Source organism: Myodes glareolus, chromosome 7, assembly GCF_982192425.1.
Source record: "Myodes glareolus chromosome 7, mMyoGla1.1, whole genome shotgun sequence".
Lineage (NCBI taxonomy): Eukaryota > Metazoa > Chordata > Mammalia > Rodentia > Cricetidae > Myodes > Myodes glareolus.
In genome coordinates, this window is record NC_142032.1 from 85,148,863 (window position 1) to 85,220,951 (window position 72,089).

At 44.2% G+C, this 72,089-nt stretch overlaps 1 protein-coding gene across 1 annotated transcript; it reads left to right on the forward strand.

Annotated features, from left to right (window-relative positions):
• The first annotated feature begins 521 nt into the window (after window positions 1–521).
• On the forward strand, window positions 522–45,194 carry Gpr139 (G protein-coupled receptor 139). The gene is made up of 2 exons (XM_048460515.3): window positions 522–624; window positions 40,793–45,194. Exons 1-2 carry the CDS (start codon window positions 522–524, stop codon window positions 41,725–41,727), a joined length of 1,038 nt encoding a protein of 345 aa, XP_048316472.3. The 3' UTR covers window positions 41,728–45,194.
• Window positions 45,195–72,089: the final 26,895 nt, after the last annotated feature.

Sequence of the window (72,089 nt, forward strand, 5' to 3'; positions counted from 1 at the left end):
GGGTAGCCTGTTCTCCATCCCAGTCTTCCTCTGGGTTTCCCAAGTTAACCCGGTCTTTTCCTCGAGAAACTGGAGCTAGAAAACGCTGCTGGGACCCGGCTCTGCTGGAACGTCCCACCCGATGCCCCCACCCCCAGCGCGTGCGCGCGCTCGTGGACACACACACACATACACACACACATACACACACACACACACACACACACACACTGAGACACCATGCAGGCAGCTGCTGATTGGCTGCGGACAGCGGCGTCCGGGCCGGGGTTTTGAGGCGGGAGCTGAGCGGTCCTAGGAGGGAGGTGCACACTCCGGATCCGAGAGCCCCTCCCGCGTCCCCTGCGCCCTGCCAGGGAGCGGAGCTGCGGATCCAGGAAGGCAGGTGCGGAGCCGGCTGAGGACAACGGCCAGGGGTGCAAGTGGGTCCCGCCGTGGGGCGATCCGGGATCCTGCCCCAGCTGCTACCTGGTCCCCACCAGCTTGGCAGCTGTGTCGAGTCCTGCACGGCTAGGGACGCGCTCATGGAGCACACGCACGCCCACCTCGCCGCTAACAGCTCGGCTTGCGGCTTGGGCTTCGTGCCGGTGGTCTACTACAGCTTTTTGCTGTGCCTCGGATTACCAGGTGAGGGGACCTGAGGGAGAGGGAGGGAAGCCGGGAGCCCCAAGTTGTTGCAATCTATGGGATCCCAGACACCTTCTCGGGAAGTGCCCTGGAGCCCGCTTTGAAAAATAACAAAGTTTAAACCTTGGTGGCAACTGTGGAGGTTTTAAGATCAGGATGAAAGGATGTCGCGTGGCTTAGTGGGGACAGTGCTTGTGTGGCACCGGGGGTATTTTGACTTGTGGGTGTGCATTCACTCCAAAGTGCGCCCGTTATTCATTCTCATTCTCTCTCTCTCTCTCTCTCTCTCTCTCTCTCTCTCTCTCTCTCTCTCTCTCTCTCTCTCTTTCTCCCCGCGTTCCTGAGGGGTCCCAGAGGGGCTGTGTGAGACTTAACTGCAGCTTCTGGGCAGAAAGCTTAAGGAAGGCTCCTCCCCTACCTTTGCCCCACACTGTCACCTCACTGAGAACATTTCTATCACCCTATCCTTCTGTACCTCCCCGCCTAATGCTACGGAGACCTTGATACTGGCCACTGGAGTTCAAGGAACAATGGGATAAGTCCTTGCTATCTGCTGTCTGCCCTGAAGGAGTGCGGTATCCCTTTATGTCCAGGAAGAGTCAAGGAATGCCCCTTGGTATGGGCTGGATGGGGCAACTGTACAGCAAAGCGCACTGGCTACCAGGACTACCACCTCAGGGCATGACAGTCTCCTTGAGTTTATGTCTGTCTCCTCTGGCTTTACCTCCAGGTCAACCCTAGTCCTCCCTTCTAGGGCAGCTCCCAGCAAGGCAGATGAGTGGCTGGCTGGTCTCACATCTTAATGCCCTCTGGAAAGTGAAGCTGAGACTTGTAGTGAATTCCTGAAGAGAGATGAGCTGCTGAGGGAGAAGGGATGGGTGTCTGCCTGGACTATGTGTGGATCCAGGAAGAACAGACGGTGGGGTGGGGACGCCTCAGTTTTGGGGTTTTAGATAATCCTGTCATCCACACAATGTCATGTACATTCCTGGAGTCACTTGCAGGCAGAAGAGAGGGCTAGAGACAGAAAGACTCAGAAAGAGAAAAAAAAAACCCTGTCCAAGAGAGAATCTCATCCTCCACCACTTGGCATCTCTGCTCTGGGGACTTGAGCATCTTAGAATGCTGAGAAGTTGGGCTTTAGTCTTCCAAGATCTGAGAACCTTCCTTTCCTCAAGCATTTAGGGAATCCACTCCCAAGTCAACCAGCACAGGCGAGCACAAGTTCCCCTACCTGGGCTCCTGCGGTCCCCAGTGAAGGGTGAAGGCAAACTCTCCCTCCCTAGGAAAGGGGCTCCACCTCTGTTGTACCTACCAGATAGGGCACTCCTGTAATTACCTGGAGCTGAAATTGATTTCCATTCCGGTTGCATCTCCCCCTCCTGCCCTCCAGAGTCTGTTCCCAGAGCTCCCTATTGGAAGTTGCATTTCTGAGGGGGGTTGGATATGTGTGATGCTTGCTGAAGTGAAGAAGAATCAGAGCCCCTCTTTGACAGCACCCCATCATAGTGCAACTAACCCCCCTCCTGACTTCTCCATCTCCCCCTCTGCTTGTGCTGGTCACTTGCTCTCTCGGGCATTTTCTCTACAAATTCTAAGGGGCAGTGCTGCAGAGACAAGGAGGATGACCTCCAAGAGCCCCAAACAGGACGTGAGGTTAGGAGAGCAGAGACTGCTCAGACTGCCAGTGACCTCAAGTCACAGTATCTTGAACCTTCATAGTCTAACTCTCCTGAACAGCTGCAGTCTTTCCCAGCCATAGCTATGGCCCCCACTGTATGCTAGGCACTGTGCTTGGCGTAGGCTTAGCCCAAGACTTAGGGATTTAAGAGAGAGAAGGATTGAGATTTGAACTTAGATGGGGTGTATGTGTTTATAAACTTAGCTAACAGTTTTGAGCACCAACGACAAAAAAAAAATTACTAAGGATGTGCCAAAGGGCTCCCAAGGGTCTTCAGGGGAACTCACGGTGGAAGCATATGCCTTTAGAGGCAGCCAATGGAACCAGAAGGATCAAGTTCCTAGAGAAGACTGAAGAGGAGATCAGTCTCACCCAAGCCCATGAGCCAACAGCGTTTTTGTTAGCAACCTGGAAGGCTGATTCGAAGGCAGGGTCCTTGTCATTCTTGTAAAGCCGAGGTTCTCAACCTGTGGGTTCTCAACCTTTGGAAGGTCAAATGGCCCTTTCGTAGGGGTCACCTAAGACTATCAGAAAGCACAGTAGCAAAATTACAGTGATGAAGTAGCAACAAAAATAATTTTATCGTTGGGGGGGTCACTACAATATGCAGAACTTTGTTAAAGGTTCTCAGCATTAGGAAGGTTGGGGATCACTGTTTTGAAGCTGTACAGGGGAGCAAACATATCCCAGCAGAGGAGAGTGTAGACTGAGTATTAACCTAGCCTCCCCCAGAGTCAGATGGTGTGGGGGGCTCTGTGCCTCAGTTTCTTTCTATAAAATGGACATTATGAGAGTGGCTTTCTCTAGGGTGGTAGCCTCAAATGGCATTTTTGCTGAAGATGAGGAGGTGGTTAAGCGTGCAATTCGGTGGCCGCTACCTGCATTGATTGACACTGTGTGACCGTGGTTATAATTGTCATCCCATGGGGTTGCCAGGAGAAGGGGGCTGCTCAACATGATTGGGGAGCCAGCGGAGGGTCCGGGAGGTACTTAGAGTACAGCACTCAGCCTGACACTTTAGCCTTGAAAGTTCACCATGATGGCCTCCTCAACTTATAGTCACCATCGGTCAGCAAGCCCTCGTCACCTCTGTTGATGGAGAGACACAGCCATGTGAGGTGTGACATAGCAACAGGCCTTGCTAGTATTGTTGAAAACTGAGATTTTAATTGAATCACTATTCCCAGCAGTGAACTCACTCCAAGTTTTCCAGCCCCTCCCCCGAAGAGCTGTCAGCGATGTGAGTGGAAATGGAGAGACCGGTAGGAATGCCTGGATGCTTGCCAAGAACGATCCAGCAATTACAGGAAAGTGGCAGGTGTCTCTGGCCACACACACCCCTAGGTTGGCAGAAAGGGCTTGAAAAGAGCCATGTGGTTCAGCCCCTCACTTTAAGTAATTGCCTGTGTGGTCCAGTGCAACGGGCCTGGCGTGTGTCCAAGGAATTCCAGTATGAAGTCCCGGCAGAGCTAGCTACTTCGGAATCTGTAGGCAGGCAGTTCCACAGTTTGCCCCATCAGTAAAATGGGTAGAAGTTATACATAATTACCTCCCCAAGAAGCATCTATTAATTCAGATACTTTTTATATAAAAATAGCTTAAGTCACACCTATGGTCTTAGCTATTCAGAAGGCTAGGGCAGGAGGATTTCTTGAGATGAGAAGCTGAAGGCCAGCTTAGGCAGCATAATAAAACCTCGCCCCACAACACATTCAGAACAGTATATGGTCTGAGAGAGGCACATGTTACTTAGTGCCTTCTCCACAGCAGATCCTTTCACCCACGTGCTGCCACTTCATCCCTATTACCTTCCTATGACCTACACGTGCATCTTGAACCCATTTTAAGGCAGAGTACACTGAGGTGCAGAGAAGTACTGCATATGCTCCACGCCCATAGAGCCAAACCGGAACAGAACGCACCTGCTCTTTCTGTTGCTTCGCGTTTCCTTCCTTCCACCAGGAAGCCGTTTTAACTAACCGTGGGCCCCCAATGCTAAAGACTTAGCAAAGAATATCAGTGTTCCTGCCCTTCACAAAATCCCATGCTTCTCTCCCCTCTCCTTTTTAAGTGAGAGAGAGGTTTCTTACTTCTCAAGACACAGGAGCTAAGTCGGAAGAGTTAATGCTGATTGGCTTAGTGGACAGACGAGGCCGTATAAAGAAATGGCAGAAGAGGGAGGAAGCTATGAACTTGAATGCTTGGGGCCGAGACATAAGGGGGCAAAAGGTGAGCTGCCTTGATAAGGAAGGCACACCACAGAGTTGTTTTGCTTCCTGAAAAGAGTCCCAGACATGAAGGAAAGCGGGGTGAGGACGGAGATGATAGTTTGCGATGGCTCCCCACCCTACAGGAAGGAAGGTTTTCACAGCAGCCTAGCAAAGGTGAAGAGATTTGCCTCTGATGGCTGGGATGAGATGGAGGGAGCCTGACACACCGTAGTTACCATGGTTATTTATCAAAGGTAAATATACGAGTATCCTGGTGACTGTCCTGGACCCTGTGGATGTAGTTTCTTTAAACCACAGTTTTGGCCAAAGAAGGTGGAGTAAGCAGATTGAGGGTGGAAATGTGGGGCCTGAACCTCTGGGATTCTACGCCGTGGCTTTGATGCTCATACCCTGGGCAGCTATAGACAAGTGACATTAACTACTCCATGCTTCAGTTTCCCTCTCTTTAAAAATGGAGCAGTGATGGTGACAGTCCCTACGCTGTATGTAGGGTTGACGTGAAGCCTGAACTAAGCACTAAACACAGCCCTTTGAGCGCAGTGAACACTCTGTGAGGTACATTATCATTTGAAATGTGGGGAGATTTCCCAATTTGTTTGATGGACTCAACTTTACCCTCTCACCAAAGTAAGACAGATATCAGAAAATAAAACTTTAAACCAATAAGCCTCTTGACCATAGATACAAAATCCAGAAATGGCCAATTTATTCAGTCAGCATCTAAGAGGAAAACTTGGGTTTATCCGGGAATGCCAAATTCATTAAGCATTTGGCAATTACGTTCACAAACTGAAAAATAAATCCAAGGGATCCATCTTAGTAGATGAGAAAAAAAAGTCCAACAACAGTTAATAGTAAAATATCATCAAACAAATGATAAAGAGAATTTATTTAACACAGAACATGAGATAGTCAAATAACCCGGGACTGCCGTCACCCTGAGGGACTGGAGGCTGAGTGCTCCCCAAGCCCCTGATCTGGAGTCAGGCAGGAAGAGCTGCCCTCCTTGATCTTACTCAGCATAGCCCTGGAAGTTCTGGCCAGCGGGCTAAGGCAAGAAAGAAACAACCGTACCAAGAGATGAATAAATTCAATCATTTCTATTCATAGATGCTAGAAAAGTCTTCAGAGAAGACTTAAAACGTGTCACAAAGGACCTCCTAAGAATTAACAAATGACTGCAGTATGTTTACAGAATACGTGATTAATATGTAAAAAAAAAAACCTACTGTTATTCTGTCTGCCACCAATGAGCAATTTGAAATTAAAAACTGGAGAATAACTTTAGTAGAATTCCGAGTTCCCTTATAAAACCAGAAGAATGGAAATACTCATTGCCTGGAGGTGGCACCTTCCAGGAACTGAAGGATAGTGGGTCCCCTTGAAACAGGTAATGACGTCCCGTATGTATCCTGAAACCCTCAGAACTGGCACAGGCTGGCGTGCCTCCAGTCTGCTACTTTCTCCTCTTCGCCAATCTTTAATTCCTCATCCCGCAGGTGGCCACTCTACTGTGCCTTCATTTCTTGGTGACTCTCTTTTAAGGTATATTAGTCCATTAAGCAAATACAAATTGAGAAGTTCAACTCTCCATTTCTATCCTGCCTGAAATGAGCACATGATACCTTTTTTATTTCACGGTGTCAGTCATTTGCGGAGAATTATGGAACTTGTCGTTCCTCTATATGGCTGTGGGGCATTCCTTTGTATCCTTTGATCCACTCATGTGAGCTGTTTCCTGCCAAAGCACACAGCACGCCAATTCTAAACAGCCCTGCATACTGCGACTAACACACCCTACATCCAGTCTGTGCTGTGATCAGGCACGTTGGACCATAGGATCCTTCATATATGAGCCAGACAAAAACACTAGATTAGGGATTCTAGATTCCAGCCTCCTCTGGCAGTAACTCACTGTATGACCTTAAAGAAGTCATTTCTTATCAAAGCCACAGGAAAGGCTGTTTCTTCTTGAGCTCTAGATGGAGACGTGATCCTTAGGTAAAAGATAGCAATAAAGATTATGGAATCATAAACTCAGGGAATGGCTCTGGTGCAAGCCGCCTATCCCAGCCTTGAGATGGAGTCCAGGGCAGTTGCTCTCTAAAGCTTCTCCTCCTACAGTCCCTGTAATCATCACTTCAGTTCTGCTCTTCAAGGTTGGGTGTAAAATACAGTTGCGTACAAACTGGAATTGGATTTGCATCCCATTTGCTATTGTGACCTCGAGTACAAGACTTCACCTCTCTGAGCCTCGGTTCTTTCATCCACAACCATGAGATAGCAAGGGCATCAGTTTAGTAAGTACCTGATACCACACACCCTGAATTCAAACCCTGGCTCCTCTGCTTAATAATCTGTTACTCTGGGCCAATTTCTTACCCTCTCTGATCGTCAGCCATGAGAGGGATTTTAACAGTGCCGGTTCCAAAGGGCTACTTTGAAAATAAATTAAATTGTGAAGATGCTTACTTCCATTCTTGGCATGATTGCTCTCACATGGAGTAAGAGTTTGGTGATGTTATTAACCTTCCAGGTCCTAGACTGTTTCTGTGTTGATTAGAAATAAAGCACACAATGGCTTCTTACAGTGGCTCAGACATGGTAGGATCTCCACCAAGAACAACCGACATTGTTTCATTATCTAATATGTCCATGTATTCAAGCTATGTCTATGTCCTATAGCCACACTTCATACATGCATCTTTACCATAACTATGTGGTTCTCTTCACAACCATAATAAAATTGTGCCCTAACAAGTCACAGAAGAGCAAGCCCATGAGTTAGCAATAAATCCCTTCATAAACCTAGAGAAGGGTCCTTCCTAAAAGGCTTGCTCTGGGTCTCTGTGAGACTTTCAGCAAAAGTGTCCTGTAGGATACACAGTAGGCTTCAGCTGAAGCCAGCAAACATGAGTGAGGACCACATTCAGTTGCCTGGAGAAAGTATCCAGGGTCATGAAAAGAAATGGTTCCCCGCCCCCCAGCAAGCTACCATGTGCAGCTAAAAGGCACAGGCAAACATAGGCAAAACTTGGGAGAGGATGCCAACTAGTCAGAGACCATAATTCTGTGTGAGAAGCGGGATGCAGGTGTCATAAATTCAAATACCTGCAAGGAAGCGGTCAGATAATGTCTGTGAACAGCGTGGTCCAGTTTGAAGTAACGTCTCGCTTCTCCTAGGAATACTGCTTCCCTGGTGTTTTCCTGAGAACACATGACTGTTGATCTCTCTCATTTTCCCTCAGGGACAGATAAATGTACCAAATTCCCAAACCTTTCTTTGCTCTTAATCATCACTGGCTCTCACATAACACCTACTGTGTGCCAGGCATTCTTTAAGGCACTTCTAATGTGTGAACTCATTTAATTCCTATGAGGAGTCTTGGGCATGTACATATCATCACTCATTTTCCGGTGAGAACTTCGGGTCACCTGCCCAAGTTCATACAGCCATGTGTGCCATTAACCAGCTTTATCATGAGAAAATGGTGGCACACACACCAAGATGACACATGACAAGTGGGACTCCAGTGGAAGCGATCATAAGGAAGACAGGACCTGGGTGTCAGAAAGCCCTCTGCACTTGACTTTCAGGCCAGCAGCTCAGTGTTGCCAAATTGTTCCAAAACCTAGAGATCCAGATTTATGTGGAATAGCTGATGTTTCAATGTTGGCAACTAATTCAGAACAATTTTAAAAACATCCTGTGGGCCAACACTTCCTGAGCCAAACTGAGCAGATCTGTCTGCAGACTTGCTGTAGCCCACCAGCGTACTGACTGTAACCTCAGGATGGGGAAGCCACAAGAAGATCAAGAAACACCAGTGTGGATCCCAGGAGAAATCAAAGCATTGAATCTAGATGGGAGAAGGAGGGAATAATTCAGGAAACCCAAGGAAATATGTGGCCGAAGGAAGGCATGCCAACTCCCAGATCCAGGGAATTATCATAAGCTAAAAGAAACTTCTCTAAAAAATACTACAAATTGCATGTTGACAAGGTCTTGGAACACAACTAGAACATTTTGGGGAAATAGAATAATACTTTGAATCTGCCTGCATGGGGACCTGGGATGTGGGCATAGTAGACCCCAACCTGGGTTTAAATTACTGGTCTCATGGCTTCATGTTAACAGGACTTTGTCAAGTGGCCTCCATGTTCAGCCTACAGGATAGGTACCATGCCTTATGGTTTATGGCATGGATGAGGTAAGATCACTCAGGGCTAGCACAAGACACAGTATCTGTCAGTCCATGGTTTCTGGATGGTTTGGATTTGGATTTTGTTTTATCTTCTGTACTGAGCCCAGATACCCCTAATTTACAAAATGAGGGATCAAGACCTCTGCTGAAGTTGCAGGGCCAGGAAGGGCAGAGTCTTCAGCAGAACTCAGCCCTCCTGACCTTGGCTTCCTTTGCTCAGTTGACTGCTGTTGATCTCCAGATGCAGGCTAGTGATCAGAGTGAAGGTGGATAGGCTGGAGCTGGTGCTCAGCAACCACCCAGCCTTGGGATTTTGTCCTGTTGTCATCTAACTACCCATGTGCTTAATGGTACCCGTGTGCAGCATCAGTTTTTTCTCTTAAACTTCCTGATGCCAACAAAGGAACATCTCAGCTTGGCATAGTGTGCGTCTTTCACACCTTCTTCAGGACGTTCAGTGTATGTCCTGGGCCTCGACCCTTGCCTGGCAGTAGCATCTGACTCGAATTTAATACCCCTCTTGTTCTGCTATTACAGATTTCCCTCAGTGCTAGGAATAAAACCCAGGGTCTTAAAGACAAGCAAGTGCTGTACCACTGAGATATACCTGGGTCCTGTATCTGGTTTTTGTTTTGTTTTATTCTTTGTTTTTGTTTTCAAGACAGGATTTCTGTGTAGCTTTGGAGTCTGTCCTGGAACTAGCTCTTATAGACCAGGCTGGCCTCGAACTCAGAGATCTGCCTCTGCCTCTCAAGTGCTGGGATTAAAAGCATGCACCACTACCGCCTGGCTTCCTGTGTCTGTTTCTAAGGCTACCGTTTCTTTATTGTGAGGAGGCTGCCTTGGAAGTCAGGGTTCTGTGCTGTCTGACACGGTGACGCCAGTCATGTAAGGCTATTGAGTACTTGACATTGGACGAGTGCAAGTGAGATGTTGAATTTTTCATTTCATTTCAATCAATTTGCAATTAAAATCTGATAGTTCAGTTATTAGAAAATAACTGTCTGGTTGGACAACTTGGGTATGAATTTATTCATTCGGCTCTGTTTTATGACCTCTAAATAGAGGTCACGAAAAATTCAGCACACACAAAGAGATGTACTGCAACTGTGAACCTCACACTGGATTTTGAAGACAGCACAGGAAAAAGAGTTAAATATCTCACTAACTCATGAGGATTACATGCATTGGATGTGTGTAGCTAAACTATGGTGTTAAACTTTTATTTCTGTTTATTTTTATTGTAGCTGCTAAAATTAAACTGTATATACGATTCATATTATATTTATATTGGGAAGCATTGTTATATAAAGGTGTAGATCTATGAGGTAGGCATAGTGGCTTACTCCTGTTGTCTCAGCACTTAGGAAGCCAAGGTGGCAGACTGTTATGAGTTTAAGGCCAGCCTGATCTACATAGAAAGTTCCAAGTCTGACTAGAAAATGAGTCAGTCTCCCTAACTTCCTTCTCTCTCTCTCTCTCTCTCTCTCTCTCTCTCTCTCTGTGTGTGTGTGTGTGTGTGTGTGTGTGTATGTGTGTGTGTGTGTATGTGTTAAAAAATCCCATAAGTTTAAGGAAAAAAGACAAGCCATTTTCAAACAAAATGCAAATTAAACAATATAATAGGTGAAGCAGACTTTAAATGCACCAAAAGTCATAAAGTGTGTGGTATTTCAGCAGGTTGGGTTGCTATAACAAAACACCGTAGTCTTGGGGCTTGTGACACCAGAAATTTATTTCTCATTGTTCTGAAGGCTGAAAGCCCAAGGTCATTGTCTCAGCATGCTCTGATCCTGGGGAGGGCTCTGTGATGTTGCAGACTGCCCATTTCTTGTGGGATATTTCTACAGTGAGAAATAGCAAAGAGCTCACTGTGACCCTTTTCTAGGACTGATCCACTTCCTGACATGCTCACCCCTTAGTACCTCCTACTGGGGTGAAGAGTTCAACTTATAAACAAATGAGGACATAGACATTCAGTCCCCCCACATAGAACCATGTCTAAACTCTGGGGACACTCACCAATTGCAATATCTGAATGGAAAACTGTACACTAAAAGACCTAGCCAGTTCCCCAGCCTGACACAGTTGGGCCTTAAAACTTCAAATCCTGTGTGCTGTGGTCATGGTAGCCCAAGAAATGATTGCCAGCCTTCAACACCCATATCACCCCAACACCTCTGCTGCCTTGGGAAAATGCAAAGGAAGTGGAATAAAGGGCGGATCCACCATGGGATTAAAGAAAGAGGACATCTCTGGATGCAGAGTAGCCTGGCTTCTATTGCTCGAAGGTTGCAATAAGCTGAAATACGTGACAACAGAGTTAAGGACTTTTCTCCCCCAAATGTCTGCTGTCTTTTTTCCTCAGAAAAACTGGGGGGGGGGGGGGGTGGTGACAACTCAGAAAGCATTGTCAGACTTGATATGCTTCGCTGGGTCACATTTCTATCTGCCCCTTATCCACCCAGGTCCCCAGCATTGCCAGGTGCTGGGCGCTGTGTCAGCTGCGTGACAAACCCCCAAAGACCTATTCCTTTCTTTGTGACATTTACATACCACCAAATCCATCAAGTTAGTGTGCATGAGCATGCGTACACGCACGCACACACACGCAGTATCAGAAACCCACTCAAATGCAGCTGTGCAAATGCCATGATACTGTGAGAGTGCATCACTGGAAAACTTGACCCAAACTATGAGGTCAGCAAAACCTCCCCTCCAGAAGGGGCACTTCGAGATAGAATGACAGGGAAGGAGAAAGGAGGAAGAAGGGGGAAGTGAGGAAAAGGAGAAGACACGGGAGAAAGGGGGGAGGGAAAGAAGACAGGGGAGGGAGGGAAGGGAAAAGAGAAAGGAGAAAGGAGAAAGAAAACAAGTTGGGCCAGGAAGGGATTGGTATACATAAATCAGGACAGAAAGAAGGCCAGAGTATCTGGAATGACAGGGAAGTGGGTACAAGAAAAGTGACACAGAAAGACAGCCTCTTACAAAGGCCAGGTGAGCTGTTCTGAGCTAGGACAAGCCATTTTCCAGTGTATGAATCAAAGCATCCACCAGTAACTCCTCTCCCGCTTGTTTGCCAGAGCGCTTGGCAGTCAGCAGAGCTGGGGGAATTGCTTTTCCGCTACAGACATTTCTTATCATTTCAGCTAAGTGCAAAGCAAGCTATCAGCCCCATCATTTCAACCAAGGGACTCTAGCCAGAGGCACAAGCACACAGATGTGACACACACAGAGACACAGAGACGCCAGGTATGTGCATGCACACATAGATGCACCAGGCAGAGAGACACGCTGGCACTCACAGAGACGTGTGCATGCATTCACACACACATACACACATGCCACTGCCAAAGGTAAAGAACCGACTGTGACTCCGCCCTTGCTGCACCTCCCTCCCCACCTTAGCACTCAAGGCTTCACCTCCGCAGTTCAGTTCCTCGGAGTGCTTACCAGACACTCCCTGCTTCTGTGAAGAAATACAGTGGCTTCCCCAAAATGTATAAATTGGTGTAGCATTTGGAAGTTCCAGAAGGAGCAGGGCTGTAAACAGGACAAGGCTGAACAATCCCTAAAGGAACCCGAGGTCCATAGCTCTGTCCCTTACAGAATATGTTCCCATATCACGTCTTTCCTCCATGTTCATTACATGTTTCATACACTGGGCATGTTCTATATGTTAGCAATAGCAAAGAATACCCGGGAAATCCCTGTACTTCTCCATACTACTTGAGAAACAAATGGCAAGCCATTAAGTAAATGTAGAAACAAAACCATTTTAGGTACCGATGTCACAGGGAAAGGTGGCAGGGAGATACATAATATAGTGTCAGAAAAGAGCTGCCCAGACAGGTGATACCTTAGTGAGGTCTGAGAAAGAGCTGGCTGCGGGGACACCAGGAGAAGGCATAGAAAGCAGAAGGAAGAGGCAGGTTGGAAGCCCAGAGATGTTAATGAGGCAGCACCAAAACCCGGTGTGGCTGGATCACACTGAGCAAGAAAAAGGGGTTGAGATGAGCATACATGCTGAGTTATGAAGGTGCTTTGCACAGCTGGATGCTACTGTGAGCGTTGCTAGAAGACACAGTCTTTAGAGCAGGTGACTTGGTCTAGCTTGCCATTCAAAGCTCTCTGGAGATATCAAGTGTTGGATCATGGTAGGAGAAGGACAGAGAAGTGGGTACGGATCGTTGTAGTAAAGGGGACCTCAAGAGCACAGGGAGGGAAGAGAGACCTGTGCACAGCATTCACAGTTCAGCCACTGGCACGCAGCAGGGTCAGAGGTCATAGCCAACAGCTTGCCTCCTAACTCTGCTCCTCCGTTCATCATTATCAGTTGCAGACTCCAGGGCAAACAGAGACAGCCAGGAGGGATGGGCAAGTCCACAATGTCCTCAGACCCCAAGGACACTTCTGCCCGGCTCTTGGGAGTCATGGCTAGGTTCCCATGGCACACGGGGAAGTTGACATCTTGACTGTGACTATGGATCAAGCCGTGGGTGGCCAGAATCACAAGCAGAGAGAAAACAAGAGCCTGCGCTGAGCTGTCGCCTGACAGAGGTGAGCAGGATGGAGAAGGTCACCTTCAGCGCTGTCATTTGACAAATGAATGGGATGGCATTCTGGCTAGCCAGCCGTTGTCACCGTGACGGCATTCGGCTCCGATGATACAAAATCTGGCGAGAAATTTCTACCACGAAACTCAGGTAGAAATTCCAAGAACATCTTGTATGAACAGATGTACCTCACAAAAGGGCGGGGCTGGTGGCTTCTTTGGTCTTCTCAGCATAGACCTGGCTACCGAAGGATGTCCCTTGAGATAAGATTTTTTGTTGCTCCCAGAACTAGATGCAACCCGAAAGATGTTAGTCAGATGGACATTGGTTCCACTCTCCTCAGCCACCCTCTTTTCCTTTCCTGAAGTGGTCTGAACCAGCAGCCCCCACACCCTTGTCCATCAACAACCAGAAGATACATTCTGGATTGTGGGAAATGTCTGCTTAAGCTTCCTTCCACAGCAGCAGCTTCTCCTAAGAAACAGTTGGAGACCAAGCCTAACGCTCCATGGTTCTAAACGCAGAATTTAGGAGGTTGTCAAGAGGAGCGTGAGTTCAAGGCCAGGTCAGCAGGACCACATAGAAGGACATAGACTCCAAAAATATCTGTATTTCCCCTGATGAGTCTTCCCAAATTGTCACAAAAAAAAGAAAGAAAAAGAAAAGAAAAGAAAAAAACTTAGGGCCCAAACCAATAGCGTCCTTGAGGCCAGGCTTATGCTATGCAGGTCACCATACCTCTTCCCCTTGTCTCCCAGCACACAGATTTCTTTTTCAGACATCTAATGTTTTGCTTTTCCCTCATTTTGCCTCTAAAGGAATTGTCTGTTTTCATTCCTGCCTCCAGTTTGTCTACACGTACTATGTACACCACATGTAAACACGTGAACACACACACTCATCCACTTACTACCTTATCGCACTCCTTCAGTTATCGTGAATGGACTTCTTGTAAAAATGGAAGTTATAATATCTGTGTTTGAGTTTCAGCTGGACTTCCTGCCTGTGTGTAACTGTCACCTATAAATTTCCATGTCATCTTCTGTAAAATGAGGGGGAATGCTCATCTGGCTGAGGCCAGTGCCTGAGACAATATAAACGACAGACACTTACCAAATAGAAGCCTCCCTTTCCTAAGCCAGGCTGGGATTTCCTATTAGCTCCCCAACTGGGCTGTTCAGGCTACTTCGTGAAGAGCCGGTTTCAGTGTGTCTGCAATGCAACTGTGAGTCAGGGAGGATAATAAAAGCAGAAGAGACAAAATGAACATGATGTGTGTTTAAAACCTCACGTACTAGCAAGATCAGAAGGCAAGTCAAAAATCATAACAATAGGTGCCATGTTCTACAATAGGGGTGAGAGCGCTGGGGGAGTAAGGTGTCCAAATTCCTGGGGAACTCAAAAGAGAAGGATTTGTCTTTGCCTGAGAATGCAAAGACAGATGCCTGACAGCAGGCATCTCTTAAACTTAAATGCTCTCTGTTAGTCCTTGGCACATAGTGACGGGTTAGAAGGTATTGGCTGGGTGAGTGGATGGATGGAGGGAGGGAGAGAGAAGGAGAGGGAGGGAGGGAGGAAGGGAGGAAGGGAGGAAGGGAGGGAGGGAGGAAGGGAGGGAGGGAGAGAAAGAAGGAGGGAAGGAGGGATAGATGGGCATGTGAGTGGACAGGTAAGTGGATGGATAGATAGATAGATAGATAGATAGATAGATAGATAGATAGATAGATAGATAGATAGATAGATAGATAGATAGATGTAAAAACAGATAGGTGATCACCTTCCAAATGTTATAAGTGTAATATCCATACCAGCCTCTAAGAAACTTGAGACATTGCAATTGTAAATATCTTTCTTATCATCACCATCATCATCAGAATTATCCTACTCATCAGCACCACCATTTCCTGGGCACTTCATATCTGGTAGGCATTTTGCTTCACGCGGCCTTACTTAATATTCATAGCTATACCTGGGAGCCTGGCACTTCCATCATGTCTACTTCGCAGATAAGGAAGCAGACTGTAAAAGAAAGTGACCTTCCCAAGGTCATCCAGCTAGCAGGCAGCAGAGCTGAGGTGCACTAGGTCTGCCCATCGCTGCTCATGCTTTGTGTTTGCCCATGCCCTGCTGCAGATGTTGGCATTCAGGGCACGGGACAAGACAAATGCTGTGTCTACTGACCTCTGACTTGGTTCACTCTCCCATCCTGGTCTTTGCAGACACTCTAAGGAACTATATCTTCCTTCTTGACTGAGGACTCTCCCAATACCCGCTTTGCTCTCTCTCTAAGCAGATGGTTTAATTACTTGAAATCATTTTTTAACCAAGGACACATAGGTGAATTCCCTCTCCACCCCATACTAAGTTACAAAAACGGAAACTGAGTTGCTTCTTTTTTTCCCATAAACTAGAATATTGTAATCAAATAATTCTCCTTAAAAAAATTCTCCATCCAGACCTTTCCTAGGTTTCCCTTGTCACCCATGAAAGGGTTCAGTGTCAACCAGGACTCGGAATTCTAAAGCCAGTTCATGTAGTGAATGCTGATCGGCCACCCAGTCCATGCAAGATGCTATTCCTAATGTTTACAGAGTCATCAATAACAATCCCTAATGTTAATATAGTGCTGACCGATAGGCAGTGAATTAAAACGTACAAAGAACTCATCCATTATGTAACGGAAGCTTGGCAGAGTTAAGTGGCTACCCCAAGCTACTTTTAGAAGGCAGAGTTGAAAACTGCACTATCTTCCAGGACTTCACAGCCAGGGCTGTACCTTCCCTGACAGGGCCCACCCTGTGACTCTTGTGGGGGTTTTCCATTGTCCATTCTCTTGAGAATTGTCTACTAGTTACTGGTTGCTGCAAGTAAAGAAATGCCTATACCTCAACTACTGACAGAGATACAGAGTATCCGTAAATGGATAAAACAGGATTGTCATATCCTGCCAAGACAGGGTAAGATAGTTTTGAAAAGTTTCTTACCTTTGAAAATGGTATGTCAGCTACGTTAGGCCTTAGCCAAAGTTGGTTGCTTCAGCACTGCAAACGTGACTTTGGGTGGTTGCCCAGGTAGCCAGCTGTCTCTATGATTTGTTGCATGTTCTGGAAGTTGTTTAATTGCACTTCCTAATTACTCAGGTAACATTATTTCCCTTCTCACAGATCTTCGATAGGATTGAAGACTATATAAATGTACTTACTTTCCTCTCACGACTTGACCAAGTTATTTATTATACAAGACTTAAGCTAGTTAGAATAACATATTTGTACTTATTGTATATGATTTCATAGTAGGTTTAGAACACTCTAACTTAAACAAAAGGGGGAGGTGCTGCGGGAGCTCCTTTTGCTCCTTCAGCCAATAGCTGCTGAGATACAAGCCCATTGAGGGTGTGGTCTCTTTCTCTTTAAAAAAAAAAAAAAGCAGCGGCTGTCCTCTTTCCTCTCTCTGGCTTCCGGCTCTGCTTCTGGCTCCTAGACTCCTTTCTTGATCATGCAGAGGGCTGTTGTCTGGGACAGTGATCTATAAGTTTTTCCCCCTTTAAATAAATAACCATTCTATTAATCATAATTCCAAACTGGTGTGGGATTGTTTGTGACTTACGCCTTCATCTGGTGCCACAGAGACAGTAATAGCTGGGCTTCTGATGTTGAGGAAGGTATAGTCCTTGAACCAAAGATGAGTCTTTCCAGTACCAGTTGTGGATTGATGGCAGTGCTAGGGAGAGACCCAGTATGATCTGTGCATACTGACCACAAATTCATGTGTCATCACACAAAGGCCAAGCAGCTCTCTTATGAGATTTCATGACTAAGCGGCAAAGAATTATCTTGCTTACTTGTAAGTCATGTCCTGTCCGGTAGGCAAAAGAAGTAAACTGACAAACTATTATTATGGTGTATGAAAAAGTCAATATTTAGGCCCTTTTTACCTTTTACAACACCCTTTGTGGATGGTATTGCTTCTTACCGTACAGTAGAATGATTCACTCTAAAGAAAAAGTTCAGGACAATCTCACAGCCCCAAAGAGTGACACCTCCTTCCTCCATTGCTCTCCACACTAGCTCAATTAGCCAGACTCTGCATCAGTGCCACAAAAGAGCTCCCAGAAATGAGTAAGCGAAGGGTTTGCTCTGGCTCGTCATTTCAGAGGGTTCATCCATTGCGGTGGAGTGGGACATGGGCCAGCAGAGCTGCTCACGTCACAGTGGCCAGGGAGCAGAAAGAAGGGAAGCGCTGGGGCTCTCCGGCTTTCTCCTTTCCCCCTTTGGCCTTAGCCAGGTCTACAACCCATGAGATAGTGCCACCCACATTCAGAGAGGAGCTTCTCTTCATTTATGCTTTCTGGAATTGCACTGTGCAGAAGTGTGCCTCATACTTTCAATTTTCTAGGTGATTCTGTGTCCTGTCACATGCCAGTTAAGATTAATCATCACAATAACTAATGTTATTGTGCCTACTCTACACTGGGCACCATTGTAGGTATCCTTACATGAACTTACTCTTACAATCCTTCTAAATGCATGAAATAGACATGATTTTTGTTAGATTTGTTTATTTTTATTTTTCTGTGTATGAGTGTTTTATGTACATGTGTGTAAGTACACCGTGTGTATACATTACCGCCGGAGGCTAGAAGAAGGTGTCAGATCTCCTGGGACTGGAGTTACAGAGGGTTGTGAGTCATCATGTGGGTGCTAGAAACAGAACCTGGGTCCTCTGCAAAAGCAACAAGTGTTTTTAACCCCTGAGCCATCTCTCCAGCCCTGATGCAGAAATTATTAATGAAGCAGAAGCACAAAATTAGGTGCAAATGGTTCATGGTCACAGAGGTACTGTAGCAAAGCCATGCTTCCAAGCTACTCACTTGGCATCGTAGTCTTTGTTCTTGTTTGCAGCAGGAGGTCAGGAGGTACATGTTAGTGTTGCTTCCAGAAGCACAGATCTCGGTCGGTTCAAACATCACCCAAAGGGGCATTGTGCTAACGCCGTAGCCCCTCTCTTCAGACATAGGTATTGGAAGTTGAGACTCCATCTGTGGCCATACAGAAGAATCTCCACCAGCCAGGAAGAAATGTTTTCCCTGAGAAGGGTGACAGAGAGAGTGGTTTTTAATGTTCCCATTGGCTTGATAGGATTACAAGCACACTTTTCACCTTGGTAAGAGCCAGGGGGTAACAGTGGAGACGGGAGTGACACTGTGAGAATTTGGTTACCAACCAAGCTACTTGAGGACCCAGGAGACAAAATATAACCAAGACAGGAAGAGAGCCCTGTCCCTACCCCACTCAGAATGTAGGTGTTCTCTAGTGAGTGGTTAGGGCGTGTACAGGGAATCCTCCTACCTTGTTTCCTGATCGGTCACAGCTGATGTATTCAGCCCTGATCTTCTTTTTTTATTCCTCTTATAACTTTTCAGTTGATCCTTCTGGGTTTTGAAAAACATAACTATCTTTTCTGCAATTAATAATAATTATCATAATTATAGTAGCTTCCACCTCTTATTTTTGATCCTATATATGACTCCAGCTGGCATGCAAGTTTGGGTTCTTTATTGCAGACATTACTATGTATTCAGGAAATTAGTTTGACCTACAGTACATTATGAGAATGGGAAAATAGATTAAGTTTCTGACCAAACAGACAGAATGACATTGAGGACAACAGACCCAAAACAGAGTAAAGGTGTCCCTACAGCAACTCCTGTGGAATGTGGGTATCTAGACTCACATGCTACTCCAAGTTCTGTCTGTCCAAGTTCTGCTGTGCGTCAGGTATCATGGCACAGACTAAGCACCCCACTATAAACAATACAGAAGGACACAGGGCTATCCTCATGAGAGTCCCAGTGCCATGATAGCCAAGAAAGGAGACGCAGCCATCCATATATGAGTATTTCGGTAAAGAATGAACTCACTGGGCTCTTATGGGCAAACAACAAAATATTACTCCAGGTTGCTAAACCTGGTTGTGAAATCAATAATAACCAGGAAACAGGCTGAATTTTTATTAGCTTCTAAAATCTATTATAATCTATTTATCTGAGAATGGGGAGAGATGAGAGCATTGGAATTAGAGTTTTTCATGTATGAATGCTTTTGAGAATGTGGATTCAAGAGAAATTAGCAGCTATTTTAATTTTCTGCTATCTCATTCCCCATACCAATCAGGCTACCTCCAAAATATCTTCTGATAATTAACATTTGCCTAACACTCTTCCAGTGTGCAAAGCTGCTTCACGGGCGTTATCTCCGACAGTCCCCCAAAACAACCTTGAAAGTTTGCAAAGCAATTTCATAGAGGTTATCACACTGGGCTCTTGAATTCTCATCCCTCATTCCCCTGCGGTCCGCACACCAGCCAAGCCTGTCATCTTACAGCTCTGCAAATGCAGCATGTGTTCACACTTCCGTGACTTTGCACTTGTGACTCCACGACTGGGAAAGAAGCCCACCCTTTCCTGGTTTGACCAGAGTGTCTTGTTCATTCTGGGGAATCTGAAAGCAAGGAAAGGGCGGGGTCCCCTGAAATTGTAAATAACTGGTGGATGGTACCCATGATAAGGAGCAGCCCAGTGGAACAGAGAGCAAAATTTCTGGCTTGTAGACTGTGTGACTATTGATGGAAGCAATGGTTCCTTCTTAAAGAATTGTGGCAACTGACATATTGTAGTTGAGAAAGACATGGGTTCAAATCCAGACTCTGCTACTTAGTAAGCAGTGACTTTGGGGCAGTCACTAAATCTAAGTCCATATCCTCTCCATTACAGGATTGGTCTAGTGAACCCCACCTTCAACGTGAGGGGCAGAGCAGCAATCATTGAGTATGAAGCTATTTCCACCATTTCTAGCTTGTAATAAGAGACTTCCAGATGGAAGTCATTGGGATGATTGTGACCACTTCTTTTGTGACAGGAAACGGTATAGAATCATTTATTGGCACTGTCCTCCTTTTTAATGCTCCTGCAGTGACTGTTTACAGTTTCTTTCATTTCTGGGAGGGCAGGGATTGCTTTCCCCATAGACACTTAGTGTCCCGTCGTGCATGTGACGAGTTAAAAAAGACAGTTTGCTTTGTCATAGGCAAGGTTATAGCAAGTCTGGGGGACATCAGGCTGGCACTGCTGGTGGGTGTCCAGATGATTCATGAAGGACAGACAAGAGTCATTCAGATGAGATGGTTGGGAGAAGGACTGCAGGAAAAGAAGAGGGCACAGAAAGGCCAAAGGCTGGGGACAGTGTGCCTTGTTTGGAGAGCTTCACTTCCCCATAGAGTAGACAAAAGTAGTGAGTAAAATTAGCCACGCCCACCATCCATGTCCAACTCTACAAAGCCCTTTATTCACATAGAATCAGTTTTCCTCAACAGACAGAAATTTCATCAACTTTTCCAAGATCACCCTCTTAAACTGGTTTGTGTTGCCAGAACAAAATGTCTGAGGCGGGGTGATGTATAAGGAGAAGAGGTTTTAGTCAGCACATGACTTTGGTAGCTGCAAAATTCGAATAGCACCACGCCAACATCTGGCAAGGGCATCCTGGCTGTGTCAGGGCATAACACAAACACCGACACAGAAGGAGGTGCACTCAGAAGAGCGAAGCCACACGGTGGGAGAAGAAAGGAGGCCAGAGGGGCTGGGCTTGTCATAGGAGCTAACTCCTGTGAGACAGGAATCAGTTTCCCCAGGAGAACAGGTGTCAGCTAGCGAGCTGTCTCAGCACATAAGGCACTTGCCTCCGAGCCTGAAGACCTGAGTTCAAACCCCATCCCCAGAATCCCCACATGATGATGGTAGAGAACCGACTCTCTTATCCCACGCCAACCTCACATCGCCACGTCTCTGCCATGGCGTGCTCCCTCACACATGCGCACAGACAGAAAAAATAAACATAAAGGACAGAAAGAGCCGTCATGACATAACTACCCACCACCAAGCCCCACCTCTTACAGGTTCCGTAAGCTTTTAGTACCACTCTGGGGAGGCCCAACCCCCAGGATAACCAGCCTTATCTAAAGCGTAGCCGTCATACTGCAAGCATAGTTTAGGACTGAAGCCATCATGCACACCGTCATTGCTGAGCAGGAAGGGCACAGCGCCTTCTCTTTAGGGCACACATGCTGTGTCCTGAAGCCAGAAAAGAACAAATATCTCCAACATTCCAAGGAAACCGTCTCCCGCCGGTTCATGTCAGTTTGGGAAAACCCAAAACTCCCTCCTCTCCATCACTCCCAGGGTCCAGAGGAGGGTTTTCAGAAGCTCCCAGACTAAAGCCATTTCCATATAATTATGCCTCCTTGACCTACATGTCATCCTGCTGTGTACTTGGGCTGGAAGCATGCATGCGCGCACACATACACACACACAAAAATAAAAATCCAATTTCTCCAACCATAGAAAATTGCTTTCCAAGGTCCCCAGGTAATTAGGCATTGTCCTCTGAGTATGGCCTGTTCCCTGTCTGTCCACATCTCCTAGCTCAGACAACACCACTTTGACCCTGCATCTGAACATAGGTCCCAGTGTGGAACAGAACATTCTGGAGGGCAGCCTTGGAGGGCGTGCACCTGGGCTGTGAATGCTGGGACATTTTCTAATGTTCCCGGACATCTAGATCTCTCAGATCCCTCCTCCACAAAGCCTAGAAGGGGACAAGGAAGTGCACACTGCGTGGGAAGAGGTTATTTCTCAGTTTCTCAATAGCCTGCCTTTCTTGTCGTATCACAAGGATGAGGAAGCTCCAGGGCTGACCGTATTCGCCGACTTTGTTGATGTGCTTGGCAGAGCCTGTGCTACACACACACACAGACACACACACACACACACACACACACACACACACACACACATACACACACACACCTCATTATCCTTCAGAAATACCTGGAATTTGATACAAATAAGCTTCATACTTAGTAAACACCTTAATGCTCAAAACTTTTTTATGGCTCCCCATCGCCTTAAGATAAAGCCCCTCCACTGGCTGCAAGGTCACTGAAGTGAAGGATTGTTTCTACTTCTTTCCCAGCCACTGCCTCTCTCTTTCTATCTCTGTTTCTGTCTCTCCCTTCCTCCTCCTCCTCCTCATCCTCCTCTCTCTCGCTCTCTTTCTCTCTGTCTGTCTGAGAAAGGGGAAAAGATGCCATAGATAAAGAGGCCAGATGAGGACAGCCTGAGCTGGAAGGTAACCCTACATGGAAGCGTGCTGTCAGCATGACCTGCCCTTTGGTTTTCTTCTCTTTGTAATGTATTACTTTTCTGCATATATGAGCTCCGGTGTGTCGCATGGAGAACAACTTTTTGGTGTGCCAACGTTCTTGCCTTCCACCTTGTGGCAGGGTCTCTTTTGTTGTTTCTGTTGCTTGCCCTGCTTATGCTGGGCTAGTGGTCCACAGGGGTCCAGGCAATTCTCCTCTCTTTACCTCCCATCTTGCTGCAGGTGTGCTGACATCACAGTGCTCACCACCCCATCCAGCTCTTTACATGGGTTCTGTGAGTGGAACTCAAGTCAGGGGGACTTGGGGCCACCCCATCCAGCTGACCCATCTCCCTGGTCCTTCCCATCTGATCTTCAAATGAAGCTCAAATCCTAACTTGGGCATGAAATGGCCAATCTGAAAAGAAGGCAGTCTATTTAGTTGCCCCCTCCTCCTTACTGCTGCAGGTACGGCTCTTCCTCCAGGATCCTTTCACCATCCTTGGGTCAAGTGTCTGCTCCCTTTGGAAGCAGTTCCGCCACACACTGTCTTCTGCCGCCGTGTGCACACCTTTCTGAGTATCTATCTGACTTTCCACCCGACTCAGAGACTCAGGCTCATAGGGAAAGCCTGGAAGCAAGCAGAGCCAGCATCTATGTTGAAGGCAGAGCAATGAGGCTTGCCAGAGTGTCCTAGGAAAAACACAAGCTCTCCCTCACCCAACTGAATAGCCAGAACCACTTCTAAGCACTTAAACAGTGTCAAATCATCTAATTGACACAAAAAACCCTGAAAGGTGGGTGTTGTCATTCCCCATTTTACAGATGAAGGACGTTGAGGTGCAGCTTGTTGAAGAAACGGGTAGCCTGGATCCCAAAAGTAAGACTCAGCAAACAAGATCTAACTTGTCGGTTTCAGAATCAATGAATTCCATGTCCCCACTTTCAGAGAGTTTGCTGTACCAGAAAGCAGACTCACACTTGCAGGGAAAGGAAGCACTTCGCTGAAGGTCCTGCACCCCAGGTATGGTACAGCATCTGCGCATGTGCTAAACTCCCCCATCCTCCTCAGTAGTCAGGCAGGAAGATAGTATTATTATTATTATTATTATTATTATTATTATTTGCATAGAGGAAGAGTGCTAGGTTAAACTGGATTCTTTGAATTACAAGATTTTTGCCTCAAAAAGATCCCTATCAAACACAATATCAACTTAATTTCCAACCAGTCACCGGCACATTTGACTGCGTCACCCAATTCATTTCCCACGGTGACCCTTGGAAACTTTCCAGTGCGTTCACAACACAACAGACCTCTGTGTGTCTTCAGAGAGCACCGACCGAGCACCAAAAATTGGTGTCACGTCAATAATTATCAGCAAATTGGCCCTGATACGTCTGCTTTGAGCCTGTTTGCCCATCTAATAGCAGTGTGTACACACTGTGGTGCCAGGCATTGCTGTAGGCACTGTCACCATGTTGTGTAATCCGTGAGATCGTCACAAAAGTTCCCGAGTACCACATCATTCTGTTTCTCACAGGTGAGCAAACTAATGCACAGAGAAGTTGGAGCCATGGCCCCAAATCACACAGACAGAAAGTGGCAGAGGCTCCCCATTTCTTTTTGTCACACATGCCCTTCTGGGATAATGCCAGTAGCCCTTGAGTGACATTCTCTGCCAGGAAGATGGGGTCCATCCTTGGCCCTTGTGGCCAGCTCTTGCAATGTCTGAAACAGGAGTCTAAAGCAGCATATTCACACCAGATCATTTTCCCCCTAATGTCTCCTGCTATTGAGGATGCTGGATGCAAACCTCGAAAACAGCTGGGGTTTTGAAGTCAGACGGATGGGTGCAGTTTACACACAGCCCTGGTGGTTGGGCAGTGAGCTGTCTTGAGGAAGTGGCCCCTGAGAGCCATAGCCTTAAGGCTAGAAAGACAGCTTGAGTCAGCGACCGGAGGAGAACTTCAGTTTGCCTGTGTTCCTCATGTCCTCTTTGCTGTGTGTGCTTCTCACGGTCACACATTCATGCCTTTGCTCAGGCTGTTCTGGGACTTTTGACTCTGTTCTCCATGGCCTCCAAGACTTCCCTGGACCCTAACCAGGAGCCAGAAAATGACTGCATCTCTTGAGCCATCCTTGCTTAGTGCCCAGTGTCCTTTCTGTCCTCAGTGCATGAACAGACCAAAACACATATTCAACGTGAGAAGTAAGTCCAGAGACATGTGACTTACCCAGGGCCACAGAGCTGATGGTAACAGAACACAACCCTACAGACCAGTGTAGGATATGAGATCCCTGCGGACAGGGAGTACTGTGTGTCTGTCCTCTACTGCATCCTCGTCTCTGGTACAGTGCCTGTTGCATGGTAGGCAGATCAGGAAAGGATCTTCCTGAATTATATGATATGATTCACATATCATATAAGCGGATATGTGAATACCAACATTGTTTACTGTTTCTTTTGTCCTTGCCTTCATAGAAGAACAAGGCAGGGTCACGGAAAATGATGGCTTTCTCTTGGCTGCATTTTATATGCACAATTGATAAGCTATTTGCCCACTGCTAAAAATACGTACCCCTGGCAACCATTGGATGAATGGTGCTCAGCTCAAGATGTTTAATCAAACAGCGACAACCCAAGCAGAGCCACAATTAGCCTCTGACACCCCAGTGAACTCCAGATGAACAGCCCGGAAGCCTCTGACTTCCTGTTAGTCCCCTGGCACCCAGTGACCATCGCCCTAGGTCTGCAAAACAGCAAAAGAATAAATGACCATCTTCTGCCCAAGGCAGACACCAGCTGGAGCAGATGGGCAGGATAGGCAGAAAGTGAACTCATGGGAAGAGTGCCATGGAGACTAGCCAGTGGGGAACATCACTAGGTACCGAAAGAGACAATGGGGTCATCTCAGTCATGTGCAGTGGAGTTCGTGAAAGTCATTAGACCCAGAAACCCCTTCATCCTCTCCTCCTCCTTCTATTCCCAGGGGCCCCCAAAGGCCATATGGTTTTTGAAAGGCATTCTTCCCTCAACTCTCTCATGATACATACATGTCTGCTGATGTATACTGCTAACCTAAAAGGGAAATAAAGACAAAGCGGAGTAATTGTATATACATAATGGCCCTTTTTCCCAAGTTGATTAAAAAAGATATGAAGAAGGGACTTTTGAGTATCATAAATTGTGCTTCAGTTCAGGGTTCAGCACACTCTTGTTGATTGACCATTGACCTTTGAAAGTCGCCTAACCCTTCTGAGCCTCCAAATTCCCATCTTTAAAACAGAGATAGTATCCATCTCATGTTATGAGGGCTAAATTCAATACGTATTAAACCTTCAGCAGGTGAGATGCATACAATAAGTACTCAATAAAGAGAGGTTTTCTGGGTGCTGGGATAAACATGCTAGGCAAACTATCTCGGGTTACATGTCCAGCCCGTGGGACCCACTATTTTAAATGTCCCAGCTTTGCCCAACTCTTGTAGGATTCATGTAGGAGGATGAGAAAGCTGGCTGGGGCATTAGAGATGACAGTGCTCCTCTTCCAGACCTTTGCAGTTTTTATCTTTAAGTGGATGAAAATCTTACCCACTTCATTAGTATGTATTGAGTGTTAAATGCAAATGATTCTCTCATACAATGGTGTTACATTCTGATAGACCTGAGACGCCCACAGTAAGCTGAAGCTATGGGAAGCTGGTAATGGGTTAATACAGCCAATCCACAGAGACTTCTCTTATCAACATAGCACACCACAGACTTCCTTGGCTGTGTTTCTTCACAGCACCAGACCTACCCGAGAGCTGTGGGTGTTGTCAGGCCTTAGCATTAAAATACAAGATTGTATTTCAAATCACTAGACCATAAAATTATCCAAATTCAGACCTTAAAGTATGGCTTCCACTGAATGCATAATCATCTTTGCCTTTTCGTAAAGTTGAAAGGCACTGAGTGAAACACATTGTGACAGAGACCCTTCCTATTGGTGTTCCAGTTTGAATGTGCCACATCCCCCATCCGTTCATAACCTAAACACTTCTTCCTCAAATAATGATACTCTCCGGGGAGTCTCTGGAAACTTCAGGAGATGGCCTCTAGCTACGTGGAGGAGTGGCTTCTTGGGAGTATATATCCCTGCCTGTTTCTTGTCTTGCTCTGTTTCCTGGCCTGCCACGCTTGCCAGGGTTCATGATGGACTGACACTTTGAAACCATGAGCCAAAACAAAGCATCCTTCCTTTAACTTCTTTGCTATAGGTGTTTGGTCACCATGATGAGAAAAAACAAACTAATACAACAGAATAGTATAGTATTAGAGAGTGTGTTGCATTACAGTCATTGCATGTGAAGAGTGAGTTCAGTACCTGGCACTCTGCAACTGTTAGCGCTCTGAGAAGAAGGCAGAGATCTTCACATCTCCTGCCTTGTGGTCTCTTTGGCCCGTGCTGTTGATTATTTTTCTGTGTGGGCCAGTGAAATCCATACCTTCCCTCCATGTGGACTATGATGCCGCATTGATGGCTACGACTCCCTTACTACTCTGATCTGTTTAGAGAAATGCAAAGTGAAGACCTGAGGATGGACAGGGCTTGCTCTGGGCACCTGGAACCCATATCAGAACACAGGCTAGCACAGAGGCATCTCCTGCCGGGCTCCAGAGGTCTACGAACACTTGTATTGACTGCACTTGACCCCAGAGTCAGAGGGTTCTTTTCCAGAGCTAGTTGTCCTTTCCCCACAGGCCGGAAGGCTCAAATCAAGATGGCCGATGCCTCGTGGCCTCTCCCATTGTTCAATGTCTTTCCTTGGGAAACCTGATCATGATAGTTACATCTGACAATTGTGGCTGCTGACTGAATACTTCCTTGAGCCTGGATCTAGCCAAGAGCTTTACATGTAAGATGGCTGTAATCTTCACAGCAGTTCTTTGGGCCAGGAGCCACCCTTGCTCTCATTTGCTGACGGGGTATGTGAAACCTGTGTTTGCATAACTTGACCAAGAATGCCAGCTAGAAAAATGAGGATTTGGGGCTTCATGAGATGGGTCCCACACCTGGTACTGGTGAAGGGGTCAAGAATCTGATCCTACATAGATCATAGGTTCTAAAGGAGAAGCCAGTACTACTAAATGGATACAGTGTTAAAATTTCCCTTGTCTTACTGTACCCACAGATCAGAGCACCTCTCAACCCTCAGAGAATCTTCTCCTTGCAGTAGACAGCAACTAACTCAGACCCTCGGCTGCTCTAATGCTCAGAGAATAAGAGATTTTGGACTGCTCAGCTCTAAATGATGCATCACACAGACACACACACAAGCGCGCTCGCACGCGGCTCAGGAATCTTGGTAGAAGAGAGGACAGAGAGATTTCTAAGAGTCAAATGTGGTGGAAAACTTGGAGGAAACTGTTTCTGGACACAGAAGGGCAGGTACTCACAGAGACTGTGACAACACAGGCAAGACCTCAGTAAGCTCAAGCCAGACGAAGTCCCAGCATAGAGATCCCACTAGTAACTATGGAGCTTTTGGCGTTTCAAAGCAGCTGGGTGAGGGAAAGTCGGTTTTCTCTAATAATATAATCTCAGGTAGATTGATTACATAAACTCAGGCCCCACTCGCAAAACTAACTAAACAGCAGTAACTAGACTTGATGGTAGAAACTAAAAAAAAAAATCTCAAAGTTGGATGGGAGGATAGAGAGAGTAGTTAAGAGAAAAGATGACAGAGAAGAGATGGATATATTTTATGTTTTAAATCTATTACATCAAATTTCAAATAATTGACAAAAATGTTGAGTTTTAACAACTGAGGATTTAGGAGATCGCCCAGATATGCCGGAGTCCAAAAGTGTGCATTGTCTCTCATTGTGAAGTCTCTCATTGTGAATGTCCTAGCCATTCTGGTAACTCTCCACTTGGTGATTACTGCAGAGCCACCTGCCTGCCCAAGACTGGTTCCTGTAAGGCCCTGCCCCATCTGTCTTTCTGACAGACTCCCAGAGATGAGAAGGCACAGCTGCATCCATCACTCCGTTCAGAACTTGACCCAGGATGGCATCAGCAAGTGCTTGCAAGATGCTTCTTCCTTTTGCCAGCTGTGCTGCCTTGGCCAGGTGGCATCTTCTCTGAGTATCAGTTTTCTCCTTTGTCCACGGAGACCAGGGCCAGAATTCTACCTGTAATGTCATTTTCCTACAACTTTCCACGTATCAAGTCTCTTCTCAAATAAGCTGGGCTTACTTCATAAGCAAACATTTACCACTGCTCTAAGTGAAAAAAAAAATAATGTTCCTATGAGACCCTTAGACTGTTTAATTTCACTGCAGTGTAGAATTTTTTCTGCAATTTCTTTATAATAAATCATTGATAAATTTACAAACAATTTCACTATGTTTATAACTTCCTAAGTAAGAACATCCGTCAATAAATTTCATAAAACCATCTCATCTATACAAAGCCACCAACACACAGTAGGTCCTCAACAGACATTAGCACACATGGAAGAATCATTTGGAATCTTTTGGGTCTGTTGGCTGCCTTGAACATGGCTTTGTGTTCTAACTCTAAAGTTTCCATGGTTACCCAAGGAAGTTGGCCCTGGTCAAAAAGTCAAAACCAATTCAGCTGTCAAGAGAAGGTCAATTGATTGGCAGGACGGACTCCTGCCTGCAGCATGAATGCTGACTCACTGCTCCAATGCCCTGAGTCAACCTTTTCCAGGACAGCAGCCATCTTTGCTATTGCTGCCTATTAATCCACAGAGGGAGATTTGCCAGTCTACTCTACACAAGAAACTACTGCTTCATTTCTAGGGGCAAGCCAGGGAGGTTGCAGTATGGATCCCACACTCAAGATCCACCCACCAAATCTATAGCATCTCTTCTGCCTTGGCAGACATCACAAATACATCCATGACCCACTGAGCTTAGCTGTGGCTGAAAGAAGACTTTCATCATGGTGGCCAGGTAGCCACTACCAAAAGATTTCAGATGAAACTTCCCACATATGAAAATAGAAGCAAAGGTAGTAGAAACATGGAAATAATCCATCCAAGAGTTAAAATGTTACTGGTATGTAAGTGAATCATATCCACAAGGAAAATAATAGAAAAGAACATGATAAATAGAAATAAATAAATAAATAAGAAACTATAAAAACTTTAAGAGCTACCAAGATAAGAACTGTTTTTGCATTTTTTATGGATAATTCCATACTATTTGCATATGTGTTTGATCAAATCCATTGCCTATTCTCTCCCCTCCAATTCCCCCATTTCCATCCGATCACTTTACCCTCCCACCCCCATTGTTCCCTCTCTTTTTAAACCCACTGAATCCCCTTACTGCTGCCTGTATGTGTTGGGGTCAAGGTGTCTTTCAGGAGCTGCATCTCTGAGGCAAACTTACTCTCCCTCCCCTAACAGCATCAACGGCTGACAGCTTCCTTAGCTATTGCTTCCCTCCAGGAACAATTTTTTTTTTTAAAGAAAAACTATTGTATCATAGGACACAATAGTCAAGTGAGTCGCTACCCAGTGATGGTTCTTAAGGGCTTAATTCTATAGATAATCATCAATGTTCTCTACCAAGGACATAAGCAAAAGAGGACAGAGGTTGCATCAGCTACAATTGGTGACTGAGATTAGAAGCAATGGTCCAGGGAAACAGAATCTTCCCTAAAGAAGCTTCCCAAGGGATGCTCAATTCTTCCCTTCTTCCTCCCTTGATCACTTTAACTCTCACCTACTTTTCTCTGCATCTAGCACAGGTCTGGCCTCTTGTACATGCTCTATGACTTTTAACTGATACCAACTAGCTGGGTTTTAGCAGGCAACAATAGCTGCTTGTTTCAGTGTTTGCTCTGTGCCAGGAAATATGCCAAATATCATGCATACATTGTTTCATGCAACCTCACAACAAGCTAAGAGGTCTCACAGCTAGGATGCCCATTTCACTGTTGAGACTAAAGCTCCAGGGTTAGGACACTCACTAAGCATTACAGAAATCTTTCTGTCAGGATTTAATTGTAGGCAGTCTACTCCCCGCTCCTCTAAGAAAAGATTCTTAGGTGTCCTGGTATTTGGGGGTGAGGTTCTGCCTGCAGAGAGAGAACAAGGTCCCTTGACCCCTCAGAGTCTTTCCTGGAGAATGGAAAACCATTCCCCAAAGTTGTCCAGCCCTAACGGGTAGCTTTCATTCCCAACTGTTTCTTACTGGTCCACAGTTAATTTTATGAGAAAGCTCTGCTTCTCAGAGTTCGTGACTGGGGGGAAGTAGAATCATGAGAAACAAAGATGGCCGCTGGCCACATTTGGGACTGGAGATAAATGGACGGGGCAACTACTCTTGGGAGTTCTTGCCCTACTTCTCTTGTAAAGACCCCTATTGGAGTCCAGAGCAGAATCCTGGAAACCTCCAAACACTTCCCCCAGACCCTGAAAACCAAGTCTCGCAAGCATCTTACATTTTCTTTTCTCCCCAATACCCCATACACCCCCACAGAAAGATAGAGGATATCAGTATCAGTGGGGAGAAGGGCAGAATACCCAGCCTTCAGTTCCAACTGCTTGTCTCACCAGCTCTGAGCAAGGTCAATGTCAGCTTTCCACCCAGGAGGCTGCATGATTGCTCTTCCTAAGAACCCAATCTTGGGAATCCTGAGGAGCAGGCAATCACACCACCAGAGCAGGCCCAAATGTCAGAGGCCAGCACGGCACAAAAGCTGACACTCCTCATACAAGACGTAGACAACTGGGGGTGTGTTTAAGAGGCGGCAGAAAGAGGGGAGTGCTACCTCTCTGGAAATTCACAAGGATGTAATTTAGGATGCAGAGCAATGGAATTTGTGAAAGGTTAGGCCAGGAATTTAATTAGCCCAGAACAGTAATTCTCTCTATAATTCTTTCCCCTAATTTTTGAGAGCTACATGGATGGGGCAGCAGTGGCTACAGTGCCCTGGCCTTCACATAATCACTGCAGCTACCAAAAAGTTCTTCTTGGTATCGAACCTAGTCTTTTTATAGCTGCAGCTTGATCTCTTCTTCTTACAAAGTCTCTTAGCTGTCTGTAGGAGGGACAGAAAAGGAGGCAAGTGGTAGGACGGGGTATTATTCTTTAAACCAACATTTCTGTTTAGTGAGTTTCACCTCCTATAAACACACAAAATGTTTAAGGAAGCACCATGCTGATATCCTCCCAGGCCCCAAGCAATAACAGTAATAAATAGCATCCAACAACAGATGGATGATTCATATGTCTTATAGACCTGGAGAAAAATGAACTCTAGGACCTATCTCTAACTGAAAATGTTCAAGTTGAGCAGTGGTGTTGCTGTATCATCCCATCTTGTGGCACTAATTGTTATTACTAATTATGTTATTATCTCATGTGCAAACATCCTGGAGACACTAGCAAACACCTGCTCTGCTTATCTATTGCAGCATTTTAAAACCTCCATGGCGTGGAAGCTCAAGGCTGAGATTTGTAGTTACCTGTCACAGGCCACGGGCAGATGGAGCTCCACAGAATGGATCTAGCTGTAATGGCCTGGAATTCTATAGACCTAAGCACCAAAGATGGAGGCTCACCCCATAGGTGACCATTGATGTTAGGAGTCCCTACACATGACTTCTTCACTTCAAGTGACAGGGAGAGCATAGAATAAAAACTGGGTTTCCAGAAGGACCCATGGTCCCCAAACAGGTGTTCAAAAGCTCCTTTATGACATAGTGTCAACAGTCACGCAAGGCCTCCCAAACATCATCTCAGGTCAATATCACAGTACAAGCTCAAGGCAAGGCATCTATGTGGACATAGACACCAGGGGATTTGGTTTATCGGGGGCCATTGGAGAGACTAGCTGCCTTGTTATTGTGATGGTGGGGTGATGACAGACTTTATCTAGTTCCTTTCTCAGTGTGTATGTCTGGTTATATGTACACACTGTATAAACGTACACAGGCTTAGGAACTCGTGGAGATTGGAGAAGATGTGGCCGTCCTTCAACACCTCTCCCTGTGCTGTTCCGTACTGACTTGAAACTTTTGCCTTCCTTCAGCTAGCTTACAGCCAGCCAGCCCCAGCAATCCTCCTGTCTCCCCATTACCCATCATGCTGTAATTAAAGACACACGCAGGCCCAGCTGGCTTTTTACAAGGGTGCTGGGAACCTGAACTCTATGCTTGTACAGCTAGTTCTTTTACCAACTAAGCCATCTTCTCCACCCTACCTGTCTATAATGTATTAATTAGATATATAAGCTCAGATACCAAATGTCTAGTGACATCTTCTGGCTCCCCACCCTTTAGCTGTGTGTCGTCAACCAGGGACTTAACTTCTCTGATCTGTAACATGAAGGGGCCTGCTTGTTGGGGTATCTGCCCCACCCAGTACCCCACAGCTGGCAAGCCCCAAAGAAAATCAATCACACACAAAACTCCATAAGATTATAAACTGATTGTCCCATTAGCTCAGTCTTCTTATTAACTAATTCTTACATCTTACGGTAACCCATAATTCTTATCTGTGTTAGCCATGTGGCTTGGTACCTTTTTCAGCTGTCAGCTCACATGTTGCTTCTTCGATGGGCAGGAATGGGAGGAATCAACTTCCTCGTCCCCAGAATTCTCCTGCTCTCCTTGCATCATTTCCACTTCCTATCTGGTTTTCCCACCTACACCTCCTACCTGGTCAATCAGCATTTATTTAAAACATGATTGACAGAATACAGACAATTCTCCTGCACCACTTCCCCCTCTTTGAGATTAAAAGAGATATTTCGAAATGCCCAGTACATAGCAAATGTTGAAAGAATAAGTGTTAGTTATTATTATATGCTAGGATAATTAAGTCACTGAAAATTTAATTGTTAAAGATATAAATTGGAAAAACTAACAAACTACAAGAAATAAACTCAGAACTCCAGTGTTCTTTCTCCCCATTCAGCTCTCTTCCAAGAAACCTACAGGGACATCATGGTCATTGCAGACACCAAAACCACCTCTGGAAGACCTTGGTCCTTTCTCCACAGCCTGTAGACCAGTAGGTGGGATGGGCTGACAACCAGCATGGCCCTGTTCCCCCTTCCACTCTCCGAATCTTCTCAAGTCAGAGGACTGTCAACTGCACATGTAGGGAAAGAATCCCCCCAGGAATATCAGAGAGGCTCTTCAATCCCAATGCAGGGACCTTCGGTTCCCTTAGAGTTTGAGTCTGTCCAACAGCACCAAGACCAAACAGAACCCCAAGCCAGTTGGTCTTAGAGAAAATCTGTGAAGCATGGTTTCAGGCAGTGGTGATCGGGGTCTCTCAGCTCATTCACCCCTGGCCAAAGCGCACCGGCTCTATCCACACCACTTTCCCTTTGTGGGAAAATGCGTGACAGTGGAAATGATGGACTTTTTTCATTTGGGAAGTTAAAGCAACATCAAGTCATAAGAGTTGATGTCCCTACCTTCCCATTGCTTTTCTAGAAAATCAATACACAGCTCCCGTCAGTTCCCCCAAGCTCACCCCAAGGTCTCCTAAGTGTCTCTGATATTAGCCTGGGATTGGGCTGCTCTCTCTGCTCACACAAAAGAAACGAGAAACTCAGCGTCAAGGATTAGTTTCTCAAGAGAGGCAATTACTAGAAACTTCAGGAAATGTCAAGTATGAATACCTGGCAATTTTGTTGACTTTGATGGCTTGCTTGACTTAAAGCAGTCATTAGGTGGGGCTGGAATATTTTTGCAGCATTTCAGTTTGGAGAATTTTTAGCACCTTGCTTGAAACTGGGTTCATCTGGGGAGGAAGAGGCAGGGACAAAGTCAGTCTACAGAACATTTCCTAGGGAGACCCTGGAATTTATCCATCCCTGTCTCCTGAGGCCATAAGAACAGGGGAGATGTGGACACTGCACAATGAGTAAAGAGAAATTGTGAGAAGTGACAAGACAACTTTTGTAAATTTGAAAACCCTTTCCTATGGCCAAAACTTGGCAAAGTAGGGAACAAGTAGATGGCTCAGTGTGTAAGAACCTTTACTCTGCAAACATCAGGACCTGAGTTCATATCCCTAGCACACATATAAAAATAAATGGTCAGTATGTTTTGTGTAAGCCCAGATGAAGAGCAGAAGGAGGGAGAATATAAGAAAGGAAGGCAGGACGGCGAGGGGTGCTTCCACCCACTGAGATGCTGGAACTGATCTAGTGGGAGCTCACCAAGGCCAGCTGAACTGTATCTGACCGAGCACATGATCAAACCGGACTCTCTGATTGTGGCTGAAAATGAGGGCTGACTGAGAAGCCAATGATAATGACACTGGATTTTGATTCTACTGCATGGACTGGCTTTTTGGGAACCTAGTCTGTTTGGATGCACACCTTCCTAGGATGGAGGGGGGGCTTGGACTCCCCACAAGGCAGGGCACCCTGATTTCTCTTAGGACTGGAGAGTGAGGGGGAGGGGGAGGAGGGGAAGGGAAATGGGAGAATGGGAGGAGGTGGAAATTTTAAGTAAATTAATTAAAAAAGAAAATGCTTATAACTAATTAAAAATCCAGATAATTTAACCTAAAAAAAAGTTTAAAAAAAAGATTAGATATAGTTACAATGACTATAACCATAGCACTATGGGGAAGAAGACAGATGGGTCCCCAGAGCTCTCCAGCCAGCCAGCATGGCTGAAATGGAAAGTGTGTAGTTCAGTGCCTACCTCAAGGCAATAGGGAAGAACAGACCGCAGAAGATTCTAAATGAGCTGCTCTAGCTCTCTCGTGCTTTACACGCATGCACCCACACACGTACGTGCATCTACCACATGTACCAAACCACACACCCATGGAAGAAGGCCGGAAGGAGAGACGGAGGGAAGAAATGAAGCATTTAATGTGGGGCAAAGTCACAAAGAGCTAGAACGTCTTCCTGGTTTCTTCACTTGCTTGGCTTCTTTGGAGAACTAATCCAAATGTCCTGCCCCATTCCCAAACCGTTGAACATGCCATGCTCACTGCCTAGAATCCCTTCTCCATCATGGTGGACTCTCTCTTCTCACCTGACTGAGCTCAAATGTCACTTCCCACCCCTTGCCTTTCCTCTACACGGTGTCATGAGCTGGATTCTCTTGTGCGTTGCTGTGCGTCCATTTGTCCATTAGCTTATTTAGTCTTCTTAGACTCTGTCGTCCCCATGATAGAAAGAAACCGGTCCATTTTGCTAATCCCCATGTCTTCAGCACTCCATGCAACGTCTAACTTTGAGCAAACTGGGGAATGAATGCAAGAACACATCTCACAGTTACCAAGTGTTTACCGTGTGTTGGGTACTGTTTCTTTGTGACACCGTCTTGTTTAGTTATTCTTCTGTCTGAGATCAGCCTCATGAAGTGGATGTTCCCATTAACCTCATTTTGTAAAGAAGGAAACTAAAGCACAAAGTGATTGAATAAAGTTACCCCAAATCTATGAACCAGTAACAGAGCAAGGATGGAACCTCAGGGAAATCCCTCTCCAGCCCCCACAGACTTGGCTATTGTGCCCCCAATGTCACTAGAGCTTACAGTCTGATTCCTAGGGAACGCTAGTTGTATGAGATTAAGTCACAACAAGCAAGGACCATAAGGCAGCCCTTTGACCCAGGGGTCCTTTCCAAACTTTGCCTTCCATTTGACGTCTGCTCGCCAGTTTCCCTGTGCCCACGGTGTGCGTTCTCATTTATCTCTTCAGCATGTAGCCATTTGCAGACTATTTACACACTCTGAGTGGAGACCCTGACATCTACAGCACCAATTCATGCCCACCTCCAGACCATACATGGGCCATTGCCAGCAAATAGAGATGTTAAAGACTTGGTGAGAGGATTTCTGAATGAATAAAACATTTTGAAATGCTTTTCAAGAGAACACAAGAAAGCTGTTTAATAAAAGAGAGCCATTAAATGCAAAATACTTACAGAGCAAGCACAAATCAATATAAGCGTCCTTTGCCTTAGCAAACCCAGCACTTCATGTATTCCCGCCCCTGGGCCTTTGCACATGTTGTTTCCTTTATTGAAATGCCTTCTCCTCCCACATGTTTTCCCCGTTTACTGGTTATTGGTTGTTTTTCACTCTTTGGTTCTTTTACTCTTAGCTCACAACCTGCCTCCCTAATAAATCACACATGGTGGCTTATTCTTTCTTATAAACTCCTAGCCTCAGATTGGCTTATTTCTAGCCAGCTTTTCTTAACTTATCCCATCTACCATTTGCCTCTGGACTTTTATCGTTCTCATTTCTGTGTACCTTTCTTTACTTCTTTCTCCATGGCTTGCTGTGTAACTGGGTTGCTGGTCCCTGATGTTCTCCTCCTTTTCTTGCTCCTTGTTCTTTCCTTCCTGATTTCTCCTAGCTATTCTCTCTGCATGCCAGCCCCGCCTATCCTTTCTTCAACCTTGCTATTGGCCATTCAGCTCTTTATTAGACCAATCCAATGTTTTAGGCAGGCAAAGTAACACAGCTTCACGGAGTTAATCAAATGCAACGTAAAAGAATACAGCACATTTTTGCATCATTAAACAAATGTTCCATAGCAAAAACAAATGTAACACATCTTAAGATAATATTCTACAACATTTACCTCTTTGTTTGTCCCTTGATCTCAGCTTGTACATCACCCCCTCAGAAATGAGTTTTCTGTTCTCTGCTCCCAGCCACTCCTTCCTACCACACACTATACCCTGAAGTTATGCAGCTTCTTCTAAAGTTCTTTGGTGAATGTTTTCTCTCCCTGTAAATTCTAAGATAGATTAAAGCAAAATAGATAACATCTGTTTCACTTACCATCTCCTCCCTGCACACAACTCACGGGTTCTTAAAAATGTCACTGGGTGCACAAACTTTTGAGATACCAGGTCTATAAATACAAACCGCTTATCTTAAAGGTGGTATTTTCTAAGGTAGGGTCTCCATGGAGGACACACTCACCATTGATCTCTATCTGGTACCCAGGGGGTCCCCACCCCTTTGGAATAAGTATTATTAAATGATAGTCTACAGCGTAAACCTCAGTCCTGGGCTTGAAGCCTGGCTAATATAACCAGCACTTCGTTATTTCTGAGTGCTTCAGGTAAGAGCAGGAATGGCACAGACTAGGACAGGATAATGGTCAGCCCTCCAAGCTACTGAGAGGACATGGAACAGCTGAGCTGGACTTGGCACATTCAGCTGTTGGAAGTATGGATTAGTAAAACCACTTTCCAATTAATTCTCAATATCTAATATAGAAGATGCACACTCCTGGCTCATGTGCTTCAACACTTGGTCCCCAGTCAGTCCGTGGCATGGAAAGTTGTGGGATTTTTAGGAGACAGAGCCTTACTGAAGGAAGCAAGTCTCTTGGGGGCAGGCCTTAGTGCCTGCTAGCCAGCCGCACATCTGTTGTCTCTCTGCTTCCTGACTGCAGACACAATGTGACCTGCCGCCCCATGCTCTCACTGCTGTGCCTTGAACAGTGAACTAGAGTGAACCATTCTTCAGTTAAGTTGCTTCTTGTCAGGTGTCTGATCGCTGCAAGCAGAGGAATGACCACAACTGCACATTCTAAAACATAAATGTACTTCTGTATGTACTACCCAGAAAGCTCTCATATGGATGTGCTTCTCAGTGAGAGTCATAATGAGACATGAACTATCACGCTCAAAATGTAAAAATCCTGGAATAAATTCAAAAGTGCTGTGGGGACATAGAAATACCACACTATATGTAATACGTAATTGTATGTCTTAATTAGGATTTTCATTGCTGTGAAGAGGCACCATGATCACAGCAACTCTTATAAAGAAAGTATTTAATTGATGTGACAATTTACAGTTCAGAGGTTCAGTTCATTATCTTCATGGCAGGGAACATAATGCTGGCTACATCTTCATCAGAAGGCAACAGGAAGTGGACTGAGTGCCACTCTTAGTGAAACTTGAGCAAAAGACACCTCAAAGCCTTCCCCCACAGTGACAAACTTCCTTCAACAAGGCCATACCTACTCCAACAAAGTCACACCTCCTAATAGTGCCATTCCCTTTGGAGGCCATTTTCTTCTAAACCACCACATTGTACTAAGTTGATACAATTCTATATAGTTGTTCACATGTCCAAGTATTAACATGGCTAAGTCTCAAAAACATATAGCTGAATACCAAAAAGAGAGAATGGGATGGGCTAGAATAATGTTAGTGTGGAAGAGAAACAGCAGGCAGACATCACCCTGGGCACAGACTCAGGTTCCCTTGGAGGGAAAACAATGGCACTTGAACTATTTCAAGAAAGGCTTCACCTCTACCCACAGTGTCATTCCTCTCTCATAAGGGAATGAACCAAATATATGAAAATGCTCAAATTCCTTTAATTTTATAACAAGTTCACCAGGCTCTGTGTGTGCACTTGTTGTAAGAGGGTTCTAGGGCCAGGTGGTGGTGGCACACACCTTTAATCTCAACACGTGGAAGGTAGAGGCAGGAGGATCTCTGTGAATTCAAGGCAGCCTGGTTTACAGAGTTAGTTCCAGGACAGGTAGGGCTATCTCAAAAAAGCAACAACAACAAAAAAGAGGGTTCTATATATGAACTGTTAGATGGTTTGCCTCGTGTTTGGGTGCAGGGTATTGCCGTGTAGTTCTAGCTAGCCCTGAGCTTTTATCAGTACTCTTGCTTTAGCATCCCACGTACTAGGGTTGTGTTATAGGCATACACCACCATATCAGTCTTAAGTAATGTTTGAAATGGCTCCTGAGAAATAAGAAATGGGAGGAAGAAAGGAAGCAGGTGGGGAAGGTAGGAAGAGGGAAGGGAGGAGGGGAGGGAGGAAAGGAAGGGCGATTAGATTCTGACTCTGTTCCTACACCTCAGACAAAGGACATAAGCTCTCTGAGACCCTCATTTGCAAAGCAAGATTGACAGTGTCAGGATTGTAGAATATGAATGCAAAAAAGTATGAATTGTAAAAATGAATGAGAATCAGTTTTATCCAAACAACTTTCAGATATCATCTACAGGGTAACTTATTGCCTTTGAATTATTCTATAATGCCTTTCTAAATGCATCTTATTCTAGGAGATCCATGTTTATAAAAGTGATTGGGGATTGTGTGTGTGTGTGTGTGTGTGTGTGTGTGTGTGTGTGTGTGTGTGTTTAAAATACCCATCTAACCCTGGGAACAATAATATTTTGCTAGTACTTGTATAAATATTTTATGTGTGATAAATTGGGCATATATGCATATCAATTATGTATTGACTATGATGATCCTAAGGGAAAAGAAATGAATGATTAGAGAACAGAAGTAGAAGAGAAATTTCTTTTTGGTTACTGTTTTTAAGTATGCACAATGTATGTTGATCACTTGCTCCAAAAATCAGTTTAAAATTGATGTGCAGGTCATCCCTTAAAAGCACTGAGAAGAAGGCCCTAGAATATAAGTTCCATGAAAGTTCTTAAGAAGTCATGCTGCTGAAGATGTGGCGGAGCGGTAGCGCATTTTTCATTACATAAAAATCCTGGGTTCTGTTCCTAACACCACAATAAGGAAGGTATGCAGCTCAGGCACCTTGGTGGCAAAGGCTTCCTAGCCCCATTGAATCACTCACTTGTCTTGTTGCTGTCATAAATTGCCTGAAAAAAAGGCAACTGGAGAGAGGAAGGGTTTGCTTTTGCCCCACACTTTCAGGGTACAACCTGTCATAGAGGGAAAGTCATGGCAGCAGAAGCAAGAGGCTGCTGGTCACATGGCATCCACAGTTGGAAAGTAGAGAGAGATGAACGCTTATGCTCACCTGGCTTTTTCCTTTGTATTTGGTCCAGGACTCTGGTCAAAGGAACAGTGCCACCACTTTTAGGGTGGGCCTTCCCAGCTCAATAAATTCAGTCAAGATCTCCTTCACAGACACGCCTGTAGACTTGTCTCCTGGGTGATTCTAGAGCCTGCCAAGTTGGTGATCAATATTAACCATCATACCCATATTTCCACAAGTCAGTCAGACAGACAATGAGAACGGAGATTCAGGGATGCAACACCGAGTCTCCTGAGCATAAGGGATTCAGTTTCACACCTATAGTTGGGTGATAACCGCATCACCTCTCACAGCTGCATGAGGTACATAAGTATATATTTAAACTGTATCCAGCTGTTCATTTGAGGTGTGATTTGTGGTGATGAGTGTCCCACAGAAACACCCATTCACTCCTTTGGCGCATATTGGAGCACCCTAGAAACCTAAAGCCCAGGCCCTCACTAGTAGCCAACAGTCAACTCTGCCTTGACTTTGACCTTGATTCTCTTATCTCCACAGCAAATATCTTGACAGTCATCATCCTCTCTCAACTAGTGGCCAGGAGACAGAAGTCCTCCTACAACTATCTCCTGGCCCTGGCTGCTGCCGACATCTTGGTCCTCTTTTTCATCGTCTTCGTGGATTTCCTGTTAGAAGACTTCATTCTGAGCATGCAGATGCCCCAGATCCCTGACAAGATTATAGAAGTGCTGGAGTTCTCCTCCATCCACACCTCCATTTGGATTACAGTCCCCTTAACTGTTGACAGATATATCGCTGTCTGTCACCCACTCAAATACCACACCGTTTCCTACCCAGCCAGGACCCGAAAAGTCATTGTGAGTGTTTACATCACCTGCTTCCTGACCAGCATCCCCTACTACTGGTGGCCTAACATCTGGACTGAAGACTACACCAGTACCTCCATGCATCATGTCCTTGTCTGGATCCACTGCTTCACTGTGTACCTGGTGCCCTGCTCCATCTTCTTCATCTTGAACTCAATCATCGTCTACAAGCTCAGGAGGAAGAGCAACTTCCGCCTTCGAGGCTATTCCACGGGGAAGACCACCGCCATCTTGTTCACCATCACCTCCATCTTTGCCACCCTCTGGGCCCCCCGCATCATCATGATTCTCTACCACCTCTATGGATCGCCCATCCAGAACCCTTGGCTGGTTCACATCATGCTGGATGTTGCCAACATGCTGGCCCTTCTGAACACGGCCATCAACTTCTTCCTCTACTGCTTTATCAGTAAGCGTTTCCGCACCATGGCAGCGGCTACGCTCAAGGCCTTGTTCAAGTGCCAGAAGCAGCCTGTGCAGTTCTACACCAACCATAACTTTTCCATAACAAGTAGTCCCTGGATCTCGCCAGCAAACTCACACTGCATCAAGATGCTGGTGTACCAGTACGACAAACACGGAAAGCCTATAAAAGTGTCCCCGTGACCCTATAGGGCTGGCACTTGTGCCTTTTGTGTAATCTGTTTCCAGATGAGAGGTTGTCCCGTGCTCTGGCTGAACAGCTCTCCTTAAGAGTGCTAACCTGATTTCCTCTCTCCACAGACTGAGCAGCTCTCAGACTGGCAGGATGAGAAGAGGAAAGAGAAGAAAGGAGAGAATGCATCTTGTTTTTCTTTGTGCACTTATTTTCACGAAACCACAAAGGTAGTCACGGTTCCTGCTGGCTTAAAGATGCCATTGGGAGTTAGAAATGCCATAATACCGTGACCAATAAAGACCACAGTAGAGAAGTAGTTAGTGCTGGTACCATCTACAGCTACTAGGAACCAACCGCTCGAATTGTGGTCACCAAGCCACCACAGTGTGTAGCTGAGCCATACTCTTCTTCTAAGAGTTGAGGTCACCCATCGATTCCCTGTACTATTTCCAGCAGCTAACAGGACTGACTGATTTGGGATTTTTTTTTCCAAGACACCCTTTGTCCTAGAAAGGGTTGTGTTCTCCCAGTGACCCTAGGAACTCTGGCTGCAGAATGACAGCGAGGGGAGAGGGAAGCATCAAATATCATCCAACTGTCCCTGGAATGTCTATGGGGAGGTTCCAAACAAACATGACTATGTCCCTTAGACCTGGCGTCTAAGGTATACTTTTCTATTTGCCATAATGTGTAGATTTTTTTAATATCTCCTCTAAAACAAAGACCCTGCCTGGTGTGTAGGGGGAAGGAGGAATTCCTGAGCCCAGAAAAACAAAAAATCAAGCCCACTCTTGCCACTGTTTCAATTCATCCCTGTGTGAGCTGTGTGTGATCCTTGCATCCAACATCACTTCTTGCTAGAGCGCTGCACACACTTCCCGGGGATGCCTTCTGTGTGTCAAGTTGTTAGCCCTGCATCCTTGCTTGCTCAAGCCCTAGCCGACTGCTTTCCATGAAGTGACCCCTTAACTGGAGCTACCAGTCCAGGGGTCAGAAACTGTAGCTCTTCTGTTGAGAAGGGCTGCCCAGATCCCACCACAGCCCGGCTGGCATGGCCATAGAAGACCCTAAATACAGACACAACTTTCATGGAGGGGTGACTGTGCCAACTACTGGTCTGTCCTTTGATGTAAGTGACTCAGTCAGGTGGTACCTGTTATCAAACTCAGATGCTTCATAGGCGATAAAAAATGTTATTATCCTCCCTTTGCCTAGATTTGTAAGAACAAATCTAGGATGCAGTGGATAGGGGCTACCCTGAGAATTACCCCGTCTATGTGCAGACATAGAGTGCACACATATAGACATGACTATATTAAACTGGGCCTGTGGCGTCCTTTAAAGGGAATATCCACTCTAGAGTCCCAATTGTTTTGCATTTTATTTGTGTCCATTTTCCAGATTCCCAGTATTTAAACCCATTCCTGGTTTGGAAGAAATCTTCCAAAATGATTTTGAAACTGCATGATATTTTGGTGACCAAATTAAACATAGTCACCTGGAACACTTGGTTCCATAGGCTTGATTTTTATTGTGTTTTCTCCCTGAGTTGAAAGACATGTTTCTGTCCTCTTAAGGGGTTCCTCAGCAAAGGAATGGGATAAAAAGGTCCCTGGGGCAATACAAGTGCTAAACTTTGGCCAAGGCCCTTCAGTACTAACTCAGTGTGGTTTGGGATTGTATTGTTCCTGATGGTGTTCATTTTTATCCCTTTTAAATGGCTTACGGGAGAGTCTTACCAGACCCCATGGTTAGATGCTAAAGTCAAAGCCAAAGGGAATGACCTTATGGGGCCGTGGTTCCTGTGCATAGTCCCTTGGGGAAGAGGACCTTTGAACGCCCAAGAAGCTACATTTTCCTCCAGTGCTGGGACAGGTTACTGATGCTGTGGTTGGAGATAATAGTCAGCTGGTGTTTAGGGAATGTGTTGCATCATTGGGGTGTGTCTGAGAACATCAGGACCTGGATGCAGCAAGCCATGACCCGTGAAGAGTTTGCAGAAGTTGTCCACGTGAGGGATCAGCCAAGTCCTGGCTTCCATCTCACTTGTTCCTCCCCCTAGAGCATATGCTCAGTGAGTGAAATGTGAGCAAAATCCCCCACATCTCTTGAGTTGCATTTCTCCCCTGCCCCAAGCATGCACAACTGAATGTATGTTCATTAGCTGTGTGTATGACACAATTCCACGGCACCCCCTTAAGTAAACACTGACCAAAGGCTACCTATGCTGAATATGTATTATATATGTGTGTGCTTATTTATTTTTAAAGTGCATATCTCTGGAAACGTTAGTTTGAGCTATACATAAGCAATTCAAAGTGCAATATATTTATAAGTTAAGCGATTCGTTGTTGAGAATGTATGCAAGGTGGAGAGTGAGTCTTTGACTCTCAACACTGTCTGCTCTGTGGTTTTAATTGTACCGAAAACAATTAATTGCTTAAAAGCTGTGTTTCACCTGGGAATGCTTTCCCCAGACACTCATTTACTACTTTTCTTAACAGTAGAGGTTCTGCCAGGTAGGATGGCAGCCTCTCTCTTTTCTGACTACATTTTCTATTTCTCTAAGTAATCCTTGAAGCTAATCCATGAAGGCACTCCAGAGAGTTGCTGCATCTTCTGTTTAAAATGCACATGGATACCCTTTGGGTTAGGCTGATATAAATAAATATAAGTATATATAATCAGCCTAACCCAAAAGATATATATACATATATATACATATATATGTATGTATGTATGTATGTATGTATGTATCACCCAAAGTTTAAGTTTATTTAAGATTACAGAAGGGAAATTCATTTTATTATTGATAACAACAATAATAATAATGGACAATGATGGAGTTCTTTTTAACTTTAAAAATTATAAGCCTTTTCATTCTGGCCAGGTTTGAAAATGAAGCCTTGACTGTTGAAGCCTGTCACATAAACAGCTGCTGCTAAGGGCAAGCACCTTAGCCTGGGTTTTTGTGGTGCTTCTTTCAAAGACTGTTCACTATCACCTCCATTGCTGTATGATTTGTGTCCTTGAACATGGTGACAGTGCCATACATGTACATGCCAAGTCTTTTTCTTAGCAACTGGAGGCTTGGGGAGTGCAGCAGAAAAGCCGTAAAAGATAAGCCATGTGAAGGCATGAACACCCATGTTCCAAAAACCTTGCAATAGAAAAGGGTTATTTTGCACAGCTGGTGCCTACTCGTCCAACTTGGGGAGCCCTTTGAAAGTGCATTACGGACTCTAATCTTGACTAACACAGCTCAAAAATGGAACGGGAGGCTACCATCGTAAAGCAGTAAATGCTCTTATTTTCTTAACTAGATAATATATTGTGTTTGAACTAGTTTGTATCCTAATAAATTCTAATATGGTTCGCATTTGGTGTTTGCTATTTGCATATATGTTTGATCAACTGCAGAATGCTGGTATTTATTCATGTTATTTTTAATTGATAAATCATAACAATATACATTTATGGGGTGCAATGTGATGTTTTGATATATGTATTAAACGTGCAATGATTAAATCAAGCAAATTAGTACTTTGCCTCACTTACATATTTCTGCTGATACATTTGAAACTTTTGTGTCCATTTTGAAGTTTGTAATGCATTATTTTGATTAGAGAACTCCTTCTATGGAACATTCTTCTGTCTAAACTAATCTTTGTACCCTTTGACCAACAACTCCTCACTCCTTGGCTCCCACTTTTCTAACCTTCTAGTAACCATCATTCCATTCTCTATTTTTATGACTCAATAGCTTTTGTTTGTTTTAGGTTTTGTTGATGTTGTTATTGTTTCTACACATAATTAATTTTATATGATGTTTGTCTATCTGGAGCTGAGTTATCTCATTTAGTATAATGTTTGTTGAGGAAGAGAGGGCCTGCTTTTGGTCCCAACTGCCCAGCTAGCTTACACCTGAAATAACCACACAGAAATTGTATTAATTAAAACACTGCCTGGCCCATTATCTCTAGGCTCTTGTTGGCTAACTCTCAGATCTTGATTTAACCCATTTCTAATAATCTGTGTTCACCACAAGGTCGTGGCTTACCGGGAAAGATTCAGCTTGTCTGACCTGGCAGTCCCATGGCGGCTCTCTGTCTGCCCTTCTTCCCAGCATTCAGTTCTGCCTACTTTGCCTACCTAAGTGCTACCCTATCAAAAGTTCAAGGCAGTTTTTTTATTCAATCAATGAAAGCAACACACAGACAGAAGAACCTCCTACACCAAATTTTCTCCAAATGTCAAAATACTGACGAAAGTTTTCAAATATTTTTAAATTAGCAATTTACTTATGTGGTGTATTAAATGTTAGCATAAAAATAGAATCCTGGGCTGAAAAGATGACTCGGTCATTAAAGGTTAGTCTCACAAACAAACAACACAAACAAAAAAACCACAAAACCAAAAAACATAACCAAAAAAAAGAAGCAAAAAAGGAAAAAACCACCAGAATCCTACCTGCTTCTTTATTGGCTATATAGATTTCAAAATGTTAGACCACAAAGTTCTGTTTGCTATAATCCTAAATTGCTCATTACTGAATATCAATCTGGGTTCTACTGTGATTGCACTATCTGTGAGTCTCTGTGGCAATAAGGACTGTAATCATAAATAGAATTAGCACATGGCACATGCCCTTGTGGTACGATTGAGCATCCTTTAGGTATATACCCAAAAGTGGTATTGCTGGGTCTTGAGGTAGATTGTTTCCTAATTTTCTGAGAAATCACCATACTGATATCCAAAGAGGCTGTACCAGTTTTTATTCCTACCAGCAATGCAGAAGTGTTCCCTTTACCCCACAACCTCTCCAGCATAAGTTGTCATCAGTGGTTTGATCTTGGCCATTCTTACAGGTGCAAGGTGGAATCTCAGAGTTGTTTTGATTTGCATTTCTCTGATGGCTAAGGATGTTGAACATTTCCTTAAGTGTCTTTCAGTCATTTGAGATTCCTCTGTTGAGAGTTTTCTGTTTAGGTCTGTACCCCATATTTTTTATTGGATTATTATTCTTTTGATGTCAAGTTTCTTGAGTTCTTTGTACATTTTGGAGATCAGTCCTCTGTCTCATGTGGGGTTAGTGAAGATCTTTTTCCATTCTTTAGTCTGTTTTCTCTTTTTGACCATGTCCTTTGCTTTATAGAAGCATGTGCTCAACTATGTTTGTAGCAGCATTATTCATAATAGCCAGAATCTGGAAACAATCTATATGCCCCTCAACTGAAGAATGGATAAAGAAAATGTGGTACATTTACACAATGGAGTATTACACGGTGGTAAAAAAAATAATGACATCTTGAAATTTGCAGGCAAATAGATGGAACTAGAAAAAAAAACATATTGAGTGAAGTAACCCAGACCCAAAAAGACAAATAGAATGTGTACTCATTCATAAGTGGCTTTTAGACATAGAGCAAAGAAAAATCAGCCTACAATTCACAATCCCAGAGAACTTAGACAACAAAGAGGACCCTAGAAGAGACATACATGGTTCTAAATAGGAAGCAGAAAAAGACAAGATCTCCAGAGTAAATTGGGAGCTTGGGGGGGGGGTCACAGGAGAGAGTATAAGGGGAGAGGGGAGGAAGGGAGGGGAACAGAGAAAAATGCATAGCTCAGTAGAAACAATTAAATACAAAAAAGAATTAGCACACGGCCAAGTGCTCAGACTTTCATGTCAGGCAGTTGTGGATTCATGTCCCAGCTGTGTCCAGATGTGTGCCCATCAGCAGCTCCTTCAGAACTATAACCTGAAGGATTGTCCTTATCTGGAAAGAGCTACAAATTTTAATAATTTCCATTCGTCTGCAAGGCATGGAGATGGTCTCATGGTGAGACACCTACAATTTGGAGTGGAGCACTGTGGGCTATGTGACCTTGGGCAATGTTCTCAATCTCTCTGAGTCTCCATTTCTTCTTCACAATGGGGGTTGATCACCTTTCCAGTAAGTATCAGTATCAGAATTTTCACAGCTTCCCTTGTAAAACACTTTACAGGAAAGGATGCTAAACTGAAAGAGGTGAATGACTATGTCCAGGATAAAGCCCAGGTCACTCAGTATGTTACCCTTTTGACTGTATCTCCCTGGACCATCTGAGTCATCCTCCAAAAGGTCACATTATTTTCATGCCCCTTTTGTAGAGTGGAGAATATTGTCTGGTTCTGAAGCTCTTCGAGCCCAGGTCACCCAAGCATGAGATATATTATAACTGCATCATAATTAAAACACACAACTTGACATTTCTCTGTAAAGTGGAACTTTTCTTTAAGTTGACTGTATCAGCTCTCAAACTCTCTATGCATTTCCCCACACAAACCACCGTCAATTCTGACAGCCGCCCACCAACGATTGTCACACTCCATCTTTGCATCAACTCAGAGGCTGAAGGTGACATAAAAGCTGAGGAGAGGTGCAGAACAGTAGAAAAAAAATTGTCAAAGGGGTCACAGAATCTGTTAGCCATGCCGCAGTATCCTCATTAATTTTCTCACCACCTCAGAGAGGCAGGATAAGAGTGAGCCGACGGAGGCTGAACTGTTAGATAATGATCCTTTTATTAATACATTCTGCTAAATGATGGCTCAGCCTCTTTGGAGGGTGTGCAATTAATCCAAATACTTGCCAGACACAACAAGAGGCATGAGAGGCTTGCGCCTATGGGGGATGAATAGACACTGTGAAAATCCTGGGTGTGTTGAGAGAATGTGTTACCATGATGCCCCAAAAGAAAGGAAAAGAGTTTCCTGATTTAAAGAGAGCAAATAAGGCAACAGGGAGGGGAGACCTTGCCATGAACTCTCTGCACAGGGTGCTACCCTGCACATGAGCTCTGTTAGCTACAGAATAACAGTGACGCAGTATTTCTTCCCAAGTGAGATGTAACCAGAGGAACCAAGTCAAAACTGCAGCAGGAAGTGTTTGCATTAAATCCAAAGGAGAAACCTGCATGAGGATGTCTATCAATGCCACAAATGAGCTTCAGCGGCTGTTCTCAGAGTCTGCTTCTCTGAGATTTCGACACAGAGGCTTCACTCAGGAGACTCTTAACCATAATCATAGCTTGAGCAAGAACCAGAAAGCCCTGTTGGGACACATGGGAAATGATGGGGAAGCCCCTTCCCCTCTGCTCTGACATTGAATAAAAGAAAGAAATCGCAGCTGCTTGTGAGCTGGCATCTTGGAAGAGGGGCTTTCCAGAAAGGGGCTCTTCCATACTGTTGTCAGACGTGGGATGCCAGAGACAAAGTCAGAGTAATGGTCCCCCAGGGTCCTTCCTTTCGCTCTGATGTTTATATAGATGCGTTCCACTCCTAACACTCAAACAGAAGTTGATGAGGGAGGCAGAGCAGCTGGTTCGCTTACGGTGACCAGACCCCCCCCCCATGCAGCAAGTAATGAATAGATCAAGAAGAGAGTGAGACCAGAAACAACTGCAGAACAAATAACAAAGTTTGAAGTTTTATTTTTCCTGTCATTGAGTTTTTCAAGGGGCAGTGAGCCTCTTTGAGATTATATCATCCAAAGATTAAAAAAAAAAACTAAGACCAAAGAAATCTCCCCTTACTCAAGAGCATACAACCTACATGTTAGTAAACACAATTCCAGTAATCTTTATACACATTTTATAAAAACCACAAAATATATCATATACCTTTCAAAGCTTGCTTTAAACTTTCATGATCATAAATTTCTCCTATCAGTCCCCATAATTTCCAGTGACCAGACTATCAACTTAAATATCTCTAAGGATAGAATGCAGTCATTCATTGGTAATTCACTGGGCCCTGGGCATTCCTTTAGTCATTTATTTATTCGACTGATACTCATTAAGATGTATCATGTGCCAAAATCTATTCTAGTCAGTAATTTGCTAGTGAACAAGACATATCAGCCCCTAATGGCCGGTATTCTCCATGGAGAGAGATGGGACTGGAGGAAGCAAGTTAGATTAAAGCGGACAGCAATGAGTGCTGAGACAAACAGAAGTAAGCAACCCAGGTCAGGCAGATACAATGTGCAGCAACTCATTCAAGAAAGCTCTCTTTGAGTCGGTGGCCAAAGAGCTGGAGCCCAGATGAAAGCAGCCAGGGCATAAGGACCAGCAAAGAGAAAGACCTTGAAATGGAAATGACCTTGAGCACTAGTGGTAGGCCAGAAGACTGAAACTGCTGACGCATCATGACCTAGCAAAAGGATGTTATGAAATAAGGCAGGGCAAGGTGGCAGCAGCCACATCATGCAGAGCTTTGTGCCCTGGTCAAGATGCTGAAGGGAAACCACTGGGTATCTAAAGCAAGGGATGGATGTGGTCATCTCACCTCTGTCCTCATGAAGGGGAACAAACTCGACTCTATTTTTCAAGTGGAAAAAAAAAGATTCTCATGGAAATTAAATTAAATTTACTCAAAATAACAATGAGTAGCTCATGAGTTGGTATTTAAATCCAGGCCTGCCTGCTTCCAAAAGCCCCTTCAGCAGGCCACCTTGACATGTTGTCATTGACGTCCGATGTTCCTGGTCCTGAATTAGCAGCTTGGTCCCATTAGCCTTTTCCTCATCCAAACCTGATATTTAGGCTACAGTCATCCTCAAATTCTATTAATGAGGAGCCAAAAATCATCCAGACATAATGCCCTATGATTTCTCTTCATGACCCAATTTGTGTGTTCGATGAAATCTGGCAGAACCAAATCTCAGCACTACAAATAAGATAAAAATAAGAAATGAGGAAGACAAAAGCAAGTATAGACTTTTACATTTTCCCTGAATCATCCTCAGGAACAATATTTTTGATGTTGTCATTTCACAAAGGCTTCCACACAGATTTTTACCTGTTGGCCTTTCTTCTTTGAGACTAGCAAATGTATCCCTGTCCGAGGTTCTGAAAATGTCCATGCCAGAGCAAGTGTCTGGGAAAATATTTCTGGGAAATTTTCTAGATATGAAAATAGAAAGTTGTCCTCCCTCTCCCCATTTAAAAAAAAAAGACCTGAAATAGCATCATCATCATCATCACCTCTCTCTCTCTCTCTCTCTCTCTCTCTCTCTCTCTCTGTGTGTGTGTGTGTGTGTGTGTGTGTGTGTACCTGAGTATATCAAGATCTGAGGTCAATTGTGCCTGTCATTTTTAGGAGCTGTCCACCTTGTTTTCTAAGACAGGGTCTCTCACATTGGGTCTTGACTGACTTTACTAGACTGACTGGTCAGTGAGTCTCAGTGATACTGCTGACCCCAGCTCCTCACATTGGGTTCACAAATGCATGCTCCTGTACCCGGCTTTTTACATGGCTTCCAGAGTTTGAACTTCTATCTTCATATACAAGTGCTATTTAAACTGAGCTGTCTACTCAGATCCAGACATGATTTATTTTGTTTAAAGATTTAAGAAGTTTTTTATAGAATCCGTTTCCACTAGGACTTTGCACCTGTCAGCAACATCTGCATTACCTGTAACCTTTTAAGAAGTGTAGAACTGGCCAGGTACTGGTGGCCCATGCCTTTAATTTCAGCACTTGGGAGGCAGAGGCAGGCAGATCTCTGTGAGTTTGAGGCCAGCCTGGTCTACAAGAGCTAGTTGCAGGACAGGCTCCAAAGCTACAGAGAAACCCAGTCTCAAGAAACCAAAAAAGAAAGAGAGAGAGAGAGAGAGAGAGAGAGAGAGAGAGAGAGAGAGAAGGAAGGAGAGATAGAACTATAACCACAGGCCCAAAACCAAGTGATGAAACATCTGGATTTTAACAGCATCCCCATGTGTTTCCTCCGTGCACTAAAGCTACAATGGCCTTGAGTGGCCTTGCACTGGCACATTTTAAACCAATGGTTCCTCACCCTTGAGGAGCTTTGTAGATCCCAATTCCAGAACAAACTACAGAGATCAGCGTTCTTTCAAACTCTTCAAATGTTTTCACTGTAAACAGAATGATATTTCTGCAGGTAGAATGTTATAGCCATGGTGTAAAAGGAAAGTTTGCATCATCCAGCATATACAGAGATCATTAAAACAGATGCACAAAGGCTGCCAACAATTCCCAACACATACCATTGTCTAAACCAGATATCTGATATCTTTAGTTAAGAAACAAAAGTTGGGAGGTAAAGGCTGATGTCACCATGTTGAGACTTTCCCTCACCTAGCCATGGCTAATAAGAAGCTGTTTGGGGAGCTCTTTCACAATGCAGTTCAGGGTCAGAAAGCCAACTCCATGCTTCCTTGCCTACTTGTACACCTACTAGGAAGCAGAAATCACCCCTTTGGAAATACCAATCTATTACAGGGAGATTTTACATTGTTTATATTTTAGTGAGTCCCAATCCTCAGCTGCATTTTAGACTCACGTGGTGCTGTTAAAAACATACTTCCAGATACCAAGTCCACATGTGATCAATCTTAACTTTCTAAAAGAGCCCAAGGCATCAGAGTCTTCAAGATCATATCCAAGTTTTCCGATACCTAGCCAAGACTCTTGCCTACTTAGTGACATTTTGCCAGCCATGAGTGCCTATGGCCACTCTCCCCAACAGTCTGCCGTGTGTTTCCTCACCAACTCATACGCCGTGTTTGATTGAGATTTCACCAGATGTGTACATCTCACAGATGAAGCTCGAGTTCAGATCACAAAGCTGATAGCCCTCAACCACCCATTCTGGATCTAGAAGATGCTTTGGAATAGATTCAGGATGGACTGGATAGGGGCTGAGGGGCAGGCTCTGTTTCTGGAAAGATGGATTAGAGGAACTTGGTTGAACCCAAGGTCAGTGGAACACCATCTGACTAACCCAAATGTTGGAGCCAACACCCAGACAGACTGGGCTTTCCTAGAAAATAGTTGTTTTGATGACTGTAAGCAGACTTTCAGCCTCCCAGACTGACGCCAACTGAAGACATTCAGAGATGAGACTTCAGACTGCCTGACTTGGAGCGTATCTCAGTTAGTGTCCCGAAGGGAAGATAGAATGTAGGATGAACTCTTCCCTCTGGTGGACAAGCTAACCTGAGAAACAGAGTGAAGAGGTTGACCCACACACATGGCATCCCTTCTCTAAATTGTACACATCAATCAAGACTGGCACAGGGAGTCACATTTCATGGTGTGTGGAGGCCCAAAAATGTGAGCCTATTTCCAACTTGTCTGTTGGTCAGAGAGTTTGAAAGTTGCTCAAATTTGATGGCAATAATCAGGGTTACCCCCCCCCCCCCCCCCCCCCCCCGACTCAGGATGTGGCTACTTGGTTCTTTTGACATTAAGATGGCCCATACAGGTAGATCCACCCCACCCTGACAGATGGTCAGGATATGCAAGCATACTTTTGTTCCTTCTTTTGTAGTAGGAGGTTACCTGGGGAGTGGCTGCCTTCAGGATATTTGGTCTAGGGTAGCTTCACTGCCTAAACAACAGAATGTTAATGGCTTGATGTCTCAAAGTGTTAAAGCAATTAGCCATTCAGTTGTCCTTTATATTGTGTTAAAGAAGTCTTTTATTGCCTTCTCCCCTCTTTTGTATTGGGGTATAAAAGTAATTGGAAGGTCAATTTCAGTATTCACTGGAACCCCCTTCTGATGCTATCCTATTTTTCTGTTTCATCATTTTATTCATGTCTTCACTCTCTTTACTTATTTTTCTGATTCCCACACCCCAACCCTTGCAAGTGGTATTTTTGTCGAGGTTGATCCTGGACATCAGTGTTGAAATTGAATGTGGAGTGATGGGTGGCCTTCCTTCTCCACTGAGGTTGTAGAGAAAGAGCAGGATGGAGATAAATGGACTTCTAAATAACTCTGTGAGTATGACAAACAGTTCCTGCAATGTGCTAATATAGACCTAATTGCAGAAGAACCTGGTCATCCCATACTTATGCCTCCTGGCCTAGAGCCTTTAGCAAATTATGGGACCAGGAATTTCACAACCCAGAGAAGCAGTCAGGTGCCTATACTGCAAAGATGCTTAAAGAAGAAAATATCCGGGTTATCTCTCCTCAAAGCATTGTTTGCCTGTAGGACATCTCTAAAGAAATGTTCTCTCTTAGGGAACAGAGATTCCCTGATCTTGGTGTCCTCACCTCCCCAAGCTCTCACAGAAGTTCCTTAAAGCTCTGAATCAAAATCAATTTGAAATGACTTTGACTAACACCAAATATGACTTTTAGGAGTGAACAAATTCAGGGCCCAAGCCAAACACCTGAAACCCTGAAACTCATGCAAGCATAAGACACCTGTAAAAGAGCCATGAAAATTCAGGTTTGAATCCTGGCTCCTTCACTATCTAACTGAGGGATGTTGAATGAGCCTTTCTGGCCCCTTAGTTCCTGCTTTGTTATCTATAAGATGGGAATAATAACACTACTGACTCCAAATGGGAATAGCTGGATTATATTTAAGACGTTGGAAATCACTAGAAACTATTAACAGATATGTTTAAAAATGCATCCTATTTATTTTCCTCTTCAAGAATACTGAATGTGCAGAGCCTTGTCTCAGCACCTGGGTCCACTTTGAGTTAATGAGGCCACTTCCAATATAAAGGATTTAGCTATACTGTGTCCTGGATCTCCATCTCTTCCAAAGCAGAGAAAGTCTATCATTCATTGCTATCATCCAGTGACAGTCCTTGAAAAAGACAGAGCATCAAGGGTTTGGAAGGAAGAAGGCAAGCCATCAATCACTGCAGGCTCTCTCATGTCACACTGCAGCTGCAGTTCCAAACTAGCTCTTTCAAGCAGCTCTCACCCACTGCTCATCCCTAGAGTAGAAGCTTAAGCATCAGTGTGAAGTAGTCACCACTAGATGAAGGCCGCTGTCCTGCCTCATTAGGCTTGCTATCACTGAGTTCCAGTGACAATATAAATGTAAGTAGTCCTACTGGTAAGTGAGTGTTGATACAGGTCGCCTGTCCATGTCACACTATGTCAAGTGCATCTCTAAGGCTCTGAAATAGAACACAAATATCCCCCAGTTGGAGACAAGGACTTCACATGATTATAAATTTGTCTTATAAATATCTGATTTCTAGGAGGCTACCAGGAAATGGCTCCCAGATGCTATGTGGATGTGCCTCTTAGTGTAACTGATTATCTGGGGTACAATGCTCTTCTATGACAAGGGACAGGCCACAGCTATGAGAGAAAAGGGCAGGGTCTTCCCCAAACAGTGAGGTCACCGCAGAATCAGCAGTCACAAGGAAATGTGGTCATCAGACAAGGAAAGTGGAGATGGACCTGAGAGACAGCAGGGGATCTAGTCTTCTTTGTCCTGATTTGGTTAGCCTATCAACATGAGCATTCCTGAGGAGAAGGCATAGGTAGAGTTTACATACCATAAACTCATACATATATTCAGGCAGACTGGTCTCCCTGGGATCCACTAAGGAGATAAACCTACCTAGAGAGGTCACTCTGCTTTTTCTTTGGGGGTGGGGATGTTATTTGGCTTAGACTTTCATTTGCTGTTCATCATATCATTAGGAATCATTTCATTGACTTTTTTTTTTTTGGTCAGTCATGTTTGGTTCTGTCTCTGGGCTGTCCAGACCCTAGTTCTTGACCCTCAAGGCAGTGCCAGGCATGGTCTCCCTCTTGTAGCAGTGGCATGGGTCTCAAGCTGGCCCAGTCTGGTTAGCCACCTTTACCTCAGCACATTTTGTAGGAAGGGCAAATTGTAGGTCAAACGTTTTGTGACTGGGTTGGTGTCCAAGTCCCTCCCTGGAGACCATGTCTGGCTACAGAAGATGGAGGCGTTTTCTAAATTGAGGTTCTCCTCTCTCAGATAACTAAGTGGGTGCACCCTCCTGAAAGCTCACTCTTGTTTGTCTGCCAAGATCTCAGACCAAAAGAGTCTTGGTTTGCTCTAATACCCCATCCAGTCTAATGGGGAGGAAATGTTCAGTGAGTGTACTTCCAGCCAAGGCCAGCAGGGCTCAGAAGTGAGACCTGAAAGGTAAAATTGATTCCAGCATGGGGTTCCAACTCATAGGGCATCACTTATTCCTCACGAACAGGCTCTGTGTGTAGCCACACTCAGCTGCAAAGCTTTTATCTACTCAGGAGTGAAGAGATTATCTGACTGAGGCTTTAAATATTCCCAGGATGGCTAAGCCATCTCTGCCTCCCTTGGTTCTGGCACTTCAAAATTGACCAGCATCTCTTGGGAACCACTGAATGCTCTGTGGGTTGAAGAAGAAACACACTTTCGTCTCCCTTGTCTTAATAACGTCATTGGGATGGATGGTGTTAAGTATTTTTCCTTGACTGACAAATCTCTCTGCCAATGCAATAATCCCAATCAGACCAAATTAGAAGATGCCCAGGTTTAATGAATGCCAACACTCCTGGGTAGTCCCCAGGAAAACACAAAGAGGGGACAGAAAACAGGGAAGACCACGGAAAATCGGGAGACCACATGTTCATTTTCTGGGGTGCAGTTTAAATAGCCTGTGGGAGTGCTCTTGACCTTCCCTGGAGAGAGGTCACCATTTGGTAGGCCTCTTGACCCTCCCTGGGGAGGAATCACCAATTGGCAGGCTTTCTTGGAGGTGGAATTTGGACTGAGGCAACTCCCAGGGTAGGTGGCTTATGCCAGGAGTTGGGGTGAAGCCCAAGGCAAACATTCCAGGCTTTATTGGATAAGGATGTTAGGGACTAAGGTGACGCTTTTAACTAAACATTTTTTGACTCCTTGTATATATGGATGCCAGGGAGCTGGGGTGAAGCCCCCAGCCAAACATCTTAGACTCTTTGGATAAAGGGGTGCCGGTAAGCTGAGGTGAAGCCCCTCAACCAAACATTTTAGACTCCTTGGATAAAAGCATGCCAACTCAAGTCTGGCTACTTCCTGCGGGCATGAGGTGACATGGGAGAAGGGAGAGCAGGGAGTTGGTGGGCTCATGTTCAGCAAGAGGTGTGGCTGGAGAAGCATCCAGTTTACTGCCATCCTGGAGTCCGCAGGCAGCTGTTCCTTGAGGGAGATGAGAAGGCAGGTGGCTAGGAGAAAAAAAATATATCATTATTATTGGCCCTATGAATGGGGCTAGCCCTGGGAAGGGTAATTAACTGCCAGAAAGAATGGGACAGAGAAGTGCCCTGGTTGTACAGGTGAGGCTCGGGTGAATTACGTGAGACATGAGAACAGATATGCCATTTTAAAACCATATTTTAGTTGGTAGGTGTCCTTGAGCCAGCAGAGTTGGTACCAATGGTGAAGTCCCAAGAGCTGGTGCAGGTGTTGGTGTTGTCTGAGGGCCCTTTGTAAGTTGGTCTTGGCCCAGACAGCAGGAGTGACCTGTAAAATATGCTTGCAAATGGGTAGGGTTAAAATAGATTTTGGAGACGGTTAGTTTTTACCAGACCAGATTTCTTGATAAAGCAGCACAACCTTTTAAGAACCTGTAGATATCTGTAAAACAACTGGAACAGGAACAGTTTAGAAGACAATTAAAGGGAATTGGGAACTCTGGATCTCTGAATATACACCTAAAAGCTGTTAATGACTATGAAGCCTCTGAAAGAGGAACAACTGTCTGTATTTTTAGCAGGAAACTTAGCAAATGAAGTAATGAGCTACCTGTACCTTAAGTCATCAAATGCCATTAGACAGATCTAGGAAGGATAAATGAGCAGAAATGAGACAGCATTTTTAGCTACACAGGCAATCCTAAGTCTTTCTGTAATCCTTACAGTGCTTAGAAGCCGTGCTTGCCATTAGCTGCTGAGTACAAGAGGCCCAAAGATTTTTCTGTGGAGGGATGGATTTAATCTACCTGTCTTGGTAGGATGAGAAGATTGATCCCCGGTGTAATATCCAGGAAACAGATGAGGTGGAAGAACACTTTTTGCTGTGTGGGTGGCTTTGCCATATCTAAAGGCAAGCCTTAAAGTGGAAGGTGTTTTGAAACCATGTATCTTCTTGGAGGAGCTCTAGGGTGCTGCAGGAGTTGGCATGTCTCTGTGTTAGAAGCTCTTTTGTTAAATGCCATACTCTTAGATCTGTAAAGGCACCTGAGAATTGGGTACCATTACCTGTTAGTTATATTTAAACTAGACATATAAGTTAAATTTAGACATAGACTTTACCCAATTAGTTACAGCTTACCAATGCTAGTAAGTGTAAAACGATTAAAAGGAATATGTTAATAAGTCAAAGAATATTAGCACATGTGGATACTCTTAGCCACGTTACCCAAGATGGCAATGAAGTCAAAATAGTGGTCACCCACGTTTGTATCTTTTTAGAGTTGTTGTAACCTGCAGTTATAAATTTTACAGATGATGTTAGGATCAGTGTTCACTTTTCTCTCAAAACTTTCAAAGAGGATCTTTCTTGCTCACTCCCAGCTAAAGCAACACCCTAGCAGTCACTCGGTGGAAAGACCAAAGGGGGATGAGCATTTAAATCCTGCTTAGCAAAATGCCCTCAACGCAACATCTAGTCTATATTTCCCCTCCTCTTGGATAATAGCTGTCCCTGCTAGTTCATCATTTCCTTCAGTGTCCTTTTCTGAAAATCAGCAGTCATTCCTCAAAGAATTTGTGTATTCCCACACAAACCCCAAGCACTGATGCTTTTTCCAACCTGACAATTCCATTGCTATTTATTCTGACTCTCTGGAGTAAAATAAGAATACAGACAGGATGTAATCAGGGGAAGATAATTTCAGATTCATTTAGATACTTTTAATTAAATTAAATTAAATTTTCCAGAGTGCTTTTGCATGTTTGTTTGGGGTTTTTTTGTTTTTGTTATTTGGGGGGAGGGGTTGTTAGCTAATTAATTGGCTAGCACCCCACTTTCAAATACCAAAACTCTCAGAGATGTACCTGAACAAATAATAGACTCAAAAGAAGTCATGAAAAATCAGTAATTGCTGTGCATTGGCTCTTTTACAAAATGCACATTTGTTGGATCCATCATTCATTGGTCTTTCAGTAATAGCTGTGTTTTACTAAAAACAGTCACTAATCTTTTTTATGTTTCTTATATATTCAGAAGGTCATGTTCTTATGACATTTGGGTCGGTAGAATTTCAGTAAACCTAACACACATACACATACAGAGAGAGAGAGAGAACAGATCACCACTACAATGGATGGATTCATCCTGATTCCCATGCATCTCTCAGTGAGAGCATCGCAATCCATGAGAGAGCACTAATGCCAAAAGGCATAGATTTTTCATGCGACTTGACCTAGAAACACACACCCTACTACTCTATGGCTGTATACTTCCTGTAATGTCAGGGGATGTTTGCACTATTTGCTACATACCATTCTATAGAATGACTTAATGGACTTTGTGGCGATTTTTGCTAGTCTCAATTTCATCTCCTTTGCTAGTTTTCAAACTTAAGCACTGCCGGTGAAAGGTTTCAAGTTCCCCTTAATTCATGAAGAATTCATCTCAGTGATAGAAATGTCTCCATTAAGGACAATAAATGGGAAACTTTTGCTTTCTCCTAACATCCCAATACAGTTGACATTGTTGATTGAGCTACTAATAATTTCCTTGGTTAAAATAGCAATGTTTCTCACACTAATGGATTTAACATTTTACTTTTATTGTAGATGTTAAACACCTTTTCTCTGATTGTTTAAAAATGCTTTTCAGAGACTGTTCAGATAATTACCCAACTTAGGAAACAATGATGAGGTAGGAAGGCAACAGTGTTTTTAATGAATGACTCAACAGTGAGCTTGCTAAGTTCATAAAGATGTATTGTATTCAGAACACATAAAAACTCCAATTTCTTTGAGAGTTATCGATGAACAATTTACTTCAGGAATTTCTTGCAGAATTGTTGGTAGTGATTGTTGACAGCATTCAGCCTTTCTTTGTTACCAGCATGATGTCATATTTCACTTACTGCAGTCTTCCAGACAGCTCTGGCCTTTGCACACCGCAACTCCACCCTCCCTCATATGACTGTCATTGAGTTTACAAAGTGAAATTTTATCTGATGCTGGACTAACCTTGTACCCGGTTTTATAGACAGGTGAGGTGGTATGTGTAATTCCAGCACTTGAGGGGTTGAGACAGTAGGACTGAGAGTTAGAGAGACAAGTCTAGATTCTATAATGGCACTCTGTCTCACAAACTCAAGCAGGAAGAGGAGGAAAAATTTGGGAGAAGACCTAAGAAGGTTAGTGTTGTTTGTTTGTTTGTTTTGGCATCAAAACTGATGCATTAGGTTTAGAGATTTTAGAGATGAACATGTCTAGAGATTAGAAGGAGGTTTGTGCCATGAACTAGGAAAATCACTGGGCTGGAAGAAGCACTGGTAAGGAAGAGGTGAGCACAACCACAAGAGGTAACTGTAGTCTTGCCATAAGTTTCTTGAGTAAGATCTCAAAATCTCTGCACTCATCTAAGATGTAAGAGGATTGACTCGAGAGAGATCCACGCACATGCAAGTTTAGTACTAACTCAAAACAGATTATAGGCTCATAATAAGTTGATGTAAACAGAAATGCCCCCAAAATTAAGAGGTTATTTTTTCTAATCCTGTGTGTGGTTATCTTTTCTTAATACAACACCAAAAACTAGAAGGAGAAAAAGGAGTGAAAATAAAGACAGATAGAATTGTGTAAAAAATTAAACTCATGATGGAAACCATCAATCTATTTGTGCAAAAGACCATGTACATATATATCAAGTGATAAGAGTTAACATCCTCAGTATACAAAAGTGATTATAAACCAGAAAGATAAAAACTCCTTAAATATCTAAAAAGATATTTGTAAAACATCATTCATAAAATAAAAAGTACATACAAGTGGGGTACAATTCTCAAAGGAAATGAAAACATTATCCCAAAGACATCTTTACTCCCATGTTCACTACAGCATTGTTGATAAATGCTGAGACACGAAACCAAGTAAGTGGACATCAATAGATGGAGCAAATGTGAACTCTCTCTCTCTCTCTCTCTCTCTCTCTCTCTCTCTGTGTGTGTGTGTGTGTGTGTGTGTGTGAGTGTGTGTGTGTGTGCAATGAAACACTGGTAAGCACAAAAATGAAATTCTACCATTTGTGACAGGAATGAATCTGAAGGGCATTGCGTTGGGTGAAATAAGCCATCCACAGGAAGGAGGATTCTGTGCAGGAAAAAGGATGCTGTGCAGGAAGAAGGATGCTGTGCAGGAAGGAGGATGCTGTGTAGGAAGGAAGATGCTGTGCAGGAAGAAGGATGCTGTGCAGGAAGGAGGATGCTGTGCAATCCTTGCAGAGAAATAAAATATGAAAAAGTCAATCTCACACAAGAGAGGATGGTGGTTAGCAGGGTCTGGAGAAGGGAGGAGACAGACAGAAGGTGCCAAGTGGGTACAAAAGTACAGCTAGATAAGTGTAGCTGGCAGCACACTGTGCAGCATGGTGCTAGAGTCAATAATAATATACTGTGTGGTTCCAAACTGCTGGAAAAGAGGGTTATCAATATTTCATTATAAAGCGATGACAGATGTTTGAGATATTGGTACAGAAAAATGATGATAAGCAATGTATGAAAATTTAGCACTATTCCAGAAGATACACAATGAAAGAGCATCGATATCCTGTGTTTTCAGGCATACACATACCAGGGTGTTCACGGGCACTGTGCCCATTCAAATATTTATAGCCCTTTTTGAGAAGAGGCTAACAATAACTATTACAATTTCAGATGCACAGCCCTTCATCCAACTCAGTACTTCCTCTTCTAAGAATTCATCATTTTCTGTCAAATTGTTGGTAAACCATGCAAAGATATTTGAACAAAAGCGTTGAAGTCTTATTTAGGAACAATGATGCTTGAAGGCCAGCTTTGGGGCCCATCAGTGGAAAATTCCTTAAAGAAGATAGCATGCCCCTTCATCAATGAAAGCATTACACAGCTGTTTAGAAATGATCAGATAAACTTCTATGTGTTCCTGGAAGAAATCTGTCTGATATTTCTAAGTGGATCAAATAGAAAGGATTATGTTATCCTACCTTGTTTTAAAGGAAAATGCAAGGGTGTGTGTGCATGTGTCTGTGTTGCACATTTGGTGGGGGTATCTTAAAAAGTAACCCCAAATGCTAACACAAGAATGAAATATGGTCTTAGTTTTCACAAAATTGTAAACATATTTTTCCTATGACCACGTATCCACTTTGTTATGAACAGAAAGCTTATAATTTATAAAACACGGAGGTAGTTTCTTCTAGGTAAATTATGAAAGGGTCTAAAAACAGGACTACTGGATCCTGGAATACATGTATGTCACTGAGAAGCATTTTAAACCATTTTCTGCTGACCATTACCCTAATATTCAGTCTTCAGGGTCATCAAACAGTTTTGAATAAGCAGACAAATAATGGGTGCATGGATGAACATGTGGGTAGATAGACACATGTATGTGTGCATGGGTGAACATGTGGGTAGATAGATGCATGTATGTGTGGATGGATGAACATGTGGGTAGATAGATGCATATATGTGTGGATGGATGAGCATGTGAGTATGCAGACACATGTATGGGTGGATGGATGAACATGTGAGTAGACACATGGATGTGTGGATGGATAAACATGTGAGTAGATAGACACATGTATGTGTGGGTGGATGAACATGTGGGTAGATAGATGCATGTATGTGTGGATGGATGAACATGTGGGTAGATAGATGCATATATGTGTGGATGGATGAGCATGTGAGTATGCAGACACATGTATGGGTGGATGGATGAACATGTGAGTAGACACATGGATGTGTGGATGGATAAACATGTGAGTAGATAGACACATGTATGTGTGGGTGGATGAACATGTGGGTAGATAGATGCATGTATGTGTGGATGGATGCAGGTATAGACCTTGGAAGGACAGATGTGCACAGAAGTTCAAAAAGGAATATTAATGTTATTTTCAGTGGTGGCAAGGATTCTCAGTTACAGTGACAGCTTAGGAGTCTGTCTCTTACAAGCAAAAGATGTGAGGAGGGATCCAGATGGAAGGGCAATGACTGCAGCAGCCGAGCTTAACCAAGACAACGCCTACCATACCTGTGGTTGTCCAGGGATTTTCCAGCACATCACTTGCTGGGCTTGGCTTCCAAAGAGTTGTGCCTGTAAACACAGAGTGAATTGTAGGGGTTTCGAGAGAGAAGGAGATGTCATGAGGTCCAAGCTTCTGCTGGGGCCAGGGGTGAGCAATAATTCTTTGGAGGAAGATAATTTCTTTCTGGTTCATAAAATTGAAAAAAGGAAATTACAGAAGTTGTTAACTCGTAATCCACAATACAGAAGTAGTTAAAGTGTATGATGATCACATATATTCCTGCCTCATCTTCCTGGGGAATCAGTAGAAGGCACAATTAAGATGTCCCATTGGTTATACTGTCAAAAATGTTTGACGTCTTGCCTTGTGTGTTCGCCTACATCTCTGTTCAGGTCTCCGGGGAGTGTCATATATTTTAAGAACATTTTTGCATATTTCCCATTTACCAGTGACATCCTTCCTAACTCTGCTCTCTTACCCTAAGTTCTCTTTGCCAGGTGTCTCGAGACTGATAAATTCAGAGGACATTTCTTCGGCCATTACTAACAAAATCCACCAAGAATATGCTAAAGTCAGGGAACTAAAGCCATGTGGGTGTCCAAGGAGAAAAGGGAAAATGCTTTGCTTTTTAGGTTGGGCACCCTGGACATATGCTGGGTGGGGAATATATGAAACTTGTGACTGTGGTTTGGTACTTAGTGAGGTTCTAAAAACTTTAGTTGGGTCCCATGAGACAGAAACATATTCCTTGAGACAAACCTTCAGTGTTATACCCAGACCCTTGCTTGTATCTTGCTGTTGGCGTCCTGGCCCACCATGATGTGGCAGCCTCTACCACGTGCCCCTGAAACAGTGGACTGAGTTGTCCCATACCTTTTTGGCATGATGGATGGAAATTCTTGAAACAGTGAGATGATATAAATCCTCCTTCCCTTTGAATACTTCTCCAGGGATTCTGTCAGGGTAAAATAAAAGTCATTAATCGGGGTGGATGGGAATATTTCAAAATTGGCAATGCATTGCTTTGTAACCATATGATTCTTTATCCAGGTATACAATTTGGTGGGGGTATTTTATACATGTGCTCAAAGAGATGGGTTCAGTGTTCACTACACTGTTGCTGTTGCAAAAATAAATGACAGCAACCTGTTCGTCTAACTACAAAAGAACGGCAAACAGATGCAATACTATGTCACACTGCAAATGACCTCACACCACATATAGCACCAAGGTAGACCTGGTCCTAGTCAGCTTCAGCTGTCAAGTTGACACAGCTGAAGAGTCACCTAAGAGAATCACAACTGAGGGATTTCCCAGAGCAGATCGTCCTTGGCCGTGTCTGTCAGAAGTCGTCTTGACAGATGACTGACGTGGGAGGCTCTGGCCCCCTGTGGACAGCTCCATCCCTAGGCAGGAGAGCCTTGATTAAATAAGAAAGGTAACTGATCATGAGCCAGAGAGTGTTCATCACCGTTCAGTCAGTAAACGGTGTTCCTCCATGGCTTCTGCTCCAGGTTCCTGCCTTGAGTTCCTGCCCTGACTTCCCTCCGTGATGAACGTGTTCCCTTGAGGTACAAGCCAAATAAACTCTTTCCTCCCCCAGGGTGTTCTGGGTTGGAGTGCTTTATTACAACAACGGAATAGCAAACTAAAAGAGATGTCAAGAAAAGGAAATGCTGAAAGTTGACAGTGGATGTGAAATGATTCCGTTTTTCTGAAGTTTCCATGCCTTGCAGCATCAATGGAGACACTAACGTCTAAGCCTTTGGTAGCGCTGGCTTCTTAGACAAGCAGAAGGCAGCACAGGGACAGATGCACAAAGGCTGCAACTCCTTCTGATAGGTTTCATCACTTAAACAAACAATCAAAACGCCAAACTACCATAAGGTTGAGTGTGCCCATTGTTACTCTTATGACTTTCTGTGCACTTCCTACTTATAATAATGTGGCAGATATAATCTAAAATAACTGAATGAGTCATATTTATATAATCCCCTCCCTTTGAGGACAAATAGAACCTAGATCTGGTTAGAGAGTGATTATCCTCTTTAGTGATGGTGGTTGAACTCAGAGTCTGCCATACGCTGGACATGTACTCTACCACTAAGCAATATTCCCTGCCCTTCATTTATTTATTTATTTACTTATTTATTTATTTATTTGAGACAAGCTCTCCCTAAGTTGCCCAGGCTGCCCTTAAACTCAGTGCAGTCTAGGCAGGTTATGAAATTACAAACCTGCACCATAAGGCCTAGCTCTATGTTTAATACTGGTTTTTTAACACTCAGTAATAATATACACTTAGGGACCCAGTGTGGTACTCCAGCACATGAATACAGTGAGTAATGATCAGACATAGGGGATTGGCATCCCCAGATGTTCAGAAATTCATCATTTATTTGATTGGGGATTCTTTATATTCAATATTTTGAATAGCCAATTCATGGTTGTAGATGAAGGTTATACCACAGAGCTATCGGACGACAGAAGTTCTACCTCCCATCCAACAACATCTTTGTAACAACTAATCATTCTGTCTCCACCTTCTTCCTTCACATCCTCCCCAGGCTTAAGTGATTGTGGTTGTATTCTCTTTTATTGTGAGGCTGACATTTTAATGTCCATATATTTGTGAGAACAGGTAGCATTTGTAATTCTCCATTCTAGCCAGAAGAATATGGCAGAGGCAGTGAACCTCACTAGCATGTGGATCTATTTATGCCAGATGCCAGAAATAAATGAGTAAAGGCAAGCTTGTAGAGATAGAAAGTAGACCAGTGGTTGCCTGGGATTGAAGGTGGGGACAACGGTTTAATAGAGTTATTTTCAGGGTTTCCAAGAAACAAATTTTTCAACTCATTTGTCCCCAGGATCCTGGCAGTCTGCTTTTCTGATATGTTAGCTTTGGCTCCTCAGATGATACTCAGGTAACACACCATTGAAGGTGATATCCAATTGACTCTTTTTCTCATGGACAATTAATGGACAATCTTGCCCTGTGAGATTTAGGAATGAAAACAAACTCCTTTCAGGTCCTTTTTCTCACAAGATGCTTCCAACCAGCACTGGAGACACATCCAAAACCCCCAAACAGCAATGTTCATGTGTGTGTGTGTGTGTGTGTGTGTGTGTGTGTGTGTGTGTGTTCTCACATATGTGGCGCAGGTGTGAGTGCACATGTGTGCGTGAGCATGTGGAGCACCTAGGTCGACCTCAGATTTTGTTTCTGAAGAGCCATCTACCTTGGTTGTTGAGACAGGATCTCTTATTGTCGGGGACCTCACTAAGTAGGTAAAACTATCTGGCCAATGAGCTCCAGGGATCCACCTATGTCTGCCTCGGCCCTGATCTTACAAGTGTCTCCCACAGGCCAGTTTTTGCACATGGGCTCTGGGGATCGAATTTGGGTCCTCATGCTGGCACAACAAGACCTTTTCTATCTCCCTGTCCCTCTAGATTTACAGCTTGAAATATTGTTTGGTCTCATGCTCCCTAACTATAGCATTCTCAGTCTGTGATGACCAAATTGTGACTTACGGGCTTGTAGGTCTAGGAAAATGCACGGATAGATAGATGAGTCTCATTGAAGGGCATGTGAGAGATCTGTGTGCTGAAAGCTTCATGGCTTGTACAGGATGACGTGTAGATTTCAAGGGTTTTTCACATAGATGTTATTCCACTTGGTTATGCTGTAGTATCTCTGTTGATGGATGATTATGAAAATCCATCTTCATCTCATGGTCCTGATATTCCAGAAATACACAAAATTCTCAGTACCCAGATCAGTACTTTGGCACAGGCAAACCTGAGAACTGGATAGGCTAAATTTGCTATACAATCTAGAACCTGGAATTTCAAGGCTGTGGCTCCTCCCTTCACTGCAGAGGGCTACATGGCAAACATTTCTGACTTTACAAGCCTTGTGGCCTCTATTGCAGCTACACAAATCTATCGTTGCAGCACAAACAGAGCCATAGACCACACATAGGTGGATAAGAACACTTGTGTTCCAAAGAATACTTTTTATACCAACAAACAGTAGCCAGGTTTGAGTCATGGATGCAATTTGCTGACATCTACTCTAAACAACTGAAATATTTATCAGAATATAGGTAGTTATCCTCAGAAATACAATGTAGGAAGTATTTTTCCAAATAATTCCTTAGTGTCTTATTTATTGTCCAATAAATTGCATGTTTATGAGAAAGAATCTTTACGTGTCTTAATAAATGTAGGTGGATGTAGGGGTTTTCACAGAGATGTTATTCTGCTTGGTTATGCTGTAGTTATGGTGTTGAGAAGTTCATGGGAAAGAGAGAAGTTGAAAATGCTGGAAAAGTTGGACATAAATTATGGAGAAAAGACCCTAAGAATGGATTTATCCAGCAAATACCACTCCTAGTCTACAAAAAATAAAAAAGGGAGGAGGAGAGGGTGGATTGGAAATGAGGCTCAGTTCTGGTGGAAGGTTTCTGTGACAATATTCTGAGAACACAGTGAGTATCAGGAGGCCCCAAAAAGGAAGATTTGAAAATGCCTTTGTGGACAATGCACAGGAGAGCCGGGCAGAGATAAAGACAGCCAAAGTATGGGTACATCAAAGCCTCGTCATGACATTTAACAATGAAATGCCATGTGGTCCTCTCAGGTGGTGCTGAGGATTTTCAAAAAAGAAAGCCAGTTCATCTGAGCATTCTACAATCTTCAGTGGTGGCAGCTGGGGCCGGGGCATGCACAGCTCAGGGGCAGACTGCTTACCTGATGCACACACAATCCTGGTTTAATCCCCAGCATGGCAGAAAAGAATTCTGAGCAGGAAGCGATAGTAAAATCCCCAGAGTTTCCCAACAAGGATGGCTGTCACTAAGGATGGAGACGGGTCTTCTACAGTGCCCAGACATGGATCATATAACACCAACGCTCCAGGTGGCGATTCTTCCCAGTTCTACCTGCTGTCTACCTTTCGCATCATTCCCCATGGAAGATCTCAGTCAGGGGCTAGCCCACTGCAACACTTCCGTAATGGGCCATTTCTCCACATTGCCAATCAGATTGTGGCCTTCCAAAGACAAAGGCACTGGGAGAATGTATGCTGTGGGCTTGTCTCCTCTGACTTATTTTTATGTTTATATCTCATTAATAGTCATTGATTATTGACTTTTCATTTATAGCATTCATGTGTGATTTTTAAATATTTTATTTTCCCATTAAATTAAATTTTGATAGTTAGTTAGTTAGTTAGTTAGTTATTGAGGCAGAATCTTGTTATGTAGCCCAGGATGACTTAAAATCCATTTGTAGCAAAAACTGGCCTCTAACTTGTAGAGATTCTTCTGCCTCAGTTTCCCAAATTGTGAGAGTGTGGCCACTCACCACCACACCTATCTTATGGTGAATGATGAAGCCAGTCATCCTTGAAGAAAAAGCAGAGAACCAGACTTTAGGAACCACACACATACAGTCAAATAGTAGAGGTGTGTGTGTGTCAGATATGATACACAGAGGTGGCAACACAAAATAGAGTGTTCCAGTGTCCAGAAGCAGCTGGAAGCTGTGCGGGAATCTAACACCGGGTCCAGCCATTCCTAACCCTTCAGTGTTTCTGTTAAAACAACAACAACCAAAGAAAGAAAGAAAGAAAAAGAAAAAGAAAAAAAAAACAACTCATTCTCACGTTCTCAGCAGGGCAATCTTATTGATTTGCATTGTATATATGAGCACCAAACCATATCTGTGGCCCTTTTCTTTCTCTCTTTTCCCAGATACACCTTGTCAGCACCCAGTCACCCATCATCAAGGTGGACCTAGAGTTTGTCCATCATCTCTGGCCCCTAGACACGCCTGAGTCAGTCAGTCAGTAGACAGTGCTCAGGGAGCCACGTCCCCACTCCATCCTTAAAGCTCCTTGGAGCATCAGGCCATTCCATCTGCCATTAGTGAGATGAGCAGCTGTGATAAGCTGAAGGGGAGGAGGGACAACAGGAGGAGAGCCAGGTCCTAGGAACCTCAAAAGACCAAGCCTTCTCGGAACCTGAGGGCTGAGGCCTCCTTGCCAGTTTCAGAAGTAAGACCTAGGTTATTACTTCACTCTTGGGCACAAATGATGGTGGTCTGCTCACCCCCAAATTTCCATGTTCTGGCATCTGGTGAGCCTTAGTGAATGTCTGTTATTTACCTAGTGAAGGGGAGGCTTGAGTGGGGAGAGAAAGGGAGAGGAGCAGAAGAAAGGAAGGCAAAAACCCTTTCATTCCAACATGAGTAGAGATTGAATTTATTTTCACGACTATTTCTCCAACTAATAAGAGAATACAGGACATGTAAAGGACTCTAAGCAGACGTTCTTCAAATGGAAGACAACATAAATTCATAGGAAGAGGTGCATTTACACTAAGAGCCTGCTTCAGCCGCGTCTGTCACTGCAGCCTAAACGTGCATGCTCCGACTAACACTACACTGACAGAAGGAGCTACGAAGCAGTGTTATCACACAGAAAATAAGATGTTGGACAGGGATATGGCTCAGAGCTTGCCTAGCATGCACCACACACACACAAAAAAGTGAAATGTCAAACACATTGCTTGCTAGGATGGGTCGACTCATGAATGTCAATTAAAAAGAGAAGTTGTCAAATCTAAAAGTAGAAAATCAATATCAAGATGGCTGGGTAAGCAGGGAAATGTGGTGGTAGCTGAAATCTGACCCACCAGGGTCTTAGGTGTTCGCCAACTGGGTGGACTTGGTCTCTCCAAGCTCTGTCCTCATCTGTTGTGTGGATGGAAGGTGACACTAGTCGCACAGGCTTCTGGGTTTTAGATGACATTAAACACATGAAGTCCTCCCCACAGGACTAGCTCAGAGCAAGTCTTCAACTACAGCAAACGGTGAGAGAGGAAACCGTCATCCAGGCCCAGCTATTTATTTCCTTCTTCCTAGCTGCTGCCTCTGGAGCCTGGGAGCCTGCAGGGGTTAACCCAAGATATGCACACATGCACATACAGACCTATGCACTCTCTTGCCCTTTGATTCTGTGTCCCAGGCAGCAATGGAGATGAGCCCTGATGAGTGCACAGCCCTAATTGCATTTTCTTTCTGAAAGGGGTCTGGTGCCAGACACCTGTGGTCCAGGGCTACGTGACAGTGAGGCTGTCACCATCGCAGGTGGCAGAAGTCCTGCTGCTGTGAAGCTCCAGGAGCCTCTGTGGCTTGTGGCTCAGGCAGACCCTGAGTGTCCCTTCCAACAGCTGGTCTCACCCCAGATATGGAGCAAGCATCCTATGCGGGACTGGGGCAAACAGGAATTCTGCAATTAATCCCCATCTCAAGGATTCTTGAGGCTGGGAATAGGGAGAGAAGAGACTAAAATTCCCGAGATGTCCTGGGAGGCAGAATACACAGCACTGTGATTGGAACAGAGAGTTCTCTGTTTTGAAAAGCAAGAGCCAGATCTGCGAATCAAGCTCTGAGATCACATATAGGGTGACCTGGGGCAGGTCCCTGGCTACTGGGGACCAGTGAGGTCGGCTCTAAGACCCAAGACAGGTTCATTTACATTATCAGATAAGAACGTGTAGCCAAAGGGCTCAGTCATCGGTACTCATGATTTGAGGGATGGAGTTCATCGTGGTGAGACAGACGTGGAGGCAGGAAAGAAGGGAAGCTTGTCACGCTGTGTCTACATTCAAGAAGCAAGAGAAATGAAAGCCTGTGCTCAGCTTGTTTACACCTTCCCCTCTCCAACCATTAGGGTGATAACACCACATTCAGGGTGGGGTTTTGGTCCTCAGTCCGCCCTCTCTGGAGATGCTCTCACAGAAATACCTAGAGGGATGATCTTTTTCCCTTTGGGCCTTCTCCCTAGCCCCATAGTCTGTGTTTTTAACCACCAGGAGCATGCCCAGTCATCCCCTTTGGCCTGGAGCTGTCCAGGACTTAGTGCTGAAATCCTCTATTCTGGGCAAACCAGCACAATTCACTTAACCAAGGGCAATGCATTGTCATGAGACCAAATAAATTTCACTATGGTGAGGTGAGTTCAATAGCAAGAGCATCGTGTCTAGGGAACAATAAAAGGATTAAGGGAAAGCTTAATATAAGGCTCTTGGATAAGACATCATCCAAGATGGGGCAGGGAGAATACAACAATTTTTTTCCCTGGATAAGCCATGAACCAGCAGGCTTTATGGGAGCAGGGAAAAAGCTAACAAAACGGAATGTGAGAAAAATCCTAAAGAAAAAAATATTAAGTTAGGAAATCACCAGAGTAAGATCCAGGGAACCTGGCAGCCAGCCACATCCTGGAGCTGAGAAAGCTGAGGTGGCATCCTGTACTCAGAACTGAGGAAGTTCCATGGGGAAATCTTGACTAATAATCAAGACCCCAAGAAATAGCAAAATAAATAAATTTAGAAATGGGATCGTGACTACAGGAAACCCACCTGACATCTAAGCTGCTCCTTCTCTATATTTGATGGGCAGCATCCCCCACTAACACTAATTGTTCCCAGCCGTCAAGGTTTGAATTTTAAATGTCCCCTCCAGGTTTGGGAACTGGATACTATCTAGTCAGCTGACGAGCACTTGGGGAGTGATTGGATCTGGGGGCTCTGACCTAGTCAACAAATTAATCACTTGACAGATTCATCAAATGATGGCATTACCAAGAAGATGTGCAAAGCAAAAGGTGGGGGCCTAGTTGGAGGTCACTGGGTGTCATTGAAGCTATATCTCACCCTGGCATTTTCCTATATTCCCTTTATGTTGCATTATGGCTGCCATAGGGTGAGCATCTCTGCTCTAATCACATTCTCCTTGACGTGATGAATTGAAATCTCTGAAAGTAGAGGCTAAATCAGTCCTTCCTCCCTTTAGTTAGAAACAGTTCAAGTATTTGTTAGAGTAAGCTAAGACTAATGTACTAGTTGACCCTGTCATTTATTCAAGAGGTATCACCTTTTCTTTGGCAGTCTCCATGCTAGGAATGGGCATTTCCTTTACTTCCCATTTCTTTTCACACCTTAAGACAAAGATCTGCAGCAAAGATCTATCTTCTGGTGCAATAGAGGAACAGCTAGTATGTAGTAATTAACTGCTTTCTAATTGGACTTGAGTCCTGCTCCACAGCATGGAGTTTCATGCCTGGTACTGTAATCTTAGTCAAAAGCCCATGACTAGGGAGATCATAGGTCCTAATATAAAATCAAAGCACTAAGAACAGGAGACTGGGTGTTCAGACCTACATGGGACATCTGTATTAACCCAACAACCTCCAAGGCTCAGGAAATATCAGGAAGGAGGAAGGAAGAATGTAATCATTGAAAAATGAGAATGAATGCTGTAAAATGCTGTCTTCTGGGCATGA

What these genes read in the sequence shown, in the direction of transcription:
- Gpr139 (XM_048460515.3), top strand. Translation starts at nt 522, where the DNA reads ATGGAGCACACGCACGCCCACCTCGCCGCTAACAGCTCGGCTTGCGGC. An exon ending in GCTGTGCCTCGGATTACCAG is followed by an intron (nt 625 to 40,792) that starts GTGAGGGGACCT and finishes TTATCTCCACAG; the next exon opens with CAAATATCTTGACAGTCATC.